Genomic DNA, 69293 nt, shown 5'->3' with positions numbered 1-69293 from the left:
GAAGGAAGGAAGGAAGGAAGGAAGGAAGGAAGGAAGGAAAAAGAGAGAGAGAGAGAAAGAAGGAAGGAAAGAAGGAGAAAGAGAGAGAGAGGGAGGGAGGAAAGAAGGAGAGAAAGAGAGAGGAAGAAATTACGGGTATTTAGGCAATATATTTCTTTTTTCCTATAAAGGAATGTCTGAGACTGAGTAGTTTCTAGGGAAAAGAGGTTCCTTTGGCTCATGGTTCTGCAGGCTGTACAAGCATGGCACTTCTAGTGCCCTAAAATCTTCTAGTGAGACTCAGCTTCTACTCAGCTTCTCAGCTTCTAGTGAGACCTCAGGAAGCTTTTACACATGGCAGAGAATGAAGAGGGAGCAGGCGTGTCACATGGCAAAAGAGAGCAAGAGAGAGAGAAGCGGAGGTTCCAGGCTCCTTTAACAACCAGATCTCATGTGAACTAATAAAGCAAGAACGCTCTCATTACCACAAGGGTGGCAGCAAGCCCTCATGAGGGATCTGCTCCCAAGACCCAAACACCTCCCACTAGGCCACTTCCAACACTGAGGATCACATTTTAAAATGAGATTTGGAGGGGACAAATATCCAAACCATATCAGGCAGAATAAGCAGAATGAAGAGAATCAGTATAAAATAGAGCGTGTTAGCCCAGTTTGGATGAAGTATACAAGTGAACATTTTGAGCCAGCTCTCTTTCTCTCAGTAGCTATGTAACTCTTTCACTTTCCTGAGCCAAACTTTTCACCAAATATCTATATTTATAAAAATAACACCTAGCTCAGGCAGTCGTTATGTGGATTAAATAAGGAAATAACAGAGTGGTGCAGACTCAATAAATACATATTGTTTGTTGTTAATGGTGTAGTCATATGAGTTCTCAACCAGGGACAGTCTTCTGCTCCCTTTTCCAAAATTTGTGGACATGTTTATTATTTTATAATGCCCAGAGAGTTCTCCTGGCATTTAGTGGATGGGCTCAGCGTGGCTAAATGCTCTATAATTCCTGGGAAGTTATGGCTCAACAAATAATATTCCCTCCCAAAGGCCAATATTGTTTGCATTAAGAATCATGGGTAAGAATGGTAGAAGAAAAAGCTAGAGATGTAAAATGAGACTAGGTTACAGTAAACTTTGAATACAAGGCTACAGAGTTCACTTTGATAGATAAGGAGAAGCCACTGAACTTAAGCAGGAAGTAATAACACCAATGCTTTCAGAAGGCTAATGTAACAGGGGCTGGCAGCATAGACTGAAAGTGAGGGAGGCTGCTGGGAATGTTATAAGTTAGCAGGTGATCACCATTGCCCCTGCATGAAGCACTAGAGGATTGCAGTGAGCCAAGATCATGCAACTGCACTCCAGTTTGGGAAACAGAGCAAGACTCTGTCTCAAAAAATATACATATAAAATGAAAATTTAAAATAAAAAGGCTGTGAGGACAGAGAATATATTCGTCTCCTGCACTTTAACTTCATCACCTTCTGTGGTATCTGGCACCTAACTAGTATGCAACATTTGCCAAATAAAGATATAACTGAAGCTATAATTGTGAAAAAAAATGGGATCTCAATAATAACTATTTTAAAAACATGTGAAAGAAAAGCATATTCAACAATAAAAAATTATTACTTATTATTATTATTGCTGTTGCTACCATTTGCAGAGTACCTGTTACCTAATCTTCACAACCACACTGCAAGGTTGTAGATCTTATTACCCATAGTTTTAATAGGAGGGAAGTTGTGTCTCTAAAATTTACACTACTAAAAAACTTCAGGGCTAGCGTTTAGCCCCCAACCTTTTGACTCCCTATTCCAAAATCTTTCTAGAACATCAACTTCTCTTCAGTGAGGGAGGGATGAGGAACCCTGACTATTGCGTTGCAACCTGGAAGGAGAGAGAACACATCAAACAGTTGCAGAGATAAGTCAGGTGGCTTGGCAGGTTTAGCTTTCTAGGGTTACTTTGGTGAACAAGCAGATCTGCCTGAGAATCACAAGCCACCCCATATAGAGCCTGCGTTGAATGTCAACTTAGTTGCTTCATTCAAGGAGCCTTCCTAAGAGAGATCCCAGCTGTTGCTGCTGGCCTTAGCTTGGCCACTATCTTGCCTTAACTTTGACTCTTCTGTTTCTGATTGAAACTTCTGGCAAACAATAGCCTATTACTTGTCTACCTTCTTCAGCAGCCACCTCTGCTGATGTCACATAAATGCCATGTACCTTTCAACGATAAGGAAGATGGGTGCCTCATCAAATTAGGCTTTTGCCCATACTTCTAAGGTTCACTGTGTGAGAACTCTAGAAATTTTCCTATTGATTTTATCTTCTAAAAATCTCTTGAACCTCTCTACTTATCACTTTCTCTCCACTGCTACTATTGACAACTCTCCCCTGCACCATTTTAATAGCCCCTGATACGGTTTGGCTGTACCGGACCCAAATCTCATCTTGAATTATAATCCCCATAATCCCCAGGTGTCATGGGAGGGACTTGGTGGGAGGTAATTGAATCATGGGGGCGACTTCCCCCATCCTGTTATTGTGATAGTGAGTGAGTTATTAAAAGATCTGATGGTTTCATAAGCATCTGGCATTTCCTCTGCTTGCTCGCATTCATTCTCTCTCCTGCCATCCTCTGAAGAGGTGCCTTCTGCCATGATTGTAAGTTTCCTGAGCCCTCCCCAGCCATGTGGAATTGTGAGTCAATTAAACCTCCTTTCTTTATAAATTACCCAGTCTCAGGTATGTCTTCATAACAGCATGAGAACGGACTAACACTGCTCCTTATCTGGCTTTCTCTCATCCACACCTATTTCCCTCTCTAATTTATCCTCCACGATACAGCCAGAGCAATTTTTTAAATGCTCATATGGTCTTTCTCCATTTTTTCTTAAAATACCTTAAAAACTTACTTTGGGCTTAACATAAAATCAAAATGTTTAGCACAGTTTCAGATCCAACAAGATCCAGACCTGGCTGAACTCAGGGGACACATCCTCCCTCACCTTCTGTGCCCTGGGCACATTCACCTTCCTTCAGGTCCTCACAGATGCTGTGCTCCTTCTCATGCCAGGACCATGGTGCATGCTGTCCTGGTTTGCTGTGTGCCTGGTTGACTCCTACTCATCCTTCACATCACAGCTCAAGGGTTACTTCTTCACAAGGTTCTTCCCAATTTTTCAGCCTCAATCAGGTCTCTCAAGACTCCCAACTTATTTCCCTCATCATACAGATCGCAATCTGTGATTGTAGAGTTGTGTGTGATTATTTCATTAATGTCTAATTCCTCCACTATTGTATTATCAGTACCAGTATAGTGCCAGCTGGACCTCGATGAGTATTTGTTGAATAACTAAATGAATGAGTTTACAATTTCAGAAAACAGAATGTGTTTCCTTAGGAGAAAATCCACACCATGTGGAATGCTTCGAAAGGACGTTCAATTCTGAATGATTTCATAATATTACTTCGTCTGTTACTCCATGAGTAATTTTATGTTAAGTAAAAAAATTTCTGTGGTTGAAAAATCAATAAATTAGTATGATTCGCAAGAAGAACAACAAAAATTTAACTTTCCAGTATCGATGAGGTTCTTTTCCGAGTATGTAACTTTAAGCTACTTTCTATTTATTAGTAAAAAGATGATATTTTAAAGTGCTTTTCTGCTTATCTAGATTTACAATATTTAAAAATCTTTGCTCTTCAAGTTTCATTTTTTCCTTTAAGGATTTTCAATCCAAAAGTTTAGTAATGAAGCATATATACAGTTCATGAACATGAACATATTTTAAGACTTTCGGGAAACACTCAAAACAAAAGCTATTTTGAGAATTAGGAAATAGCTTGTCTGAATATTGCCAAGTGAATTTGGAATAACCTTTTTGTGGGATGCAATAAAAAAGAAAGACAAAAACTTCAACATTCTCAGTTAGTTCAAGGTTACAAGAGAATGTGAACAAAAAGTATTTCTCATTCTGTTAACACTTGGACACACAGAACATAAAAACAGTGTCTTCTTTCACTTAAAAAAATTTGAAACACACACAAGGAAACTTTGACCTTCTTGCCTTTTAGCTTCTCTGGGAGAGTTCTGCATAGATTTTGACCCCTTTTTCTCCTGTCCAACTTTTTACTGTGTATTTAATGAGCCTTGGATACCTATGCATCCCAATATATCCATAATGAGTTGGCAGTGGGAGAGGAAGAACAGGCCTGCAGATGCTGCTTGTATAATGGACAATGCTGTGGTAATGTCAGGACTTCCCTCTCAGTTGCAAATGGAAGGAGAAGGAAAATGTTTCATTCATGACACATTAAGCACAAATACCATTTTTATTTGTTTGTTTGATCGTTTTTATTTTTGTAGAGACAGGGTTTCCCTATGTTGCCCAAGCTAATCTTGAACTTCTGTTCTCAAGCGATCTTCCAGCTTCAGCTTCCTAAAGTGCTGGGATCACAACTGTAAGCCGCCATGCCCGGCCAAAATACCCTTTTTAAAAATAGATGGGTGCTGGCAGAGTCAGACTAAACAGTTGCTCAGGACAACAGCAAGTTTTTAGGCAAAGATGATTCCAGCTCTTAAGAATTAGGAGCCTTATTCTGAACATCTATATCTTAATCAAATGTTTTACTCTATAATTAAAAGTCGGAGCCTCAAGTACTATTTTGTTCCTACGCAATCTGCTAACTAATGTAAAAGTGTTATAAGGACTTTAAATAAGTAGGTAAAATAAATTACAGATTTAAAATAAAATAAAAATGTGTTTCAGGAGTGATTGCAGAGAGAAAGAACGTTACACAATATGCACCCCAGACCCAAAGGGAATTTCGAGTTTAAACCAAACATAGTGTGGCTGGCGCCCCTACTGGACAAGTGAGGCTCTGTACACGCAGCCTGTTGGGCCTGGGCAATACCTAACTACCTGGAGAAGTACACTTGGACACAAGAAAGGGAACATCACACACCGGGGCCTGTTGTGGGGTAGGGGGAAGAGGGGAGAGATAGCATCAGGAGATATACTTAATGTAAATGACGAGTTGATGGGTGCAGCACACCAACATGGCACATGTATACATATGTAACAAACCTGCACGCTGTGCACATGTACCCTAGAACATAAAGTATTAAAAAAAAAAAAAAATTCTCGCATGCCAGTGGTGTGCGTCTGAAGTCGCACTACCCCAGAGGCTGAGGCGGAAGGGTAGCTTGAGCCTGGGAGACGTAGGTTGAAGTGAGCCGAGATTCCCCCACTGTGCTCTGGCCAGGCGACAGAGTGACACTGTCTCAAAAAAAAAAAAAAAAAAATGCCAGGACCTGGGCCCTAGAGTCAAGGTATTTCCTAGAACCACAGTGCCAGCATGGTGCAGTAGAACAGCACAGTTGCAGAGGGGAGAACTGAGAGTGAAGAAGAAATCCAAAAATTGTTGCTATGTACTGGATTAAAAGGAATTATCCCGTGAAAGCAAAGACTCCCAGCTTGTGTCTGTCTTGGAGCCGAGTGGACAGTCTGCCTCTTCTTTGCCTAATGCTTCCCTTTTATAGCATTTCGGTAAACTTCCTCCTGTAAAAATACATCTCAGTTTTTAGAAAAGAACCTTACAGCAAATAATCCAGCTCATTCATTATGACCTAAACACAGACATGAGGAAAATGCGTTTATTCAATATGGTGCCAAATATTATTAAATGTATTTGTATTAGTCCATTTTCACACTGCTGTAAAGAACGTCCCTGACACTGAGTAATTTATAAAGGAAAGAGTTTCATTGACTCACAGTTCCACATGGCTGGAGAGGCCTCAGGAAACGTACAATCATGGCAAAAGGGGCAGCCAGCAACTTCTTCGCAAGTCCGCAGGAGAGAGAGAGAGAAAAGCCCAGGGGAAACTGCCATTTATGAAACCACCAGATCTCTTGAGAACTCACTCACTCTCATGAAGACAGCGTGGGGGAAACAGCTCCCATGATCTAATCACCTCCTACCACATGGGGATTATGAGGATTACAACTGGAGATGAGATTTGGGTGGGGCACAGCCTAAACCACATCAGTATTAAATATGCTACTGAATAGAAATAAATAGATTTATTTAGCATACTATTAAATGTGTAAATCAATACATTTATTTCATGCACTATTAGTTTTATAAATTGAAAAATATACTAAAGCAAGAAGCTGAAAGTAAACTAAGTAATTTTTTTTAGAAAACCTGATGACATTTTACTTATAATTCACAAAGCATGAACACTGTGTACAGCAACAGAAGCAAGCTGTGATAGGACAGAGTTAATAAAAACCCAATGATAATCTCAAATTGCCCAAAAAACTATGGCAACTCATCAAAAATAGAGTATCTTCCCTAATTTTAGCCTTTTTGGAAGTAGCAGTAGGTTAACCTCTTTCAACTGATGAGAAAACCATAGCCCAGCCTCCTGGGATCACAACTACTTAAGCAGCAAAACAAGGAATAGAACTCCAGTCATGTTAAGGCACCAAAAATCAAGATCTTTACTCAACATACAGTCTCCATCCTATGAGTTTGCTCCCAGAAATCTCATTTTTCTAAAATCTTTCCCATCTTTGAAAGTGGTCACTATATCAGCTACTTTTTCAGACTTTTGTAGTACATAGCATATATCTGTTTCTACTTTAATTATGTATTAGTATTTTAATGATTGAATAATTAATTTTCATGTAAAATAAATAAGTTAAAATCTGTACTGGTTAAAATAAACTAAACTTATGTAATCAATAGACCTGGACATTTTAGTGAGTTAAAGCAATAGCAGTTTATTTCTCACATATGTAGTAGCAGAGGGCTGGTATTCATACTAGTGGGCCTCTCTCCACAACCTACCATGTGGCTCTCCTATCTTCTAGTGATGCATCATCATCCGTATCTAGTGGGCAGAAACTGAAGAAGAGCATGGAAAACCACACAGGTACACTTATAAAAAGCCTCAGCCAGCCCAGATCTGACACAAGTCACTTTCACTCAAAAGCCAAGGAAGAAGTCTTAGCATTTGCCTGGCAATATTCCCTTCACTAAAGCAGAGAAGAGACTGGACTCAGGTAGACAGCTGACGACCACAGTCATTCTCTCAAATCCAGTACGTAAGGCTTATGTCTTAGTCAATAAGGTAAAAAGAAAATTAATAAGGTAAAAAGTCAAATCTCAGAAAAATGCTGAGGTTTTACCCTTGTACTTACTGAATCCACCCATTATTTATTAAAAGCTTGTGCTGAATGCCATAATAAATCCCTGACTTCACACAACTTATATAAATTAGCAAAGAATATAAGACTGTACAATTAAAGTTGCACAAATAAAATTTTTAAATCGAAAGCATACTCAAATTGAAATGAACTTTCAGTATCACCCAAAGCATAAAATTACTACTTAAAAAAAAGTAGTCAATAATACACATTCCCTGAACATATGATTTGCACAAGACACTGTGTTCTGCAGTGCTCTGAGTACACACAAGTACAGTATTTGCATCCTAATAGTTTCTCTCTAATTGTGGAACTTATCATTGAAGGCAGTCTACGATTTCTTTTTCAATTTTAAAATCGGCAATGCTGCTGCCACATCTGAGCTAAGGTTATTTCCTTGTTATATGTAATCCTGCTCTCTTTTCACTTTTTGCTTCTGTTTTTGATTATTTTTGTTTATAGAGTTCCCCTGTCCCGAACACACTACTTCTTCATCAAATATATCAGGTATATATATATAATTCAGTCTTTGTCCCTTCTATCACCACATCTTGTAGACAAAGCAAGAAATGCCACAGTCTTGGTCTAATTACTGCTTAGCCAAATGAGTACATACTGAGCCATGTAAGCCCAAATCAACAGGCCACCCACCAAGAGAGTAAAAAGAAGACCCTGAGTCCTCCCACAGAGACCTGGAAGAGCTTTTGATGGAAACAGGAGATAATTGTGTTTTGCCATTGGCAAATGCATATAGTACCTAGCACAGCAACACATATGTTTAGTGTTTAATATATATTACTGAAAGTGTGATAATGAAAAGAAAAATAGTGGTTTGACAGACATATAGCCCAGTGTCTTCCTCCAAACTTTCTCCCCACATTTCTGAAGGAGCAATTCTAGGAAGAAACTAGTGGAGAAAAAATATATGGTCATTTACATTAGGCCACTTATATTTGACTGAGGCTTTTCAAACTAAGATTCAAGACACATTTAAATTAAAAGGTTGTGAGCCTGTAACTGGATTTCAAAATATTTAAAAATGTATACCTTTTTTCTACTAGCTTGTAATACTCTAGGCAGTTTTTCACTTCACAGAATTCCTAGTTTGTTTTTAATGTTACATTTTGCCAATTGGAAGCAAGTAAAAACTTGCGGATGTGCTACAGATAAGTAAGTCTCAAATGTGAGCTGATAAAGAATATCAGAATCTCTGCAGAGATAATGGAGCTAGGAATGTGTAGTTTGGAAAAACTCCCCAAAATGATTCTACAACTCCCCCACCCTCATCCTCATGTAGAACTACTGTTTGAGCTGTTACTTCATAATGAGATCAAACTGCTGTCATAGATGTGGAACACCAAGACAAATGGCTAGAAATCTTGTACATGAAAACAGTGGGCCACCCAAAGTTTGTCTTTCCCTAGGAAGTTATAGAGAAATGAGGAGGTATCAGAAGATCAGCCAATAAAAGAAAAATTTCTTTAAAAGACATATGGGTGGGATGAGAATGAATGATTCTTACTTTATCTGTAGAAACTGAATTTTGCTGCAACTAAAAGAGACCTGGATAATAGTGATTTACACAAACAAGATTTTGTTCTGTCAAGAAAACTGATATTCAGCAGTCCAGCCTGATGCAGTGGCTTCATGAGCTCTTCAGCAACCCAGACACCTTCCAGGTCTTCTTTGCCAATTTTAGTGCTGGTAACTCCTTCATCTCATCATCCAACATGGCTGCCAGAGCTCCAGACATCACGTGTATATCTGAGTTCCAGGAAACTAGACAGAGGGAGAAAAGAAGGGCATGCATGCTCACTTTAAAGAAGACTTCTAAGAAGAACCACCTAAAATTCCCCAACCTAGTCCCAAAGCTCACTGGGCTGCTTTCAAGCCTGGAAAATGCAGTCTTTAAGCTGTAAAATGCTATGACAAAATCAGGTATTTATATTAAAGAAAGGAGAAGGATAATTGGGAGATAACAATTTCTGCCTTAGAGACCTTTAACAACCTCAGAATCAGTCATAAAATAAAATTTATATAACATATATGTAAATTAGAAATACATATGAATTTGCATTCATTGGAAATCATTTGGAAAAAAACTAATCCAAAATTTGGGGTTGTATGAGATTTATATCAATCAAATGTCAATGTAAAAGACTGATATAAAATCAGTCAGGTTAGGATCAATAACCTTATCTTCTTCTTAGCAATAAGTCTCATTCTTAATCTCAGACTTTAAATTGTTTGTAATTATTTTTTCATATAAATTCAATGATTACCATCAAGTTTTTCTAAGCATCCAAAATTGACCTGCAGCACTGATGCTTCAAAGTTAACTTATATTTCTGTGATTTCACAAGTATAAAACAGGACTTTCTCCATTGTTTAAGATAAACAATACATTCACCTTTTTGAATAATTAGGTATCTCCTATCTGATTTTCACAACATAACAATTAGTGATTGCCCAACACTAAACAATATCTTAAGAATATAAATAGTTCAACAGATGATGGTAAGAAGAGTGATATTAAAGATAATAATTTATAAAGGTAGCATGAAGCCATTTATTAAACAAATAAATAACCAATTTTTAACTGTCTAATATATTTAGAGACTTTAATGAGTGATTAGGTCATCTTTGATATAAACACATCTTAATTATTGAAATAATACTCAACAAACTCCTTCCTTATTCAATTTGGCTTTGTCCATTTTCATTAGATTTGAAATCCGTATGGATGGAACTCACAAGAAATATGAGTTTAATTGAGGAATTTCAATGAAACAAAATGCTTAAGAAAAAAAAAATGAATTAAATAGAACAACTTCAGAGTAAAAGACTTCCAGGATCTTGTCCTACACCCTACTCATTTCCATTGACATACCCTAGCCTTTGCCATTACCAATTGCAGCCTTTCTAGAATCTCAACTTTAAGCAGCCCATTCTCTAACAGCTTCTGTTTTTGCAATGTATTCCTTCTACTTCTCCAACTTCACCAATCCATTTACAGTACCGTCTTCTCACTGTCTCTCAATGCCCCCATTTCCTCACATCTCTCCTTATCCACCTAAAATTCCATGGTTGTTAACTGTAATTGCTCCCCCGAATATACCCCCAAACACTTCATCCTCCTTTGCCTTGCTGAATTTTCTAGGAAAACCTCCAACCATGGTTATATGCATCTTTCCATCACTCCACACCTACATTACATCCAACTGAACATAGATGGAGAAAAACACACAACTATGTCAAATCTTTAGCAGCTCTTTCCCCATCCTCGCACTCAGTGGATGACCTGGCTTCCATTTTTAATGAGAATAACAGAAGCAACCAGAAGTTCTACAAGCTCTCACCCCACACCCATCTATATCCACATACTTTCCTTCCCATCCTCTTCCTGTAAATGGACTGTATGTGGTCCTTCATCTCCATTTGTGTACCACATCCCATCTCTTCTGGCCTATTAAATGACATGTCTCCAGCAATTTTCCCTCCCTCATCTGCCTCATCAATTGTCTTTCCTCTCTTGGATCATTTCATTAGCAAATCAGTAAGTTTTCACTTTACCCATCTCACCAAAAAAAAAAAAAAAAAAAAGCAAAACACAAACACCTTTTTGCCCCATTTCCTTCCTTAGTACATTAGTCTGTTTTCATGCTGTTGATAAAGACATACCAGAGACTAAGACGAAAAAGATATTTTAATGGAGTTCCATCTCCACATGGCTAGGGAGGCCTCACTATCATGTCAGAAGGCAAAGAGGTGCAAGTCACATCTTACATGGATGGCAGCAGACAAAGAGAGAGCTTGTGCAGAGAAACTCCCATTTTTAAAACCATCAGATCTCATGAGACCCATTCACTATCACAAGAACAGCACGGGAGAGACCTGTCCCCATGATTCAATCACCTCCCACTGGGTCCTTCCCACTGGGTGCCTCCCACAACACATGGGAATTATGGGAGCTACAAGATGAGATTTGAGTGGGGACACAGAGTCAGACCATATCACCCAGCTATCACTTTCTGCTCCATATTACAGGAAAGCTCATTGGAAGTGTTATCTATATTTGATGACTCACTCTTTTCCTACCATTCCCTCTTGAACCCATTTCATTCAGGCTTTCCTACAGACCACTTTGTCTAAGCTGTTCCTGTTATGGTCATTGATGACCTCCACATTGCTGCATCACAAAGTCAATTCTCAGTCTTAACCTCACTTGATGTATCAGTACCATATGACAAGCTGATCATTCTTGAGATACTTTCTTCACTTTGCTTAAAGGATAATATGCTCTCCTAGTCTTCCTCCTCTTTTACTGCTGCTCCTTCTCAGTCTCATTTATTCATTGTTGGAATACTCCCAAGCCCAGTTCCTGGGCTTCTTATACATCTACACGCTCCCTTGCTAATTTTGTTCAGTCTCAGGCTGATGACTCTCAAATGTAGATCCTTACCCACGACCTCTTCCTTGAACTCCAGCTCTTTATAGACAACCAGCTACTTGACAGCTCCACTTGGATGTCTAATAGGCATCTCAAATCTCACTTACCTAAACTGAGACTCCTGGTCTCTCCACACACATCCAACACCTGCTCTTCCAGCAGACATCTCATCTCAGTTAATGCCCACCCTATCTGTATTGGTCAGGCTCAGCTGGATTCTGCTGCAGCAATAAATGAACTGAACACTGTACCAGTTTCCAAAAGCAAAGGTTTATTTCTTGCTGCCTGTCTCCTGTAGTTGCCATCCACATCAGCTTTACTCCAGGAGCCGGACTGACAGAGCAACTTTTATCTGGAAAATTGCTGGGTTTGTGGCAAAAGGAAAAATGACACATGAACCAAGTGCTGGCTCTTAAAGCTTCTGACCACTTCCATTGATCAAGCAAGTCAAATGGTTTCCCATTTTCCACAGGGAAGAGGTGTATTGTCCCCTTACAGGAAGGGAGCCTACATGGAGTAAAACTAAAATATTTGGTAAACAGTAAAACAATCTAGCACACTGGTCCCCCAGTTGCCCTGGCTAAAACTCTTGGCTCCTCTCTTGTTCTCAAATCAAATCCATCAATAGATCTGCCACTCTAGGTTCAAGCGCCCTGGTCCAGACACCATGTACAGGTTTCTACCCTGTCTTCCTGTTTCTACCCTTTCTCCACTAGCCTATTCTCCAGATAGTGGGCAAAAGTGAACATTTTATTTATTTTAATTATTAAAATTTTAGTTTAATAAATTATCTTCTTTTGGAATTCTACAACACTATTTGATAATTATTTTCAACTTTTATTTTAGAATCAGGGATATATGTGCAGGTCTAATCATACCTTTGTTATAAAGGTATGATCCGAGATTTGGAGTACAAATGAATCCGTCACCCATGTACTGAGCATAGTAGACAATACGTGGTTTTTCACTCCTTGCCCCTCTTCTTCCCTCCTCCCACTTGTATTCCCCAGTATCTATTGTTCCCATCTTTAAGTCCACGAGTACCCAATATTTAGTTCCCACTTATAAGTGAGAACATGTAATATTTGGTTTTCTGTTTCTGTGTTAGTTTGCTTAGAATAATGGTTTCCAACTGCATCCATGTGGCCACAAAGGATATGATTTAATTCTTTATGGCTGCATAGTATTCCATGTTGTACATGTACCACATTTTCTTTATTCAATCCACCATTGATGGGCACCTGGGTTGATTCCATGTCTTTTCTATTGTGAATAGTGCTGCAATGAACATATGGGTGCATGTTTTTGGTAGAACCTGTGGGTATATGTACAGTAATCAGATTGCTGGGTCCAATAGTAGTTCTTAGCTCTTTGAGAAATCTCCAAACTTCTCTCCACAGTGACTGAACTCATTTACATTCCCACCAACAGTGTATAAGCAAGTGTCAAAAGTGATCATTTTAAAACACAAGTCAGATTCTGTTATGCTTCTGCTCAAAAGTCTCAAATGGCTCCCTCTCTCACTCGGTAAAAGCCAACATGTCTCCAACAACCTTGTAAATTCTGACATGATCCTTTCATCCATCACCTCCCTGACTCCATTGCTGCTTTTTCATCTCCAGTTCGCTCTCTTCCAGCTATGCGGACTGCTCTGTTGTCCTCAAACAGACCAAGCACATTCCAGCCTCAGGACATTCACACTTGTAGTTTCCCCTTCCTGGAATGTACTTCTCCCAGAATTCCACACAGCTCACTCTCCAATCCTCTTCAGGTATTTGCTCAGATGCCACTTTTGAAGTTAGTCTTTACCTGTCAATCAATTTAAAATTTTACCTCCATGCCTCACCCTGAAACTCCCTCTTCTCTTCCTTTCTTGTTTCCATAGCACTCATCCCTATGCAATTTTCTGGTGTATTTTCACTTAGTGTCTCTCTGTTCCACTAGAACATAAACTCCTTGACTGTATGGATTTTTGTCCATTTTATTCATTATTGTAGCCCTAACATACTTTATCTGGATCAATTGACAATAAACATTTATTTAATGAATAAATTCGTGAATGATTCAAACTATAGAAAGCTTTGAGGAACTCAAACATAGAAAGATGTAACTTAAAGAAACAGAAGAAAATACAGTAAATATTAGTAAATATTGTGCATTCACACAAACCCAAGAAGCTTGCTGGGTTATCTGCCCCAAACTGGAGAAAATGAAAAGAATCTGAGTGGGGAAATAACACTAAGAAAAAGCATTAAAAGTGTTATTTCTAAAATTATAATATTAATGACCAAGGCAAAACTCTAAAGTTCCCTATTTCATTTATTACAGAATGCTTAATTTAAATTCCAATTTGAAAGTATATATATTTTAACTATTTATCTCTTGCCAAAAGTCTACTACTTTTCTTGCCAAAGCAAGAAAGTAGTAGACTATCTCATAAATAGCTGTGCCACTCTAGGTGGTAAATCAAAATTTACTTTACTTCTGATTCCAGACTAAAAGGAAAGCCTTTTGGCTAGATTAATTATCTGCATCCTAGGCTGGTATTGTCTTAGTGCAGGATTTCTCAACCTCAGCACTATTCACATTTGTGAGCTAAGTAATCCTTGTAGGAGGATACTGTTCGCATTATAGAATGTTGAACAACATACCTGGCCTCTACCCACTAGTTGCCAGTAGCACTTCCCTAGTTGTGACAATAAAAAATGTTTACGAACATTACCAAATATCTTTGGGGTGGAGGAGGGAAAGGGACATCATCTTCTTTTCAGAACCCTGCCCTAGAGTATGACAATGCCCATCAAGTCAGCACTCTCATATGGTTTCAAGTTGTGACCTATAAAATGCTCTGTGGGATTATTAGAAATTACTGCACCAAACTAGGCAAGCAGATTCTAGAAGTATGATGTGGGGAAACAATGAAAAGGCTCCCTTTCAAATAAAGCACTCCTGATTTTTTTTCGTTAAAATTACTTTGCCTTAGAAGTATAGAAAGATGTTGCCTGGAAGGCATACCTTATTATTAAGGCCTATTGGCCATTAATGCTTTAATGATGGTCTAGGAACAGAGCTCAAAACCAAGAGGAAAGACAAAAGAAGTTTTAACAGAGAAAATGAAAGAAAATTCTAGAACATGAAATGGAGTCTCTACAGTAGGTAATCTTAATTAAGGAAATACATAAGGTTTCTGGCTTCATGGTAAGAAAGAGAGGATTACTTTCTGAGGGAAAATTCTGCGTGTCAACAATGTATTTAGAAATGGCTCTGCTAGTAACCTCAACTGAGGAAAAAATAAAACTGAAATGATCAATTAAAACTACCACGATAGCTTTTAATCAATATTAAATAACTAATTTTATTATTTTTATAGTCTGTACTAGCATTTCAAGTTTAAATGAATTGAAAATGAAATTATTCAAAACTGATAAGAACTCTGACATAAGTACATTAGTCAAATCTGAAATACTTTTGAAATCTTTTAAATGAACTCATCAAGTATTAAAACTTTTTAAAAATATCTTCTTAAGATTTTTATGTCTAAAAAACTTTTGTTTTCCTTTTCTAGCAACTGTTACATTCTCAAGCTTAATGTTAAAAAAGGAAATGAGTAAAATAACTGTTTATGCCAGAGAGGAGCCCTTACTGTGAGCAGAACAACCAGCGATACTGACTCAATTCTTCTTCTGGAAACCACAAATAAGAGTTATTAGATATTTAAAGCATTTGAAGATTTTAAATAAATCAACTTTTAACTCTTTATAAAGTATATTATCAACGTCAGAGAAATGCAAATTAAAACCACAATGAGATACCACCTCACACCAGCAAGAATGACGCTTATTAAAAAGACAAAAAGTAACAGATGCTGGTGAGGATGCAGAGAAAAAGGAACCGTTACACACTATTGAGGCGAATGTAAGTTAGTACAACCTCTATGGAAAAACAGTATGGAGGTTTCTCAAACAACTCAAATAGAACTACCATTCAATCCAGCAATCCCACTACCGGGTATCTATCCAAATGGACAGAAATAATATATCAAAAAGTTACCTGCACTCGTATGTCTATTGCAGCACCATTCACAATAACAAAGATAGGGAATCAATCTAAGTGTCCATCAGTGGAAGAATGGATAAAGGAAATGTGGAATATATACACAATGGAATACTATCAGCCATTTAAGAAGGAATGAAATCATGTCCTCTGCAGCAACATGGATGGAAATGGAGGTCATTATCTTAAGCTAAACACTCCAGGAGCAGAAAGACAAATATCTCATGTTCTCATTCATAAGTTGGTGCTAAAAACAAACAAAAAATGTCTTAACATGGATGTAGAGAGTAGAATGATAGATAATAGACACTTGAAAGGGTGAAGGGGTGTGAGGGAGAAGGATGATTTGGAATTAGTTAATAGGTACAATGTACGTTATTTGGGTGATGAATACCCTAAAAGCCCTAACTTGACCACTACACAATCTATGCATGTAACAAAATTGCATGTGTAGCCCATACATTTGTACAAATTACAGGAAAAAAATAAAATATGCTATCAAATTATTGACTCTGTATTTCTTTCTCTCCAATGAAGACATTCTAGCATTGAAATATGTATGGTTCCTATCATTTAAATCCATTTTTCAATTCTACATTGTAACTGGAAGAACTGGTGTAAATAAATCTAAATGTACACGTCATTAGAAACTTTATTCCAGTTTCCAGAGTAATTTAAATCTTCTCAACTCCACCTGACTTTGTACTAGAGCTATATTCAAGGAGCAGAATTGATTTGCTTCATTTTTCTATCCTCATCCTGAAAAAATACACAAATTAATTACAACAAGACCAAAAGTAAAAAGTTAATGACATTTTTTAAAACTTCATATAGCTTTGAGTCCACAAATTGGATAACTGTTCTCTAAAATTAAATACTAGTCACAATTATATGTACTTTAAAGTACTCTTAGACTAACATCTAAATATAAATTAATAAACCAAAAGAATATTTGCCTTCATCTGTTTTAAAAACTCTTAAAATATGCTTTTGTTTAATATACGTCACTTTTATACGTGTACTTTTTTTTTTTTCTTTGAGATGGAGTCTCGCTCTGCTACCCAGGCTGGAGTGCAGTGGCCCTATCTCGCCTCACTGCAACCTCCACCTCCCAGGTTCAAACAATTCAAGTGCCTCTGTCTCCCAAGTAGCTGGGTTTACAGGTGCACACCAAAATGCCCAGCTAATTTTTTTGTATTTTTGGTAGAGATGGGGTTTCACATGTTGGCCACGTTGGTCTCGAACTCCTGGCCTCAAGAGATCTGCCCACCTTCGCCTTCCAAAGTGCTGGGATTACAGGCGTGAGCCACCGCACCCCAGCCTATGTTTACATTTTACACTACAATTAGAAATCAGTTTTAAAGGGAGAAAATATATGGCTCATCCATCAGTAGTGTGAATTAAGGCTTTCAGTTTAAGAAGAAAATTATGAACACAGCCCAAGTTCTCAAGTACTCATTTACAGAGGATCTTCCATTCTTCTGCCAAAGCTGATTTTTTTTGTTTTTTGTTTTGTTTTGTTTTGTTTTGTTTTTTTGAGACGGAATCTTGCCCTGTAGCCCAGGCTGGAGTGCAGTGGCGCCATCTCGGCTAACTGCAAGCTCCGCCTCCCGGGTTCACGCCATTTTCCTGCCTCAGCCTCCCAAGTAGCTGGGTTTCACCGTGTTAGCCAGGATGGTCTCAATCTCCTGACCTCGTGATCTGCCTGCCTCAGCATCCCAAGTAGCTGGCACTACAAGAGACTGCCACCACACCCAGCTTTTTGTATTTTGAGTAGAGACGGGTTTCACTGTGTTAACCAGGATGGTCTCGATCTCCTGACCTCATGATCCGCCCTCCTCGGCCTCCCAAAGTGCTGGGATTACAGGTGTGAGCCACCGCACCTGGGCCCAAAGCTGATTTTTTAAGAAACTGTGTTAAGAAATAGAGCAAAAACAAACACGCAGCGGTTTCCTATGAAATGGCTTACAATGTGCATATTCTTGAGTGATTTTTAAAAGTCTCAGCTTTTATTTAGTTGTATTTGCAACTGTTTAGTTAATATTTATTGACTTGTGCATAACTCTCAGGAATAGGAATGTATCTGTGAGTGGAGAGAAGTTTCCTGGTGCACTCAAATGAACTGTTTACTTCCTTTGCTAACTCTCATGTCTGGTTGGGGATCTAGAAGTTTCTAAGGCCCAAAACAGTCACCTGGAATACTGTGCCCAGGGGCATGGGTTACATTGTTGGGTATGTGTCCTATTTGAATCATAGAGCTTTCTTTGTTTTATTTTAGTTGGTACTAGCCAATTCTATTCTTGTCACTAGCATTAAAAACTAAGAGCCCTGAAAAAGGTACACAACATTCCATAAGAGATGAAAAATGAATGAGACCAGCCATGAGATGCGTGACACAATGCAAATACAAGTTAAGAGGATGCTGTGACTAGCTGAATACCAGAGACAGTAAGGCAAAGGTAGTTTTGGTTGCATGGTGACAAAATATTTAAACTCAAAATACTTTAATCTGAATTAGCAATACGCACATCCTTGCCAAGCAAAAGCAAAGCATAAAACAAAAATAAACTTGTGCTGTGTTTCCTATCTCAGATAATATTACAAACTCAAGCCACTTTATCCCCAATTTCTAGCTCCCTAGACCTTCACAGTCATTAGTCACCATGTCTTGTCTATCATACCTCAAAATGTTTATCAAGTAAATACTTTCCTCTCCATTTTCATCATCATTGCCTTGTTTTCAGCTTTATCCTTTTTCCAGTCACATATCATGACAGTCTCCACCACGCAACCTACACTCCTGCTTCAACAGACTATTTGCATGTACCAGAAACACCAAGTATTCTCTGGCTGCTCTTTGAGTTGACACTGTGTTACCTCTGTTCATCCTTCAAGATCACCCACACCCCTTACTTCTAGAAGAATTAGCCCTTGTCTTTTTAGCATCCTTCTGATCCTATATTCTCATAGCATTACCATGTGCATTACAATTAAAAGATGATAACTTCTATCTCTTCTAATACAAAATGACTTCTATTAAGGGCAGGACTTGTCTTATGCGACTTTTTATATCTAGTCGCTTTAACAAGGTTCAGCACCTGATTTTTAAAAATCAGTAATTCGTTTAGTTTAAATAATCAGCTGACCACAGAACAACTGATTAACCAATAAAGCACTTAAAATTAGCAATTTAAGGTAAATCTATTCATTGATAACTTACATAGGATTTACTTTGGTTTCAATGCTTTTCACAAGCTTTATCCATACTTTACAATGCTCTCATAGGTATCAATTCATGTTAGAAGAAATCAAGGAAGAAATTGCAGTAAAATCTTCATTCTTATCAGATGTGCTTGATAAACTACCACTTTCCTCATCTTAAACAGCAGGTAGTTCCTGGGGTTATGGACCTTACACCATCTCAGCATTCAAATGAGTGTTATTACCAAAACAAATAAATAAATAATTTTAAAAACCTTCACACAACATTTGGACAATGTCAGAAAGAAAAATTGATACTAAGAAAACTTAATAAATTCACTTCCTAAATGTTGAACCTGCTCTTAATTTTATATTAACTTTTATTTCACCAAATAGAAGGGTTTTTCATATGCCATGTACATTTATATTTTCATCAAGAATAAGAAGCATCATTTGACTAGAACTGTAATTATGTTTTCTTTTCCTCAACATGATAAAAGTGTTGAAGTAGTTTTCCTAAGTGCTGTATAAAACCAGTTAAGAAACCAGTTTTCCACCCCCTTTAGACTTTAAACGATGAGTAGCCAATATGAAGTTCCAAATATGTACAAAAATTATTTAAGAATTTACAGAGTAAACAGACAACCTACAGAATGAGAGAAAATTTTTGCAGACTATGCATCTGACAAAGGTCTAATATCCAGCATCTATAAGGAACTTAAACAAATTTATAAGAGGTAATAAACAGCCTCATTAAAAAGTGGGCAAAGGACATGAACAGACGCTTCTCAAAAAAAGACACATGTGGCCAACAATCATATGAAACAGAAGCTCATCATCGCCGATCATTAGAGAAATTCAAATCAAAACTACAATGAGATACCATCTAACACCAGTCAGAATGGCTACTATCAAAATGTCAAAAAATAACAGATGCTGGCAAGGTTGTAGAGAAAAAGCAATGCTTATATACTTTTAGTGGGAGTGTAAATTAATTCAATCATTGTGGAAGACGGCATGGTGATTTCTCAAAGACCTAAAGATAGAAAGATCGTTCAACCCAGCAATCTCTCTCTATATATATACACAAAGGAATATAAAAATACACAAAGGATGTATATATACACAAAGGAATATAAACCTTTCTATTATGAAGACACATGCACGCCTATGTTCATTGCAGCACTAGTCACAGTAGCAGAGACATGGAGTGAACCTAAATGTCCATCAATGATAGACTGGATAAAGAAAATGTGGTGCTTCTACACCATGGAATACTATGCAGCCATAAAAAAAAATGAGATCATGTCCTTTGAAGGAACATGGATGGAGCTGGAAGCCACTATCCTTAACAAACTATCACAGGAACAGAAAAGCAAACACCATATATTCTCACTTTTAAGTGGAAGCTAAATGATGAGAACACATGGACACATAGAGGGGAACAACACACACTGGGGCCTATCGAGGGTGAAGGGTGGGAGGAGGGAGAGGATCAGGAGAAATAACTAATGGGTACTAGGCTTAGTACCCGGGTGATGAAATAACCTGTACAACAAACCCCCATGACACGTGTTTACCTATGTAACAAGCCTGCACATGTACCCCTGAACTTAAAAAAAAATTGTAATGTCTGCAAATAATAGTAATATTTAACATTTAATACTATTTTATTATGAATGTCCTTTAGTTAATTATTTTTGGCCTCATTTTACAAATGAGGAAAATTAAGGAAAATAAAAGCTAAATAATGTGGGCACTATTACACAACCAGAAGGTGGCAGAGCCTGGATTGAAACGAAGCTATGAGTTCCAGAGTCCATGCACCTAATTGCAAAGTTTTGTATGGTAAGGGTGGGAAAGGGTAAGAAAGACAGGGGAAGAGATGCCACCAAGCAGCTTAACCAAATTGTATTATTCAGTAACAACATGTGTTCTCTTTCAGTGTTTTTGTGTGTGTGTGTGTGTGTGTGTATAAAAATACACACACACACATTTATTTTACTCTGAACTATCTAGGATCTTTTTTCTAGAAAGGAGAAATATACAAATATGCAAAATGTACGAATACATTTTGAAGAGGAAAACAGTTTTCAAAGACTTTTAAGTATTCTAGAAATCTTAGAAATGACAAGTTTAGATATCATGAGATTAAAGAGAAATAACCATGATTTTTTTTTTAATGATCCTGGGAATGAAAGAGGTGGGTCTTCAATACACTAACATTTAAATTCTCAGCTTCAGGATAAATTGAGTTTTCATTCATGCTCTGAACCCTCTTCCCTTAGCAATGAAGCCTCGGCATCCTTTTGCTTCTTCTGTGCCCTCGAGTGAGAACTGAGTTATGGCTGGCTGTCTCAGGAAGAAAATAACTATTACAAGACATAAGATGGGCTGGGGTGGGGGAGGGCTAAGGAAAGGCCTGCCATTTAGCTTGTAAAGTGCAGCAGCTGTGGCCTGTTTTCACTAATATCTGACATGTTTCTTTGGCCACTTGCCAAATTGAGCTGTACCCAACACTTCTCCCATCCTTCCTGTGCCTCCAGGATCCTTTGTAAATGCTACTTGAGACTCCAGTCTACACCAAATCAATCCCCTTGGTTCCTTCCTCCCCTTAATGCACAGGCATCCCACCCTAATTAATTAACCCAACACCAGCTTCATCCAGGACCTTCCCACACTTCGCCCCTTCACGCAGCCCAGAAACATCAGCACATTCCTGACTTCATCACTTGTCAACTCCCTTTCTGTTAAAGACCAGTGTCCCCTTTCCCTGACCTGGCCTCTGATTTGATCTCACTTTAAAGTATCCCACTTTAAGAGACAGTAACAAATGCTGCCTTTTTCCTGTTTGGTTTGTTTATTCATGCTTACCCAGTCTATTATAATTAAAGACCAAGGGAATTCTAAGAAGAGTCCAGGAAGATGGTTTATGTGTTTGATAGGTGGATAAATCCAATACTGGATTTGTAAGAAAGTTCACTTCACCTATTGCTAACTGTGTGAACTTGGGTGAGTTTCCTAAGCTCTTGTCATTCATTCGAATACTTATTGAGTGCCTGTTACTATGCTACATTCTATTGTAAATGCTGATGCTGCAATTTAAACAGGGAAGCAAAATTACCCACCCTCTGTGATGTTTATATCTTAAAGAGGAAGAATAACTGTTAATAAATAGATGGATTTTAAAACACAGACATTTAAGAAAAAATATAAGGAATGACAGAAGGATAGGGAATGTCAAGATTAGGAGTAGAAAGGAAGGTAGCAACTTGGAATAGAGTAGTCCCTAACTTCCTGATGTGATGCTTCACCAGACCTGAGGTCATGCAGATAGCTGAGAAAAAAGCATTCCCAAAAGAGGAAACAGCAAGTGCAAAGGCCCTGAGACAGAAGAGTGTTGCCTGGCATGTTGAGCAAAGAGACAGCTATGGCTGGCAGAGAACAAGAAAGCAGTAGCAGGTGATGTCAGAGTAACAGGGAACTAGAACTCAGAGGGCCTTGTACGTGATAATAGAGAATGTGGATTTTACTTTGATAGAAATGGGAAATCAGTGAAGGATACTGAATAAGAGTAACATGATTTGATTTACCTCTAAAGAATCTCAACTAACTCCTCTGTAAAATAGTGTAAAATGTATAATAAATAGAGCGGCGAAGACCAGTCTGCCTGCTCAAATCTCAGTGCCGCCACTTACTACCAGTGTGACTTTAAGCTAATTATTTAACCTTCCTAAGCCTTGATTTTCTCATTTTTCCTTTTTTTTCTTTTTTACAGAGGTAATCAAAAGTGTTCTCATTTCTAAGGTGGAATTGATAGCAGTTCCCATTTTGTAAGGTTAAGAAAAAATAAATGCACTGAAGTGTTTAGTGCAGTGGATACTGAAGTGTTTAGTGCAGTGGATACCACACAGAAAGCCTGAGACACGCTGGTATTATCAGGCTGGAGAGAATCAAGTCCTATAATGTACGTGCGGTATTTGCTTGTGTTGCCCAGCATAGTGGCATAGTGAGCACTTACATGTCATCTACTATTAGCTACTAGCATTACCAACTACTAACCCACTGGCTGTTTTAAAGTAACTTTGTACATTTAAAAATTTTATAATATACCACCTTAAAAGAATCAGAATAGCAAAATTTCACAGATAATGTTCAGATGTCTCTGAACCTTCTTATTCAAAGTACTCTGCAAAGCACTAGAAAGCCATAGGTACTTGGGTAAAAAAGAGAGTGCACACGCATATGTCTCTCTCTTTCCCTTTTGTTTTATCAAATATATAAAATAAAAGTTATATATACATAATTATCTATATAGTAAACATATATATCTTTATGTATATATCTTCCCCTTTAAAAATTATCAATGTATGTAGAGAGAGAATTTTATAGATAATTTTTAAAGCAGGAGAAATTATCTATATATAGATAATATTTTAAAGAAGGGGAAAGAGTTAGTTAAGACAAGTTTCTGTGTGTTGCTGACCCCTGTTGGGTGGAAAAATTAAAATTGGTCTTCTGAATGAAAGAAAAGTGAATTCTCAACTCCCTGGTCATGATCCTGACCTGGAACCTACTCTCATCCATTTCATAGATTCCATGCCTATGGCCATCAATGGAGATATTGGAGGCCTATTGGTTCTTCACAGCCCTGCTTCATTACCCAAATGTTATGCAGCTCATACCTCATTTCTTTCCTGAGACCTAGGCTACCTTAAACTGAGAGGGTGGATCTCATCTTTCTTTCCCTTGCCCACCATACTCACACACACATACATACTGACATACTCCCAAAACAAACACACGTCCCCCAAGCATAGGTCTCTTAGGAAACAACCACATATCCTAATCTGGTCTTGATAGTCGGCTCACAAGAACAAAGGAGAGAAAGATTAATGTAGAAACCTGCACTAAAGGCTGAGTACGGTGGCTCAGGCCTGTAATCCCGGCACTTTAGGAGGCCAAGGCAGGTGGATCACTTGCAGTCAGGAGTTCTAGACCAGCCTGGCTAACATGGTGAAACCCTGTCTCTACTAAAAATACAAAAAGTAGGTGGCCGTGGTGGCGGATGCCCATAATCCCAGCTCCTCGGGAGGCTGAGACAGGAGAATCGCTTGAAACCGGGAGGCAGAGGTTGCAGTGGGATGAGATCGCACCACTGCACTCCAGCCTGGGTGACAGAGCAAGACTCCATCAAAAACAAAAAACAACAAAACAAACAAACAAAAAACAAACCTGCACTAGAATAAGTGCTAGTTCTTTATTTGCTTTAAAGACAGACAAAATGCGATGTTTTAATTCTCATTTTACCTAATAATAAAGGATGTACCATTAAAAATCAAGTAGGAAATTATCCTTGTCTTATTGTCACTTTTTAAAAATTGTGCTATTCTGCACAGGACCAGTTTCTCTAGAATGTTCCCTTGCTGACTTTTCCTCTAGTAGTATCAGTTATACTGAAAATCAGTCGTACTCTTACTTTATTTTGCTGGGCACCATCAAACTAACAGAAGAGGTATACAAAGGCAGGGAGAACTACCACTGATACAAGGCCTCTTCCGGACCGAAACGCGCAGCCGCACCTCTCTGTTCCGGCAGGTGGAATAGGCCCCCGACCTGGGATCTCTACCCAAAAGGAGGAGGTTAGAACACAGGTGTCCTATTCCGTTGAGTCCTCCATCATTTACTAGACAAAGCTGCGCAATTAGAATAACAAAATGCAGTCGGGAGAAATTGCTAACCCCTGTAATCCCAGCATTTTGAGAGGCTGAGGCTGGAGGATCGCTTGAGTCCAGGAGTTCAAGCCTGCAGTGTGCTATGATCGGACCATTGCACTTCAGCCTGGGCGACAGAGTGAGACCCTGTCTTTAATAATAATAATAATAATAATAATAATAAATCCAAAACATCAAGAAATTGGGTGTGACTTTTTAAAATACACTTAGAAAGGGAACAGTTAGAATCTTAATTTCAGGGATACTTTGCTCCTAAACCTATTCTTTTTGTTTATGCAGAGATTGACCATGCCTACAGGGACAACTGGAAAACAGAAATGAAACCATATAAGCCAAGCACTCAGGCAATCTTTGTCCTCCCAGTTGACTTAAGAACGCTTGCGAAGAAAATGTGGCCTCTTTAGATCTCAGGTAAGGGATCCGGCTGCTCTCTTTTTCCTGATACACCTCCATCCTGCAGGATAGTTGGGAGTGAGGTGTGCTGAGAAGGAACTTGACAAGGCACGGCTTCCCCTTGCCTCCTCCTTGAAGTATTCTAGTCGCTGGAATAAATGTTCAGGTGTTTTGGCTTTTGTCTCTTCCAGTTCCACCCCTCTGTGCCTCTCCGGCAGAGGGCGCCTTTTCCACTGGGTCTCACTGTGGGCTGCTGGGAGTTTTATTCGGTTTGGGCCGGGAAGGAGCTGTGTTGGATCCGCGCCCCCTGCCTGGGCGCCGCCTTTGGCCGTGTGAGTCCTGGCCCATCCCGTGCAGAATCAATCGGGGCTCCTCCCGCGCCTGCTCCCCAGGGGCTGAATCCGCCCGCCCGGGGGCCAGGTGCCCGTGAGATCCCAGGCGCTCCACCAGGAGGCCCTGCCTGGATCGAAATTCGCACGCGCCCCGCCCTCTTGTTACCAGTTCTCTCTGGGCTTGTGGAAAGAGTTCCCCAACCTGGGATCTATACCCAGGAGGAGGTTAGGACACAAGTGTCCTATTCCCTTGAATCCTCCATCTTCTTCTACTCTCTGTTATTCTCCTCTTTTGTTAGTTTGATGGTGCCCAGTAAAATAAAGCAAAAGAATACAAGTGATTTTCAGTATAATTGATACTACTAGAGGAAAAGTCAGCAAGGAAACATTCTAGAGAAACTGGTCCTGTGCAGAATAGCACAATTTTTTAAAAATGACAATAAGACAAGGATAAATTCCTACTTGATTTTAACGGTACATCCTTTATTATTAGGTAAAATGAGAATTAAAACATTGCATCTTGCCTGTCTTTAAAGAAAAGAGAGAACTAGCACTTATTCTAGTACAGGTTTTTTTGGTCTGTTTTGTTTTGTTTTGTTTTGTTTTTTGAGACGGGGTTTTGCTCTTGTTGCCCAGGCTGGAGGGCAGTGGCGCGATCTTGGCTCACTGAGTCCTCCGCCTCCTGATTCAAGTTGTTCTCCTGCCTCAGTCTCCCTAGTAGCTGGGATTACAGGCATGTGCCACCACGTCTGACTAATTTTTGGATCTTTAGTAGGGACGGGTTTCACCATGTTGGTCAGGCTGGTCTCGAACTCCTGACCTCAGGTGATCCACCTGCCTCGGCCTCCCAAAGTGCTGGGATTACAGGCGTGAGCCACCACTCCCAGCCTTTTTGTTTGCTTTGTTTTTGATTTTGTTTTTGTTTTTGAGACGGAGTCTCGCTCTGTCGCCCAGGCTGGAGTGCAGTGGCGCTATCTCGGCTCGCTGTAACTTCCACTTCCCGGGTTCAAGAGATTCTCCTGCATCAGCCTCCAGAGTAGCTGGGATTACAGGCACTCGCCACCACGCCCACCAACCTTCCCCTTCTTGCTGCAATCTCACCAAGACCGCTCTTCTCTCCTGAGTAGCTGTGGTCTGCCCTTTTCTGGGATTCCTTAAGATCGGCAAGGAGCGGGGAGAGAAAGCGTAGCTAGCCAATAAGGAAACACGAACTGAGAAGTATTTCTGAAACATCACTCCTGTCAGCGTTATTAGAGTACTGATGGCCCATATTACGGTGTCGCTGGTTGTATGTCTTCCCCCGCACAGTGTCCAGTGCACCCTGAGGACAGGACTGCTTTTACTCTACCTTTGAATCCTCAAAAGGTACAGCGCCCAGCCCAGTGCTTGGCACAGAGTCTATTGATGATTGATAAATAATAATCTACGTCAAAATTTGGATGAGGGTTCTCATCTTTGTGTCCTTACTTTTATTTGAATTTGACCTTATAATTGGTAGTTCAGAGGACAAATATTTGCTACCATGTTGAAAATCTTTTTTTTTTTTTTTTTTTTTTTTGAGAGGGAGTCTGGCTCTGTTGCCCAGGCTGGAGTGCAGTGGCCGGATCTCAGCTCACTGCAAGCTCCGCCTCCCAGGTTCCCGCCATTCTCCTGCCTCAGCCTCCCGAGTAGCTGGGACTACAGGCGCCCGCCACCTCATGTTGAAAATCTTAATACTACAACCCTACTCATTGACACAAATATTAGTAAGACTATGCTAGCTAAAGCATCTGACTACATGTTGATTGCTATAAGGATAGTGATGGAGTATTTTTGCTTTCTAAAAAATTTAAAGCTTTCCAGAGAAATCTGTCAAAATAATTATTGCATCCTAACACCTTTTATTTTTGTGGGGGAGGGATGCCTAAAACATCAGAAATTTATTGTCTTACAGTTATAAAGACCACAAGTCTGAAATCAAGGTATCAGCAGGGACATGCTCTCTTAAAGGCCCTAGGGAAGGATCCTTCCTTCCTTCTTCAGGCTACTGGTGTTTGCTGTCAGTCCTTGCCATTCCTTGACCATAACTTCAATCTATGCCTCCTTCTTCACATAGCCTTCTCCCCTCTACTTCTGTGTCCAGATCTCTAGGTGTGTAAGGACACCAACCATTGAATTATGGCCCACCCTTATCCAGCCCCACTTCACTTTAACCTGCTTATACCTGCAAAGACTTTATTTTTAAATAAGGTTACATCCACAGGTCTGGGTAGACATAGATTTTGGAGGAATACCACTCAACCGAGTACAACAATTATATTTGGAGATTTTAACACTCCAGTTTCAGTAATCGAGAAAATAGACAAAAATCAGTAAAGATATATCAACCAACTTGATCTAATTGACATATGAAGAACACTATAACCAACAGTGGCAGAACAGCCTTTTTAAGTGCATCCAAAACATTCAACTAAAAGGGCTATATAAAAACCAAATTACAATCAATTCCACAGGATTGAAATCATGCACGGTATGTTTTCTGAGAATAACAGAAAGAAAACAGAAAACACAAACAAAAAGAAATATATAAAAACTCAAAATACTTGAAAATTATGAAAAAACCTAATAAGACATTTCTAAGAACTTTGGAATTATACAAGAAACTTCTCAATTTGTCCTGTATCCAAAGAAGACATCAAAAGTAAAATTAGAAACATGTTGATCTGAATGTGACTGAAGACAATGAATGTAATATCTGTTTTTATAAACATATCTGAAAACTGGCATGTCATGAATGCTAGAAGTCAAAAACTGTTGAAGGGATGAGGGTATGATGGTGTCATACAGCTGCAGTTAGATAACCTACCTTTAGGTCAGTTGCTTGTTTTAGACACATTCTTATTTCATTAATATATTGATTGCTAAAACTCAGTACATCTACCTGCCTTCTATGGAAGTAAACAATCCTTAGACGCAACCAAGATTTCTGAGCTTTCAACTACTTGAGGAGATTTTAAAGGAAGTTTTTAAAAAATTAAATATATGTATATCCTATAGCATATACAGTGCATACATACATATCTATGAACATGTATCTATATCAGTTTGTCACAGGGCTCTCTAACCTGTGATCTATAAACTTAGAGACATGATGAGAGCTTTACTGAATATTCAGATTTTTCCATTGTGTGTGCCTTTTTCTGGAGAAGGCTATGCAGCTTTCATTAGATTCTCAGAGAAACCCGTGAACCCAAAACTTTAAAAACTGGTCTTAAAGACAAAAGTGTATTTCAATACTATTCTTTACTCTTGATAGTATCTCTCGAATAGGGACCCTGTAGGGTCTTGGTTTGTTATTGAGATTTTGGATGCCCAAGTAGTGAACATTGCAAAACATTAGGAATAATCCTAATGCAAAGAACGACCAGATGTGATAACATAACACAGCCCCGTTTGAGATTCTTGATGTGTTTAAAATTTAAGTAGCATTATATCTCTTTACAGAACTAGCTTAAAATTAAAATGGAAACAGTTTTTATGCTGTCTCTGAAGCCAAAAATATAAATTCAACTCTGCACGTTTTTTATTTGAAGGCATTCACAAATGACGTGCAAGGAATAAACGCTGGCCAAAAGCCATAGCTAAGCATTGTGTAAAAAAAAAAAAAAAAAAAGTGTGTAATTTTAAGCCAAAAACTATTTATCAATCAGTTTCTCATGTCCTAATTATTAAATTAGGAATAAAACCAGGAAAAAGATGTTTAAAGTGGCATGCTTTAAATATTAAGTATTCTCTTTAGGTTTAATAAAAACTTTAAAAAATCAAACAAAAATCAAACAAAATTGATTTAAAATTTTAAAACTTTTAAAAATCAAACAAAATTGATCAACAGTCATGCAAAATTGTAAACAGTCATGCAGGACTGAAGACGACTTCTCTATTTAGATTAACAAGAAAATGGTGCTAGAGGCAGCTTGGTGAGACACTGAGAACTAAAGTCAACAAAACGAATGTGTACTGGGAGAAATGATTTACACACATGTTCTGAATGCTTCTGCTTAGATTAATATTTTCCTTCAAATAAAACTGGTCAAGTTCAATAATGCAGCTATAAAGATGTAAGCAAGTCATCTGGTCATTCAGAGCCAACATATGAGAGTTATTCTAGAAAAGTATAAAATAACCAAAAGTACTTTGGAATCTCTAACTATAGCATGTATAAAATTTTTTGCATGTATGACAGTGTATAATGGAACCTCCAAACAAATCCAAACTTACAATGTCTTCAAGATGTAAGTGTCAGCATTATAAAGTATGGGAAAAGCAAGTACCTTATTTGGCATCCCATTTAAACCATATATGGCTTTTCTTTGCCTCTTGAGTAAAATGTCCTGCCATTTACCCTTAATTGTCATGCTAACATCCATCTCAGAATCCGCTTCCATCTTGGAAAAGGGTTAGTAAGATGCACATGAATAGGTATCTCTAACAAATCTTGATAATTTGCCTTCAGAGGGGATACTCTAGAAATAACATCACAGCTAAGACATCCTCTTGACTTTAAACTCAAGTCAAGACTTAGCAATGCATTTTTCACATTGTGGATTAAACATGTGCTTTCTTCATGGTGCTGTCAGAGTTAAAAATCAAGTATTAATAACTATATAAATGAATATAAGTGGAAGGTTTATGAGTCAAGGGAAAAAAGACACTTAGAAGGCAATGTTACCTCCTGCTGTCTAAAACTCATCTCAGGAAAGTCCAATGAGCCAGAGCCATCTCCTCTGCTGCTTTCTCTTTTCTGACTATCCAGGTATCATAGGATTGACAAATCCACATTTGTTTCCTAACTTAGTCTGACACTAAGTGCTCGAAGCTGTTGTTTAGGAATCACCCTCTCACTCTAATAAGAACTTCATTATTACTGAGTAATAGCTCAGTAATGAGTTTTTTTCACTCTTCAGTAATGATTCCCAAATGACATAGTATAGGAGGAAAAGAAGCATTCTGAGAAGACATTCTGAGAAATGGTGTTTGGTGATCCTAATTACTATCAATGAAGAATCACGCTCTCACTGTTTCATTGTTTGGGGCCAGTATACAGAAGTTGCTAATTCCAAGGCCTATGGGGCCAGGTGGTTCTTGTGAGATCAATGGAGAACAAAAGTTTGTGCCCCTCATAAATGGGCAATCCGTGTCCCATTCCACCTGTTACCTTAGGAAAAGAACATGAAGTATGGCTTTTCAAGATTTTTCTCAAGATAACTTAGACATCTGGATTTTTATATGAATACTCCTGATTGTTAAATGCAGACACAAATCCCAAATTCTTAAATATTCATAGGCCTGCAGACCTGACATAGCAGCAAATGTTTCACAAATCTGTGACCTCTAAGAAAAGAACTTCTTGAAACCAGGTTTAGCCATGTAGCCATGTGAACTTGGACTCATGACCTCATAGCTAGGGCTTCAGTGACTTCATCCTCAGGATGGAGGAGAAGACTGTCCTAGCAGCAGCTCTGGAGTTCTTTACAAGCTGAGCACTCAACAATTCTTGAGTTATAATCATCCTCCCCACACCCAATTTCAGCTCTCAGATGAGGATGTGGCTTCTGACCTAACTGCTGACAAAGTATAAAGTGTACCTCAATCTATCAAGATCCAGTGTGGCTAGCTTTCTATACTCAATTCCAAAACATGAATTATTTTTAAAATTTATTGTACTTATAAAATCAATTAAGATTCACTGTAGAAAAATTACTAAATACAGATATACAAAGGGAAATCTCCTTAAAATCCACCAAGTACCTTGACGTAAATCCTTTTAAATCTTTTCCTATGTGTATATTGTTTTTAGAAAAATGACATCATATCTAATGCATTTTTTATAGCCTGCCCTTTTTAATGAATATATTTACTCAATAAACACTGATTCTTTAGAGAAGTAGAAATATAACTCTTATAAGATTAATTTCAATTAGGGCTGGGCACAGTGGCTAACGCCTATAATCCCAACACTATGGGAGGCTGAGGCAGATGGATCACCTTGAGGTCAGGAGCTTGAGACCAGCCTGGCCAACATGGTGAAACCTTGTCTCTACTAAAAATACAAAAAATTAGCCAGGCATGATGGCGCACACCTACAATCCCAGTTACTTCTGCCTCAGGAGACTAAGGCAGAAGAATCACTTGAACCAGGGAGGCAAAGGTTGCAGTGAGCCAAGATCGTGCCACTGCATTCCAGCCTGGGTGACAGGGCAAGATTGTTTAAAAAAGAAAAAGATTAATCTCAAATCATTTTTTTCAACATAAGCACAAATATGTCCAATTTGTCAATAGTATAGGGTTTAGGATTAAAAACACAAAACTAAACACCAAATGCAAAGCAATTCTTCCCAAAAAAAACAGCTTTCCCCAAATCACTCAGTAATTTAATGATAGAATTTCCAAAATATTAAGAAATCTAGGACTATTACCCTGTAATAATAAAGCCCTCAAAATCTAAAGAAAAAAATAGATCAAAATACATTTATTATTGAGATGTAAGGACAAAGTATTGGAGACTATAAGTTGTTAATAGTCTGAATAATGAATCTAGAGAAAATAGGAGGAAAGCTGTGGGGGTCACTGCAACCAATTCTGAAAATTCTAGAATGCATATGTGATCGAAAAGAGAAAAAATAAGTACACTTCATCTATATTTATATATTTAGATAATATATTAATATACATTAAGTAGATTTAGATAATATATTAATATTAAATATATTTATGTTTATTAAATTTATTAAATATATTTATATTAGTATTAATATATACTAAAGTATATATTAATAATACAAGTAAAATGCAAAGTATATTGAACTCTCTACTAAATCTCTTAATTAAAACCTAACTGTTTTATTACTTTAGGATTCAACAGTGGTACAAATTTAAGTTCACATTTTCCTGGAGGACTTAATTAGTGAAATAAATGACTAGAAGACTAATTCATAGTAGAGAAATAAGAACTTGGCATTTTCGAATGTGGTATCTTTGTTGAATCTCCCTCTATTTCTTGACCTTCTCTTGCAAAGTCTGACAATGTTACAAAAGTACATAGCCAAGAGTGAGTGAGGCACAGAGCAAATGTGAAAAATGCTCTTCTATTATACAGCAAGACAGTGAAATGTTTTTCTAGGAAAAAATTCTCTCCCTATCAATAGTTCCAAATACTAATGCAGACTTTATTTCCAGATAAGTTTCTTATGTCAATCTGTTTTAAATAAGTTCTGATCACTTTAAAAGCAAAACTTGGGAGAAAATTACTTGTTAGTGGCTTTGATATGTTCAATAGTCTCACAGCGTACTCTCAAACTTGAATGAACCAGGATTAAATTCCAGTAGTCTTACAGAAAAAAGACACACAAAAATCTACTAAAGATGCCATATCACTAGTCTTACACTCATAATGAGAAATTATTAGGCCCATCCAAAGATGATAGAACTTGCCATATTTTCAGTCGCTTCATGTTTACAAGCCACAGATAAACTTCCCTGCAAGGCATCCTGTTCTCCATTCCTGAGATTAAATAAATCAATAATAAAAATCGTCTTGCAATGCAGATGCTTCCTTCCCCAACCGAAATATTCTTATAAAAATTTAACAAGAAAATTTTCAAACATCTCATAATGTTGTTTTTACAAAGCAACTGTTAGTTATAAACAAGTCTTTTAGGTCTCAAGGAGATTTAAGATACTTCAAAGGCTTGGTCTAAACCCTCTAAATCCAGGTTGCTTTCATATAGTTTCTAAAACACAGTATGTTAAATTTAATGTTTTAAAAAATGTTTTAAGTGTTTTTTTATGCACTGGAAAAATTTAAGCAGATCTTATTCTAAGAAATTAGCATTTTCTGGAACTTCCATTTTTACTAATTCCTTTATAAGAAATAAAGAAACAAGTACTTATGTTAACTGTTTTTCTGTAAATGTTTTCAAACTTATTAAAGAAACAACACATCTCATCTACCCAAGGCAGTGTACATTAACATATTTTTATGTACATTTAAAAAAGAAATTCCTCACAACCTAGTTGTTGCAGATGTTCCTCTTAGTGACTCTTCTTATCAGCAGAGAGACTGATCTGTCTTCTTTTACTATATCCTATAGGTCAGTGGCAAGAAAAAACAAATAAAGGCCATTTTAATAATTATTAGAAGTTTGTGCAAATATTAATTACAAAAACCTGCTATTCTGAATTGTTCAGTTAATATTGAATGCTACATAATTTTTAAATTCTGACTTGAATAATTTATAAAAACATGCATAGTGGTATTTATTTTGAACTAAAAGTTATAGTATACATCTTTTTTCCTGTCAGCTTTAAGTGATGGTGTAGATTGGGCTTACCCTGACAGGTTTGGGTTATCTGAAATAAAAGAAGTCACAGTTTCTTAGGGTGGTATTTTTTATTTCGTAAGAGTGATTCAATTGGACTGAATAAATAATTTCTCAGTTTTCCACTGTTCCTTCCTGGGAAAAAAAGAGTTGTATACAACAATAATTTATTATTTCTTGTTTTAGTACATATTTTGAAAGTTTTACAACCAAAAGGAACACAGATAATTCTTCAAAGGTCCATTTCCTCTGAAATAAAACAATGTGTAGCTCTTACCACCAGCTGGACATATTTCCCTTAATTTCAAAATAAAAGAAGCAAATGTTGGTCTATTTGTTATACTTGTTATTATTTCTGTTTATCCATGCAAAATGACAGAAGCCTTAAGAGACATTCATTTACACCAATTTTGCACAATAAGATCCTGTAATCTTTCTGTTGCATGTGTAATATATAGAAGGTGTTAATTACTTAGCACATTGAATAGGCAACCATTAAAAAAAGAAAGATAGTCGTATTATGAGATTTAATCAGAATTGAGTCATGGTTATAATTATCTGTTACTTTATGCTTCCTGAATTTTCAGATTGTTCCAAAATAGATGAAATATGCATATTTTTAAAAGAAGGAAATTAGGATAATAGTTTTTAATGTTCCAAGGACTTGTCTATTGATCTCCTAACCCATCTTTTAAATACACACAGATATTAAAAACACAGGAGTAATCGAAACCAAAGAGTTCTTTCCCTGAAGGAAAAATTATGTAATTGATTTTCAGTTGTATTTTTAAGGATTGCTGCTAAAAAAAATACTGTACTATAGTGAAAACTGAGTTTATTCTTTCTCCTATTACAAAATTTAAAATTTAATAATTTTCTCTGTTAATTCTTCTAACAATCCTAAATATGAAATTTTATTTTGAGCACTATGTACCTAATTTTGTTAGTTACTACAGAGTGGCAAGTTCAAGGTCTTTTAAATCTCCTTTTTTCACACACATGTGCACACACACAAAAGCACAGAGTTGTATATCTGAACACATAGTAATTATTCAAGCAATCATTGGACATTTACTGGGCACTCATGGTGTTAGACAATAATAGAGCTCGAGTTCCTAAAGTGGGAACATCAGTGTTTACCACAGTTGCTTTGTCCTCTGTATTTTCATCAAGATCCAGCCCCCACCCGTTAACACAGAATCTACAAAAGAATTAAACTAAAACATTTTAAATTCCCAATGAGATACATGCTTATCTTCCAAATATTCATTCCCTCTTCCCTAGAATATAAGCCTTGAAAGCCTGTGTAGTAAAATAGCCCAAACTGTTTAACTGTCCAGGTAGTAATAATAGTAACTTGTATTCTTATAGTGCAAGGAGACAAGAGAGAAGATGATAAAAGGCAAATTTCCAAATTAGATTCAAAAGTCCATGATAAATTTGTTCTACAAAGGAAACAGATACCTGGATTTTATAGTATATTTATTCCATCATTCATTCTCTTATTTATTCATTTATCTTTGTGTCTTTTAAGTTTAACTGGACACCATTAGACAGTCTATATAATGGTTTTAGAAAGAGATTTGCATTCTACTAATGTCAAAATATCTATAGTTTAAAAAGACATATGCACATGTATGTTCATCACAACGTTATTCATAATAGCAAAGACATGGAATCAATCTAGAAGCCCATCAATGGTGGACTAGCTAAAGAAAAGGTGGCACATATACACCATGGAATACTGTGCAGCCATAACAAGGAATGAAATGACCTTTGCAGCAACACGGACACAGCGGGAGGCCATTATCCTAAGTGAATGAATGCAGGAACAAATAACCAAATACCACATGTTCTCACTTATAAATGGGGGGTAAACATTGAGTGCAAAGAGGGAAACAATAAACACTGGGGCCTACTTGAAGGTGGAGTTGGGGAGGAGGGAGAAGTTCAAAAAACTACCTTTTGGGTACTGTGCTCACTATCTGGGTGACAAAATCATTTATGCAACAAATCCCAGCGACATGAAATTTGCCCATGTAATAAATCTGCACATGTATCCCCTGAACCTAAAATAAAAGTTGAAAGAAAAAAAAAAAGAAAACATAACCCAATTAATTTGGCTTAAAAGAGTTACAATACCAAATTAACTTTGACCTTCCTAGAAAATTCAGATGGAATAGTTTCTATCATATTAAATATCCACCAACTAATTTGTAGTATTTGTAAGATGCTATGCCTTTGTAAAAATCACAGAAACCTCATTTGAACACTGATGGTTCATTTATAACTTTTCATCTTTTTTTTCAAAAGTCATTATTAAAGAAGTGTTTGTTCGGCCGGGCACGGTGGCTCACGCCTGTAATCCCAGCACTTTGGGAGGCCAAGGCAGGCGGATCACAAGGTCAGGAGATCGAGACCATCCTGGCTAACACAGTTGGAACCCCCATCTCTACTGAAAATATAAAAAATTAGCCAGGCATGGTGGCAGGCACCTGTAGTCCCAGCTACTCGAGAGGCTGAGGCAGGAAGATGGGGTGCACCCGGGAGGCGGAGCTTGCAGTGATTGGGCCACTGCACTCCTGCCTGGGCGACAGAGCGAGACTCCGTCTCAAAAAAAACAAAGTGTTTGTTTTCACACACACACACACACACACACACACACACACACACACAAACATTAATTACTGTATTCTATTCTGAGGACAGTTCGTCAAGATGCTACTTGTCCTGTGATATGTAAATAACATATTTATGTTATAAATTGCTACTTGTCCTGTGATATGTAAGTAACATATTTATGTTATAAATTTCTGTGTCATTAAGAAGATAAATATACACAGCTATAAGAAATATTACGTTTATTTATATCCATGAAAGGAAGTCAGGTCTCTTTTCTTGCAAAGAAAATTACTAGAGAATAGTTGTGCAATGAAGAAGCTTATGTCTGGTGTGCCCAAGTACCTTGTCAAACAGTTCTGACATTCTTCATTGCACCAAAGCACCTTCCTACAGTATTCAACACCCAAATATCCTTGGTTCCATGTAGAAGCACACTTGGAACCAAGCTTTCCAACACTCAAGAGAATGTTTGCTGTGTAGAGTATCTTTTGAAGTGCTAGTCAGGACAAAACAGTAAAAAGCTTTAGCCAATAAGATGTCAACTGAGTGAAGTATCCTCACCTGAACTCCATACCACAAGAACCATGCTTCCATATTTAAAATTCTCTTCTTAGACAACTAGCTGTACCCAATTCCAAAACACGCTTCTTGCCTATACAGGTTTTTAAAAAGTGACTTCAAGGTAAGGGATTAGCTTGCATCAAGGTTTAGAATACAGATGCATTTAATCAAGATCACACATGAGAGAAAGGGAATTGGAAAGCTCTAAAATCCTGTTGAATCTCATTGCATTAACTGTACAGTTTACACAGTCCAGGAAAGCCCATATTCTCTTTCAAACAAGATATAATACTGGGTGTGGACTGCTGAGATTATAAAAGAGTCAAAGACATCTTTTTCAGGGGTTATTATTTTAACCCTGATGCCATAGTTGCCTGAATAACTAGAATCTAAGATTCTTTCTTGCTAATTGAAAGAGATCTACTGTATTTCGTTTGAAATATTATATATGTTGAGATTTTTGGCCAAGCATAGTGGCTCACACCTGTAATCCCAGCACTTTGGGAGGTCGAGGCAGGGGGATCACCTGAGGTTAGGGGTTCAAGACCAGCCTGGCCAACATGGCAAAACCCCATCTCTACTAAAAATACAAAAAATAGTTGGTGGCACACGCCTGTAGTCCCAGCTCTCTGGAGGCTGAAGCAGGAGAATCACTTGAACCAAAGAGGCAGAAGTTGCAGTGAGCTGAGATCACGTCACTGCACTCCAGACTAGCTGACAGAGTGAGATTCATCTCAAAAATAATCAAAAAACAAAACTAAACAAACAAAAAAAATCATATACATTGAGACTTTTGCAAAAGCGTTGCTGATACTACCAAAGTAAGTTTTCTGAATTATCTGCAATTATTAATGTGTATTAACTATATAGTAATAACCACTAGCTCTATAATTCACTCTGTGCAATGTAAACCTTAATTCAGTTGGAGTTACATTCGTTATTTCAAAGACAGTAAACTGCTGTGTGCTGCAGATCATGTTCCATGTAACTTTTGAGTTCCCAAAAGGTCTCAGATAGTCTAAGAGGTGCCAGGTGAATCTGTATCATAAATAACACTTTTATAATATCCTAAAGCAGAGAGATTTTAATAGCTATAGTTGGAAATCAATAAATATCTGTTGAATGAATGTATAACCCCTTTATACAGAGAACATGTATAAGTGCTAACAGCCATTCAGACAATCCAATATTGTACCATGTTATGACCCTGGAGTTCTACTTTGGAAACATTGTTTTAAAATACGTGGTGGAGCCAGATTCATCACCATTGCAAGGCAGAATACCAGAAGTATTCTGTTAAACCTCCTAAACACACACACACACACACACACACACACAAATAAGCCTGCTGCCATAGAAATCAAATATTCCTAGATAGGATCAAACCAAAAAAAGGTTAAAGAAGCTATGCTTACCAAATGGAATAGAATATTACATAAAGTGTAAGATGCATATTCTATGGGAATATAGATACTCCTTGACTTACGATGGGAGTTACCTCCTGATGAACCCATTGTAAGCTGAAACCATCATAAGTTGAAAATGCACTTAATACACCTAATATACCAAACAGTATAGTTTAGCCTAGTCTACCTTAAGTGTGCTCAGAACACTGACATTAGCCTACAGTTGGGCAAAATTATCTAATGCAAAGCCTATTTTATAATACAGTGTTGAATATCTCATGTAATTTATTGACTACAGTGCACTGTGTAGTATCTGTTGTTTATTGTTGGGATGGTGTGGCTACCTGGGAGCTGCACTGCCCAGCATCAGAAGAGGGTATCGTACATATCCCTAGGCCAGGAGAAGATCAAAATTCGAAATTCAAAGTGTGGTTTCTACCGAATGTATATTGCTTTCACACCATTGTAAAATTGAAAAATTGTTAAGTTAAACCATTGTAAATCGGGGGCCTTCTGCATAGGAAGTACAATAGCAAGCATTCAAGAAATGGGTATTAGTAGGCCGAGCACAGTCTATCACGCCTGTAATACCAGCACTTTGGGAGGCCGAGGCGGGCGGATCACGAGATCAGGAGATCGAGACCATCCTGGCTAACACCGTGAAACCCTGTCTCTACTAAAAATACAAAAAATTTGCCGGGCTTGGTGGCGGGCGCCTGTAGTCCCAGCTACTCAGGAGGCTGAGGCAGGAGATGAACCCGGGAGGCGGAGCTTGCAGTGAGCCAAGATCACGCCACTGCACTCCAGTCTGGGCGCAACTGAGCGAGACTCCGTCTCAAAAAAAAAAAAAAAAAAAAAGAGAAAAGAATTGGGGATTAGCAGAATAAAAAAATAATCATCCAAATTGTACCAGATGGAAAGTCCATAAGCAAATATAGTTAGTTCCTAACACTTGAAAGTAACTTAATTTGGTTAATTATATTAATTTGCCTAGATGCAAACAAAACAAATATTTTTCTGTTTTCTAGATCCCTTGTTTCCAACTGGTTCAAATAAGTAGACAACTCTTCATTCCTATGGTACTTCTTAGAGATAAACCGCATGCATGTATCAGAGAAAACAACTCTCAACCTGGTAAATGAACAGGAAAAACTTGGGTTAGAATTCTACTTCTTCAAGGTAGGGAGCAAATTTCCATAATATCACATGGACATACAGACCAAGTCATGCTTGGTGCTATCTACACAATCAAGGCAGAGAACATAAAAACTTGGACATGAATGTTTACAGCACCATTATTGATAATAGTCAAAAAATGGAAACAACTGAAATGCCCACCAACTGAGGCATGAATAAACAAAACGTGGTGCATCCATTCAATGGAATATTATTCAGCCATTAAAAAGGGTAAATTACTGATACATGCTACAACATGGATGAACTTCAAAAACATATGCTAAGTGAAAGAAGCCAGCCATCAAGGACCACAAATTGTATTATTCAATTTATATGAAATTCTAAAGTAGGCAAATCTATAAAGACAAAATAGATTAGTCGTTGCATAGGGCTGGAGTTGGGAGAGGAGAATAAGAGTGACTGCCAATGAGCAAGAGGTTTCTGGTGAAAATGTGGAGAAGAGGTTTGAATAATTATCTGAGATTAGATTTGTTATTTGGAGACACCGTTACCTACTTAATTTCCTTCACAATTCAAATTCACTAGAAAACTACTGTTGGCTGTACTTTTTTGATAATGTAATTCCTGTATTTCTAAACTGTTTTTAAGGCTTTTCTTAATCTCGCCCTTTAAAAAAAAATACTCAGACAGTTAAAAGTACAATAGACTTTTGTAAATTTTACTTTCGAAAGAAGATAATCAAAAGTGATATAATTATCACAATTGGCATTAAATTATTGTTTTGATCTTAATATTTTATTCCCCATTCATTTGTTGTTGTTTTTTGTCTGTTCTAATGCTATAATAACTTACCTCAACTTTAACAAAATGAAACTTTATTTTCATGCTTTATTAACCTGAAGCTAATAATTTTACCTTAGGTGTTATCAAAAATGACTTATTTTTAGGATAAGTTAATATCTCAAGCAACAGTGTTATGCTCTATCACCTACCAAACTCTGGAGTGAGAAAATCCAATCAGTTTAACTGACCTTGCACAATTTAACCATCAAATAAATTCCATATGCGGGCTTGGTGGCTCATGCTTGTAATCCCAGCACTTTGAGAGGTCGAGGCAGGTGGATTGCTTGAGCCCAGGACTTCAAGACTAGCCTAGGCAACATGGTGAAACCCTATCTTTTCTAAAAAAAACAAAAATTAGCCAAGCATGGTAGCGTGCACCTGGGAAGGCTAAAGTGGGAGAATCCTTGAGGCCAGGAGGTTGAGGCTGCAGTGAGCTGTGATTGTACCACTGCACTTTAGTCTGGGTGACAGAGCGAGACCCTGTCTCAAACAAACAAACAAACAAAAAATCTATGATGGACAACTTAGAAATCTAATTTGATAATCCTAATCCCTCATGTTCTCTAAAAGGTTCAAGAAACAACAATTGTAACTCTGACATCTAAATGTAATTTGTAAAATATTTCTTATGCTCTCTCTGGTATTCTCCTTAAAATCATTCTAGCTTTCCCAGAACCTAGACGATATTGTCTTCTAGTTAAAATTTTCATATGCTGATGTTTTCTGCCATTTCTGTTTGGCAGAAAAGCAAACTGGAAAACTGGATAAATGAGAAAGACCTCAAGTAACAAAAATTATATGTCATTCTTGGCTCCACTAACAGTTCCAAACCTCTGAAATGTGGTAGATCTTTTTCCAAAGGAAGATCTTACTAATTCTCAGTGTAGATCTGTACCTTATCTTTATCACTGTTTAAAATCCATCTCTAAATAACAAATAGGCCAAGATCTCCAAAATCGATAATGAGGCAACTGCTCAACAGTGTTCCATAAGTAAGAGTGATGCTACAGTAGAAAGTAAACCATGAGGCATTATGCATCTTGACTAAAAATTCCACCCCACACTCACCAAGCTAATCTGAAGCTGCCATAGCAGACAGGGAAGTTGGAAGTAGAGACCTTTGCATAGGCCATCACCCCTCGCCATCAATCAAAAGGAATTCTGTGAGCTTCTACTGAGAGCCTAGAACTCTGCTCAGCAGCACAAAGACAGAGCCAGGCAGAAACAACTCCAGAGCCACACCTCCTCTGAAAGACAATTGTCAGGTGAGATGTTCAAATAAAATCACTGGGGATTATCCACTATCTCCCCAAGAAATTCAAATGTTAGGAATCTAAACACACCACATACTTTTTTTCAGTATTTTATAAAGTTCAACAGTTTTGATGATAATCACATGTATGCCAAATGATTTGTAAAGTGTAAAATTTGAAAAAGATCAGATATTAAATAATAAATTGAATGAGAAAAATACAACAATAAAAAAAGTTATTAATGGACCACCAGTTTTTGCTTTTTTGAAAAAAATATTATAATAAGGTTATTGGTTCAAATAAAACCTACTTGACGCTCTTGCAAATGTTTAGGGAGGGAAAGTGTGTCTCCCTTTTATTTACTGTTTCTCTCTGAAGCCAATTTCATTTGTTTCAACATCCTGGCCATCTGCATTAATATAATGTGGTTATTTTCATGGATAATTCACTTTATATATGAAATATAAAAGACATCTGGAACAAATTCATTGTAAAATTGATGTTACCTAGTAACATCTAGTAGTAGCTCATCTACTAGAAGTAATGTCTTCCTAGTAGTTTATTTTCACCAAAATAAAATGAGTGAGATTTGCTGCTTTCTTCTGATTTTTTTTCTACTTCGGTAACAGTTTTAGAAGCAAAACTGCTTCTAATTAAAAGATAATTATCTTTTACTTTAGATATCTTGAAGTTTGCTTGAAGTCATTCTGGACCCCTTTACGAAAGCTACCTGCGGACCAATCCTGGGGTTCATATTAATTTTACAGACGTCGGGCACCCAGGGTTGCCCCGAGTAGGGGAGGGAGGAGTGCTCGATGCCACGTGTAAGTTAGCAATCATCGGCTCTATTAAAGCGGTTCCATATCTTCCAGCCCCGCACTCATGATTCACAATAATGCCTAGTGTTAGCACTCACTAATCGACAATTTGATGGGGAAGGTGAGGAGGAAAACGACCCTGGAAGCAGAGTGCTGGTTTCACACCCGCTGGGTATCTGTTACATGTGAATTTCCTCTGGCGCCAGCAGGTATTTTGAGCAGGCAGCTAGAGGGATCCCAGAGGGGAAAGATGGGAGTGCGTAAGATGGAGTTGTAAACCTGCGGATCAAAGCTTTAAAGATCCCAGAGGAAATCGGTAACATCCGGATTGATTGGCCGAAGGGGTTTAAGTGGAATGTGAAAGATAATTCGAATTTCGGAGGTTTAGAGGAGCAGGGGGAAGAGGGTGGAAAGGTAGGAAGTAAACAAGATCTCAGAGGAGAGAGCCCATATTAGACAGGCGCACATGGAAGGTGGGAGGCTTTACCCTCGCTTTTAACCTCGGGGACCCCAGAGGGCAACTCCAGTCAGCAGATAGTGCCAGCGTGCAGGTGATGGGCTGCGACCGCTCCCAGTGACCCTACGAAACCCGGAGGGGAGGCTGAGGCTCTGAGGCCAGACAGGGGAGCTGAGGATCGCGGAGAGGCCGCGGCGAGTCTTCCCCGGAGGTCTAGGAGGCAGAGCCATTAAAGCCAGGCTACCCGCTGAAACGCACAGTAAAAGTGACTGCGATTTATTTGGATTAGTCACTATAAAGGTCTGGGGAGACAGCTATTTATTCGATACGGGACCTTGACAAATTGGGCAGTGCAAGAGAGGACAGTCCCTCTGACCTCAGGCGGTGCTGGGGCGGAAGGTAGGATCCTCCCACCTGCTGCTGACCCCAGGGGGCGTGCATGCCCTGCGGGAGCGCATCTTCACCTGCGGACGCGCGGCTGCAGCGCTGCCGGCCCCAGCCAGCCAGGGTGCCCCCCTCCGGCTTGAGGGGCTTGAAGGGTTCGGACTGCTGCCTCCAGGCCTCCAAGGGAGATTTCCGCTAACTCTCCGCGGACACCTTCTCCCCAGCTTCTGGGACGGTCACCAAATCTGAGCTCCTGCCCAGTTACCCTGCAGGTGACCCAGTACCCGCGAAGGGTTCACCTGGATAAAAGGCATTTGATCTGGCAGCATCCGGGTCATAGATCTGAGAGGTCGTTTAGAAATCTTTTCTTTTTTCTTTTTTCTTTTTTTTTTTTTTTTTTTTTGCGCTGACAAGTGATTTCAACGTGAAATTTAATTCCACTTAATATTAAAGGTAACTAAAATATACTGGTTCCTAACAGCAGATAACTCTTGGTGTCAGCGACTCTGCAGTAGATCCGCTCCAAAACCCTGCAAGCCTTGCTCCTAATGTGAAAAGAACAAACCACCGCCAAATTCATTCGTTCTGTATTTCTGAACTTTATTTCTGTTGTTAGTATATTAGGTGATACATTAAAATCCTTTGAAAACAAAGATATTTGTATTAAATATCTACGCACAAACATAAATAGGTAAATTTCTAACTGCAATGCAATCAAAATGAATTATTTTTCCGGAAGTCTATTACTTTTAATGTAATTTATTGCTGCCTCAGCTTTAAGGCCAACGCTGTTTTAGCAGAATATGCAGCCTTAGATACCTAAAATACGTAGTTCTGAACAAGAACTCCCCTGTTGATAACAAGTAAACCTAATCACTTTGCTTTCAGGATCTTAAACAGCACTTTTTAGATAGGACAATATCTAAAAAGCTGCGCATGAAGCAGTGAGGTTAATTTGTTTAATTGTTTGCCTTTATTTTGGTTAAAGACCTAAGACCGGGAGAATAAATTGAATAAAATAACTTTCTTATTCAGTAAAAGGAATCAGATCCCTTGAGTTAAAAAGATGAAAGTTCAATGTGGCCAGAAGATGAGGGGTTTAGCCCTTTTGATGGAGACTATTTGAACCTGAAAATTTTGCGTGGCTATCTATCTTGCTAAAAGTCAGGGTGAGATAAAGTGTAATCTGGCTCTGATTTCGGCTGGAAAGAAAACATTGAAATGACTGCTCATTTATCACTGTGCCCACCCTCCCCCTCCTCCACCTTGGTTTAATTGACAATGTAACACCGAGCTGTTTGTGTCTTTCCTTGACTGTTGGAAATGAAACCAATCCGGTTGAAGGGAGAGTTCTAATTATCGGGTTTATTATGTAAAGAAATTATAAGAAAAAAAGTAGAGGAAGCAATTGTAAAAACTCTACTGTCTGCATGAACACTGGAGAACCATCTAAATTTTGTGAAAATTCATCAGGCTTTCCTTCTTGTATGACTGCTTGGGGAATCTGCACATATAGGTTCCCGACAAAAGCAGCTATTTAAGAGATTAGTCAAGATACTATTTGTGGCACTGTTGTTAAACTGATTGCAAGACTACCTCCTTAATGATTATGGAAAGCAAAATGATCAGTCCAGATACTTATTTTAGCCAAGTAGGCACAGCATTAATTTCTTCTAAATAGATGCCTAAACGCACAAAAGAAAAAAAACCCAATATGCATATATATTAAAATTCAATCTCAATTGTAATCATTTATGTAATATTAAAATAATAATAGTATTATCTTTCGAGTGGTCTAATTAGTCAAAATTTCCTAATATGTAACACCCAATATTGACAAGAATTCAACGAAAGAGCCACTCCCAAATACTGTTTGAGAATGTGTAAATTAGAACAACATAGGAATGTCCAAAGGCATTAGTGAAAGACTTTAAAATGCATATACCCTTTAAATTTAACAATTCTGTTTCAGGGAGTTTATTTGATAAAAAAATAAGGATAGACACAAAGATTTTACTTAGAGAATATTCACAGTAATAAAAAACTAGGAATAAATATATACAACATGAAAAATTGTTTTGTCATCAATTATGTCATAGAAGAAAATTTTATGACATTCAAAGATGTTTATGATGTTAGATGACAAAATGGATTATCATAAAACATAATTCATTTTTTGTGAAAAATAAAATCATAAAAAAGATCTGAGAAGATTTATATAGAGGTGGTTTATCACAGGATAATGATGTTCTACTTTTTTGTTCAAAAGTTTTACGTGTATATAATTTTAAAATACAAAATGATTATACGATAGAAGCATTTTTCCTTTATCCATGTTGCAATTTAAGTTGTTGGCTTTTTTCTTATTGGTTTGAAAATTTCTTGATAGATTAAGGAAATGAGCTGTCTTTCTATCATATATTTCCAAATGTTTTTCTACTTGAAATGTGTCTTTTTATTTTTACACATATATGTAAACACATTTATCAATCTTCTTTCGTGGTTTTTAGGTTTTATATTTGCTAAGAAAGCTCCCTCCCCTGCATACACACACAAACGATAAAATTACATTTTTAAAAACTTTTCTCACTTTCTTCTAGTACTTTTATAGTCTTAATTTTTTACTTTTAAATCTTCCCCTCCCCTGTATACATACACACACGATAAAATTACATTTTTAAAAGCTTTTCTCATTTTTCTTCTAGTACTTTTATAGCCTTCATTTTTTACTTTTAAATCTTCAGTTCACTTAGAAATTATTTGGGTTCAAACAGTGAGGTAAGGATACAGTTTATTTGTCCTAACACAATTTATGGAATATATTTTTCCATTGATCTAAAATATCAGCTATCCCATAAATTAAATTTTTATTTATATTTGAGTTTCTAGGCTCTTCACATTGGTTGAATAATGTGTCTGTTTACTCAGGTGTCAACACATAATTATTTAAATTAGTATATATATTAGTATATATATTAATTATACTAATATATATTAGTGTATCTATATACATAAAAAAACATTCCTCCCTCATTACTTTATTACTTATTCTTTTCTTTAATGTTTCTGGCAATATAAGAACAAGTGTACCTAGCTTTAAAAAATGTACATATATTATGATTGAGATTGCACTGAATTGATTAATTAGATAAGGATAATTGGTGTCTTCAAAATACTGAATCTTCTTACCCAAGATCAACTATGGTTTTATGGCAGAAGGTTTTCTCCCAAGTTATGAAAATGCTCCTTGGTGAGATTTAGATTGTACAGGAAGAAGTATATTATACTGATTAAGAGCATAGACTCACGTTTATGGGACCTTGAGTAAGTTGCATAAACACTTTGTACCTCCATTTTCTCACAAACAAAATAGAAATAACAATAGCACCTGCCTCAGAGAGTGGTAATAAGAATGAAATGAATTAAAAGAATTTAAAGTTCCATTCACTCTGTCACCAGGCTGGAGTGCAGTGGCACAATCCCGGTTCACTGCAACCTCCACCTCCCAGGTTCAAGTGATTCTCCTGTCTCAGCCTCCTGAGTAATTGGGACTACAGGCACAAGCCACTATACCTGGCTAATTTTTGTATTTTTAGTAGAGATGGGGTGTTACCATGTTGATCAGGATGGTCTTGATCTGGTGACCTCGTGATCTGCCTGCCTCGGCCTCCCAAAGTGCTGGGATTACAGACATGAGCAACCATGCCCAGCCCGTATGTCATCTTTTGAGAAGTGTCTGTTCATGTCTTTTGCCTGCTTTTTGATGGGGCTGTTTTTCTCTTGCAAATTTGTTTAAGTTCCTTATAGGAGCTAGATATTAGATCTTCGTCAGATGCATAGTTTACAAATATTTTCTCCCATTCTTTAGGCTGCCTGTTTATTCTGTTGATAGTTTCTTTTGCTGTACAGAAAATTTTAAGTTTAATTAGATCCCATTTGTCAATTTTTGCTTTTGTTGCAATTGCTTTTGGCGTCTTTGTCATAAAATCCTTGCCCATTCCTATGTCCAGAATGATATTGCCTAGTTTGTCTTCCAGGGTCGTTATAGTTTTGGATTTTAAATTTAAGTCTTTAATCCATTTTGAGTTAATTTTTGTATATGGTATAAGGATGGTGTCCAGCTTCAATCTTCTGCATATGGCTAGCCAGTTATCCCAGCACCATTTATTGAATAGGAACTCTTTTCCTCATTGCTTCTTTTTGTGAGCTTTCTCAAAGATCAGATGGTCGTAGACGTACGGCTTTATTTCTAGGCTCTATATTCTATTCCACTGGTCTATGTGACTGTTTTTGTGCCAGTACCATGCTGTTTTGGTCACTGTAGCCTTGTAGTATAGTTTGAAGTTGGATAACACAATTCCTCCAGCTTTGTTCTTTTTGCTTAGAATTGCCTTGGCTATTTGGACTCTTTTTGGTTTCATATACTTTTTAAAATAATTGTTTCTAGTTCTATGAAGAATGTCATTGGTAGTTTGATTGGAATAGCATTAAATCTGTAACTTGCTTTGGGCAGTACAGCCATTTTAATGATATTGATTATTCTATGCATGAGCATGAGATATTTTTCCATTTGTTTGTGTCTTCTCTGATTGCTTTGAGCACTGTTTTGTAATTCTCATTGTAGAGACCTTTCACCTCCCTGATGAACTGTATTCCTAGCTATTTGTGTGTGTGTGTGTGTGGCAATTGTGAATGGGAATGCCTTTCTGATTTGGCTCTCAGTTTGGTTGTGCTTGGTGTATAGGAATGCTAGTGATTTTTGTACATTGACTTTGTATCCTAAAACTTTACTGAAGTTGTTTATTAGTTGAAGGAGCTCTTGGACCAAGACTATAGGGTTTTCTAGATATAGAATCATGTCATCTGTAAACAAAGAGAGTCTGACTTCCTCTCTTCCTATTTGGATGCCCTTTCTTTCTCTTGCCTGATTGCTCTGGCTAGGACTTCCAATACTATCTTGAATAGAAGTGATGAGAGAAGGGATCTTTGTCTTGTGCTAGTTTTTAAAGGGAATGCTTCCAGCTTTTGCCCATTCAGTATAATGTTGGCTGTGAGTTTGTCATAGATGGCTCTTATTATTTTGAGATATGATCCTTCAATATATAGTTTATTGAGAGCTTTTAACATGAAGAGATGTTGAATTTTATCAGACGCCTTTGCTGCGTCTATTGAGATAACCATGTGGTTTTTGTCTTTAGTTCTGTTTATGTGATGAATTACATTTATTGATTTTTATATGTTGAGCCAATCTTGCATCATGGGATGAAGCCTACTTGATCATGGTGGATTAGCTTCTTGATGTCCTCTTGGATTTGGTTTGCAATTATTTTGTTGAGGATTTTTGCATCAATGTTCATCAAGGATATTTGCCCAAAGTTTTCCTTTATTGTCATGTCTCTACCTGGTTTTGGTATCAAGATGATGCTAGCCTCATAGAATGAGTTGGGGAGAAGTCCCTTCTTCTCAGTTTTTTGGAATAGTTTCTATAGGAATGGTACCAGTACTTCATTGTACATCTAGTACAATTCAGCTGTGAATCCATCAGGTCCTGAGCTTTTTTCTGTTGGTAGGTTATTTATTACTGATTCAATTTCGGAGCTCATTATTGGTCTGTTCAAGGAATCAATTTCTTCCTGGCTCAGTCTTAGGAGGGTGTATGCGACCAGGAATTTATCCATCTCTTCTAGGCTTTCTTGATGGTGTGGTTAGAGCTGTTCTTAGTAGTTTCTGATGGTTGCTTTTATTTCTGTGGGGTCAGTAGTAGCATTGCCTTCATCATTTCTAATTGTATTTATTTAAATCTTCTCTCTGTTCTCCTTTTTTAGCCTAGCTAGTGGCCTATTTATTTATTATTCTTTTCAAAAACCCAACTCCTGGATTCATTTATCTTTTGAATGGTTTTTCCTGTCTCAATTTCCTTCAGTTCAGCTCTGATTTTTGTTGTTTCTCATCCTCTGCTAGCTTTGGGGTTGATTTTTTCTTGCTTCTCTAATTCTTTCAGTTGTGAAATTGGATTATTAATTTAAGATCTTTCTAACTTTTTCATGTGGGCATTTAGTGTTATGAATTTCCCTCTTAACGCTGCCATAACTGTGTCCCAGAGATTCTGGTATGTCGTATCTTTGTTCTCATTATTTTCAAAGAACTTCTTGATTTCTGTCTTAATTTTATTATTTACCTAAAAGTTATTGAGGAGCATGTTGTTTAATTTTCATGTAATGGTATGGTTTTGAGCAATATTCATTGTGTTGACTTCTATTTTCATTTCACTGTGGTCCAAGGGTGTGTCTGGTATAATTTTGCCTCTTTTACATTTGTTGAGGACTTTTTAATTTCCAATTATGTGGTCGATTTTAGAGTATGTGCCATGTAGTGATGAAAAACATGTATATTCTGTTGTTTTGGGGTGGAGACGTCTGTAAACATCTATCACATTCATTTGGCTCAACCCTAAGGTTAGGTCCTGAACATCTTTGTTAATTTTCTACCTTATCTGTCTAATACTGTCAGTGGAGTGTGGAAGTCACCCACTATTACTGTGTGGTAGTCTATGTCTCTTTGTATGTCTCTTAAGACTTGCTTTATACATCTGGGTGCTCAATTCATCAAGAAGAACTCATTATCCTGAGTTGGGTGCATATATATTTAGGATAGTTAGGTCTTCATGATAAATTGAACCCTTTACCATATGTAATACCCTTCCTTGTTCTTTTTTATCTTTGTTGATTTGAAATTAGTTTTTTCTGATATTGCAATTGAAGCCCCTGCATTTTCCATTTGCTTGGTAGATTTTTCTCCATCCCTTCATTTTAATCCTGTAAGTGTCATTATGTGTGAGATGTGTCTCTTGCAGACAGCATACCATTGGGTCTTGCTTTTTTGTCCAGCTTGCCATTCTGTTCCTTTTAAGTGGCTCATTTATGCCTGTTTACATTCAAGGTTAGTATTGATATGTGTGGATTTGATCTTGTCATTGTGCTGTTAGCTGGCTATCATGTTGACTTGTTTGTATGGTTGCTTTACAGTGACACTGGTCTGTGTGTCTAAGTGTGTTTTTGTATTAGCTGGTAGCAGTCTTTCCTTTTTATATTTAGCGCCTCTTTCAGGCTCTCTTGTAAGGCAGGTCTGGTGGTAATGAACTCCTTCAACATTTGCTTATCTCCAAAGGATCTTAGTTCTCCTTCACTTAGGCAGCTTAGTTTGGCTGAATATGAAATTCTTGGTTGAAGATTTTTTTCTTTAAGAATGTCGAATATTGGCTCCTAATTTCTTCTGGCTTTTAGGGTTTCAGCTGAGAGGTCTACTGTTAGTCTTATGGGGATCCCTTTGTAGGTGACAGGGAGCCTTATGGGGATCCCTTTGTAGGTGACATGCTGTGTCTCTCTAGCTGCATTTAACATTTCTTTCATTTCAACCTCAGAAAATCTGACAATTATGTGTCTTGGGGATAATCTTCTTGTGTAGGATATTGACGGAGTTCTCCATATTTCCTGAATTTGACTGTTGGCCTCTCTAACAAGGTTGGGGAAGTTTTCATGGATTATATCCTGAAATATATTTTCCAAGTTGTTTGCTTTCTCCCCCTCCCTTTCAGTGATTCATAGATTCACTGATTCATAGATTTGCCCTCTTTACCTAATCCCATACTTTTCAGAGGTTTTGTTCATTCCTTTTTATTTTTTTTCTTTATTTTTGTCTGACTGTCTTATTTCAGAGAACCAGTCTTCAAGTTCTGAGATTCTTTCCTTGAATTGGTTTTTCCTGCTGTTAATACTTGTGATTACATTGTGAAATTCTTATATTGTGTTATTCAGCTCTGTCAGAACCACTGGTTTCTTTTTTATACTGGCTATATTGTCCTTCAGCTCCTATGTTACTTTATCATGATTCTTATTTTCCTTGGATCGGGTTTTGCCATCCTCCTGAATCTTGATGATCTTTGTTCATATCCATATTCTGAATTCTATTTCTATCATTCCAGCCAGTTCAGCCTGGTTAAGAACTCTTTTTGGAGAACTGATGTAGTTGTTTGGAGGACATATGACACTCCGGCCATTTGAGTTACTGGAGTTCTTTGTGTGTGGGTGTTCCTTTAACTCCAGTGTACACTGAGTACAGTCAATAGACTTCTTTTTTGGATGTTTTCACTGGAACAAGGCTTTGTGTAGGGTCTCTATTTGAAGCTGACTTCTTGCCTCTGGCTTCAGAGGTATGTCAGTGAAGCATTTTTGGTGTTGAAGCCTTTGGGTGTGATCCAGTGGGTGACACCGAGGCATATTGTTCAGTTAGTAGACTCTTGCTTAGTTGTGTGGCTCCCCTATGTTTCCTCACAGTTGCAGCCATGTTCCCTCTCAGTTCTCTGAAAGTGTGGATTCCTCTCCCTCTTGAGTGCTGCCTGTAGCTCACAACTTGGCACTCCTGGGCTGCCCACTGTAGCTCTGGGACAATCTCAGTGTTTATGTTCCTTCCCCAGCTTAGAGGCAGCAGAGGAAGAGATCTTAGTAGTGGCTGTGGCCATGGGCCATTTGGTCGTCTCCTGAGAGCTCCATCCCAGACAGATGCAGGTCAGCAATCACACAGTTCATTCAGCAAGATGGAGAGTTTGTGCTGTGAGTTCAAGCCAGGGGTTCCCTGTCTAGTGATGAGCCATGGGGAATGTGTGGGACTTATGGGAAAGGGACTGGCCTCCTCTCCTTAGGTTGACTACAACTTGTTGGAGGTATGGATAAGGCACTTAGGGTCTTTGCTCTTTCATTAGTCTGAGGTGGCAAGGACAGTTCCACCACAGGGGGAGTGGCCAAGAGGCTTTCAATTGCCCCTGGAGGCTCCGTCCAGATAGTTGCTGAGTTGGTATTGGCTCAATAGCTCTGGCAGGAGGTGGCTGGGGGCCCAGGCCTGAAGGACCTGCCTGGTAAAGAGATATGGGAATAGCCACTCATGTAACAGTCTGGCCACTTTTCTGTAGAGCTGCTGTGGTATGGTTGGAGCCCACTCCAGTCTCTAGCCACCTTGGATTTTCCAGAACCTAAAGGTGTCACCAGTGAAGACTGCAAAAACATAAAGATGGCAATCTGCCCCTCCCTCTGGAAGCTTTGTCCCAGGGAGTTACAGAACTGTTGCTGGCCCAAAGACACCTGTAGGAAGTGGCTGGAGATCCTGGATGGGAGGTCCCACCCAATGAGGAGAACTGGGATCAGGACCTGCTTTAAAAAGCAGTCTGGCCATGTTTTGCCACAGCATCTATGCTATGCTGGGGGTCCACTTCAGCCTCTGGTCACCTCAGACACTCTGAAACCCAAAGGCTGATATGACGCCCAAACAGCAAATATGGTGGCCCACCTCTCCCTCTGGGAGAGCTGCTCCAGGAGGAATTCAGATCTCTCTCAGCAGGAGAACTCAGGCAGGAGTGTCTGGAGGCCCTGTTTGGAAGGTCCCAACCAGTAAGTAGCAACAGGATCAGGCACCCACTTAATGCAGCAGTCTGGTCCCATTTTGGTAGAGCAGCTGTGCTGTGCTGGGGATTCCTTCCACCCCAGGTCGGCTCAGACTCTCCAAAGCCCAAAGGCTAGAACAACTAAGTTGCCTAAACAGCAAAGATGGTGGCCTGCCCCTCCCTCTGGACGCACTGCCCCAGGGGAATTCAGATCTGTGTTGGCTGGAGAGCTTGGCCAGGGGTGGCTGGAGGTCCTGGTTGGGAGGTCCAGTCCAGTGAGGAGGAATGGGATTGGGCACCTACTTAAAGCAGCAGTCTGGCCATGTTTTGGTAGAGCAGCTGTGCTGTGCTGGGGGATCCCTTCTGCCCTGAGTCAGTTCAGACACTCCAAAGCCCAAAGGCTGGAACAGCAAAGGCATCAGGGCCAGATACCCTAAACCATCTCTCTAAGGTTCAAAGTTCCACAGATGTCTAGGGCAGGGGCAAAATGCTGCCAGTCTCTTTGCTAAAGTATAATAAGAGTCACCTTTGCTCCCATTCCCAACAAGTTCCTCATCTCCATCTGAGGCCAACTCAGCCTAGACTTCATTGTCCATATCACTATCAGCATTTTGGTCAAAGCCATTCAACAAGTCTCCAGGAAGTTCCAAATTTTCCCACATATTCCTGTCTACTTCTGAGTTCTCCAAACTGTTCCAACCTCTGCCTATTACCCAGTTCCAAAGTCACTTCTACATTTCCAGGTATCCTTATAGCAGCACTCCACTCTATCAAAACCAATTTACTGTATTAGTCCATTATCATGCTGCTATGAAGAAATACCTGGCCGGGCGTGGTGGCTCACGCCTGTAATCCCAGCACTTTGGGAGGCCGAGGCGGGCAGATCACGAGGTCAGGAGATCGAGACCATCCTGGCTAACATAGTGAAACCTGTCTCTACTAAAAATATAAAAAATTAGCCGGGTGTGGTGGTGGGCGCGTGTAGTCCCAGCTACTCAGGAGGTTGAGGCAGGAGAACGGCGTGAACCTGGAATCAGAGCTTGCAGTGAGCCGAGATGCGCCACTGCACTCCAACTCTGTCTCGCTTTGAGACAGAGCGAGAATCTGTCTCAAAAAAAAAAAAAAAAAAAAAAAAATAATAATAATAATAACATATTCTTTAAAAAAAAAAAAAAAAAGAAAGAAAGAAAAAAGAAATACCTGAGACTGGGTAATTTATAAAGGGAAGAGGTTTAATTGACTCACAGTTCTGTAGAGCTGGTGAGGTCTCAGAAAACTTATAATAATGGCGGAAGAGAAAGCAAATACGTCCTTCTTCACATGGCATCTCGAAGGAGAAGAATGAAAGAAGTGCACAGCAAAGGGGGAGAGTCCCTCACAAAACCATCAGATCTTGTGAGAACTCACTCACTATCATGACAACAGCATGAGGGAACTGCTCCAATGATTCAGTCACCTCCCATAAGGTCCCTCTCCCCACACATGGGGATTACAATTTGGATTACAATTCAAGATGAGATTTGGGTGGCGACGTAGAGCCAGACTGTGAGGGTGAATACTGAGTGTCAACTTGATTGGATTGAAGGATATAAAGTATTGATCCTGGGTGTGTCTGTGAGGGTATTGCCAAAGGAGATTAACATTTGAGTCAGTGGGCTGGGAAAAGCAGACCCTCCGTTAATCCGAGTGGGCACAATCTAATCAGCTGCCAGCGTGGCTAGAATATAAGCAGGTAGAAAAATGTGAAAAGAGAGACTGGCCTAGCCTCCCAGCCTACATCTTTCTCCCATGCTGGATGCTTCCTGCCCTTGAACATCGGACTCCAAGTTCTTTAGTTTTGGAACCTGGACTGTCTCTCCTTGCTCCTCAGCCTGCAGACAACCTATTGTGGGACCTTGTGATCATGTGAGTTAATACTTAATAAATTCCCATATATATATGTATATACACATATACATATACAGCGAAGGCATCGGGGCCAGATACACATATACATATATATATATGTAAATACATATAGACTTTTATATATATATATATATTCCATTCTCTGTCCTTCTAGAGAACCCTGACTAATACACAGACCATAGCAATGACTATGTGACTTTCCTGACATATGAATGTAATGAGTATGTTAATAGATAGTAGAGTGCCTGATACTAAAACATCATTTTCATACACATAAAATTGTATAAATGTACTTATATGTATCATATTAGTCTGTTCATATGTTGCTTCATTCTTTTTATAAATATTTTGGTTAGGATTTTTGCAAAGATTTAGATGAAAATGCACCACAGTTCTTGGATATGGTGGATGGTTTGGTATACGTATGCACAGGTTCAAGTGCACTAGCATTCTTAACATTTGGTATCAATGTTATACACACTTCATAAAAATAATTTGGAAACTTTATTTTCCCTCTATCCTCTGAAACTGTATAAGTAATAATGGAGTTATCAGTTCCTTAGAGATAGAATCCCATGAAAGAAACATCTAGGCTTGTTGCTTTTTTGATGAGGGGACAGTGGAAAGTCTTGACAGCTTTTCAATTCTTCTAAGAACTGTTAGGGTTTTTTCTTTTTTTTCTTTTTTTTTTTGTCTCTTCTAGTTTAAGTTTTGCTATGTCATATTTTTCCCCAAAATGATCGGTGTTTACTCTTTAAGGAGAAATTTCTTTAAAGTAATTTAGTAATTAATCTCTTCAAATGTTTCTGATTCCCTAATTATCTGTGATAATTTTCCCTTTCTCTTTTCTAACTTAAATCTTATTTTAACATTTAAGAACAGTAATCTTGCTCAGTTCCCATTTATTGATCTAAGTAATGGCAGTTCGGTAAAATATTTTGTGTAAGTCTTTACAAGATTTTGGCTAACTACTAAAGAACCTAATGAAAACAGCTCTGAGTTACTGAATACCTTTTATGTGCCAAGCTCTCCAAAGCAGCGTTTATATGTATTTTAATCCTCACAATAGGAACTGTTGGTGTCCTTGCTTTCCAGATGGAGACATCGAAGCCCAGAGAGCTCAAGTAAGTTTTCCAGTGAGGAAGTAGCAAAACAAGCAGGTTTCAAACATTGGCAGTCCGACTCCAGGAAAGTCTACACTCTTTATACTGTACCTCCTATCTATCACGTTGGTCTTATAAGTGAGTTTTAGTACTAATATGATCGCTCAGAAAATTATCTACAAAAATAAGTTTCACCTTCATAGCAGGTAATAGTAACTTTTCATAATATTAAACCATGAGAAAACACATTGAAGGCACTACTCATTTCTATATATTTAAAACACTAAATAAATAAGTATATGTGCCACACTCAGTCTATCTCCCACCAAAAACCAGTATTGGTTTTTGCTATAGTTTTAATGTTTGTGTCTCCCCAGAATTCATATGTTGAAACCTAATCTCCAATGCAATAGTATTAAGAGGGGGCCTTTAGGAGGTGGTTAGGTTATGAGGGCTCTGCCTTAATGGATGGGATTTGTTCCCTAATAAAAGTAGCCAGAGGGAGCCTCCTTGCCTCTTCTGCCTCATGAGGACACAGAAGGTGCCACCTATGAGGAAAAGACACCAAATCTGCTGATGCTTTGATCTGGGACTTTCCAACCTCCAGAACTGTCAGCAATAAATTTCTATTGGTTCTAAATTACTCAGTCTGGGGCATTTTGTTATAGTAGCCTGGACGGACTAAGACAGTTTTCAACTTAAATGCAATGGAAAGGAAAGAGTTTTAAACAGAAGACTGAGCTAATTAGAATTGTGTTTCCAACGATTATTTTGACTGCATCACAGAGAATAAATAGAGGTGGGCAAGAAAGGATATGGAGAGACTTCTTTGTACTAATTCAGTTGCAGTTATCAGGGTGAAGGATAATGGTAGCTTCAGCTTTAGTGTTAGCTAGAAAGATGAAAGAAATGGATGTATTCCAATGATTTTTAGAAGGTAGAGTTAAGAGAAATTGGTGATGGATTATCTAATGTGGAAAATGAGACAGGAAGAAGTATCAAGAATCCGTCCTGGGTTTCTGTCTCCTATAGTAGGTGTTGCTCGAGAAGAATGAAGCTTGCTTACTCTGTGTCCATGGTCTGTACCCCTGGGAACAGGAGTATCTCAATTTTTAAACTCAAGTAAATAGAGACATAATTAATAAGTTAATATATATATTTATTTATGCAATTAGTAGCTATCTACACCTATTACAAAGATACTAAGCCAAGTCCCTAAAACAGTTTGGGCATCCCAGCACTTTGGGAGGCTGAGGCAGGAGAGTCACTTGAGGACTGAAATTCAAGACCAACCTGGGCAACACAGCAAGACACCGTCTCTACAAAAAATTTAAAAATTAGCTAGATGTCGTGGTATGTGCCTATAGTCCTAGCTACTCACGAGGCTGAGGCGGGAGGATCACTTTAGCCCAGGAGTTAAAGGCTGCAGTATGCACTCCAGCCTAGGTGACAGAGTGAAACCCTGTCTCTAAAAAATAAATACATAAATATTTAAAATTTTGTTGATAAATAAGTAAAATAAAATAAAAATGAAATAGTTTGAACAATTCTATAAAGATCCAAGAGTCCATCTCTGAGAGAACATCAGTCCACCTAACAAATAAAGGAATTTGGAAGTTTCTCTACTAAGAAATATTTCTACAACAAGCAGATAATTAGGAAGTGGTGTGAGGCAATGGAGAAATATCACTCAGAAAGACTTGGATTTCATCAGCTTCTTCCTGATTTGAAAGAATGAACTTGAGTAAATAATCTTACTAAGTACTAGTTTTATGTGTGTAAAGGGAGATATTATCTACTTAGAAACATTATTATGAGACCGAATATGATGATGCATGTAAAGCCCTCAACCCACCTGGTACACAGTAAATCTTTTCCTTCAAATTAGAGGGTTTTTTGAATTGCTAAATTTGCTTTTAATAAGCAAGTAATTAGTGAATGTAAAACAGCTAATCCTGTGCAACATGGTACAAATTATTTTACCACCTTTTATATGAAAATAATACTTTTGAAGGCTAATATTGAGAAATGAGCTTGTACTCTTGTAAATACTTAACACCAGATGCAGAAAGAATTGTTACAAAGGATCATATAAAATTTGTATTTGTATGAAATTACCAAATGTGTTGAAGAACTGTAAAGTATAATATTATCACAGTGAAATATGGCCATTAAAGAGGCATGGGATCCAGATTTTTCAAATATATTTCTTTGCTTTTAACTTCTTTAAATGTAGAACGGTGTTTTTATATCTGTCACATGTATAACACAGCTCCGTAGTTTTATCAAAATTATGACAACACTGTGGATCTAATTCTTTTATAGCAAAAATTCAAGTATTTTAAAATCTCAAATATTTTGATTGCCTTGAAATTCACATTTTAGTCATTGTTTATTAAAATACATAAATTATATGGGTTTTATAATCATTTTGTTATATAGAGATTTCCATGGTAACTTTGTTTGCTCAAGCACATAGAATTGGGATTGATAGCTGACAATTCATTAAAAGTTCACATTATACAGAGAATGATGATTTCTCTAGAAAGTTTAGATTAAGGTATATATCTAAATAAGTGAAATAATATATTTTACTTAAAAAAATGGCAGAAAAAGACCTCTAACCTGGAACATACAGGAAACACAAATAGAGCATGTAATAATGAGTTAATACTTATTGAGTACTTAAAATGTGCTAATTTTTGTGTGTGTGTGTATTTGTACAACCTCACATCATTCTCAAAACAAGCATCTGAAGCTACATAGGTTAATTATGCCCAAGCTCATGCAGCCAGAAAGGAGCAGAATGATCCATTCATCTGGCACCAAACCTAGCTGTACTATTCTGCCTCTCATAGACACTCATTTCCCTCCAGCAGCTAGTTCACTGAAAGAAGAGAAAGGTCACTATAAACTAAAGATCCCCTTTTGCTTCAGACCTGGCTATTTTGCAGCCAAAAAAACTCAATTGTTTTATTTAAGGCACAAATCTAAATTGATAAAACAGACTAAAACAGGAAAATATGACAGTTCAAAATGTGTGTTAAATGAAAGAAGAAAATAAACGCCCATTCAGCATTTCATCTGTTGATTTGCAGCTTGCAAGTACAGCCTGCTGGCTGAAACAAGATGCTGTGCCTTGTATTTCAACCCAAAGAATAAGATGGAGATGGAGATGAACAAGAGACATGCAAACCATAAAAGTCCACAGATTCTTGTACATTACTTGATACATGGAAGGTACTAATAAATATTTGCTAAATGAAAAAGGAGCTTGAGGGGCAGGCAAGAAACTTGAGTTGTTATAGGTATTGATAACATTATTTTATATATTTAAGGAGAGTCCTGCTTGGACAGGAATAATTCCTATTGTTTGTACTTTTTATATTGATCAACTTATTGATATTATGGTTTTATTAATGCAAACCCTACTTATACAACTAATAAATCAAAATTTATAATTTAACAAAATATCTAACATTCAGTAATGATTTCAAATTAATTCAATCAAAATTCTCTCAAATATTTCATTGAAATCCCAGTTATTTCTTCTTATCAAATAGCCAAGTCTTCCTTCTCATCAATGATCAATGCTGACATGTAGCAGTTAGTTTGAAAGAGAAAGTAAAGAGCTTAGCTTGGAACATGCTGCCTGTGAGACAAGTGCATAAGGAAATGACCAGAAAGCATTTGAAGATTCATTTCTGAACTGCAGGATTTAAATCCAGAAGAAAAACCTAATTGGACAACCATACATGTACAACTACTAACTAAAGACTTGGAAAGTGATATAGCATTATTTGAAATAACATTTTTAAAAGTTAACCTAAATGCCTATCAATCAGGAAATGATTAAATCATGATGTAATACCACAGGATATTACACAACCATTGGGAAAGGTTGTGTAATATCCTATGCTTGCTACCATTGAAAGATTTCCAAGCCCTATTATTAAATCACAGAATAACATATGTGTGGTTAAGTTTCCAAATATGTAACAAGAAAATTTAAAACATTATAAAATATATGTAAAATATATACTCACAAACATGTCTATATATCTATATTGATAGACGATAGATATTCATAGACTACAAGTATTTGGTGGACTTCAAGCTTGACCACCATATGGAGAAAAAAGGAGCGTAGGACAGCAGTGTGAAGTGAAACTTTCTCATTTTGATTCTGCTTTATTTGAAGCTTTACCATAAAAAAATATACTTATGCACTCTTTGTGTAAACTGGTGGTAAACACTATAAAATGTTTATAATAAACCAATAATAAGCCAGCTACCAATGCTGTACGAAAAAAACAAAGAGGATAAAAACCAAGAAAAAGGCCATTGGTATTTTTCATTAGAAATGTGACAGTGGCCTTACAAAAGCAAGCTCAGAATACTGGGAAAGAAAGAATTCTGATCACAAGAGTTAGTATAGGTGAAAGTGGGGGTCAAAGATATGACATGAAAACATTCATCTGTGCCTGGGGGAAAGACTAGAGAGAACAAGTAACCTACAGATTTGTTCAGGTTTAAGTCTGTGCTGTCCAGTGGGCCTTTCACAGCTGCAAACCTTTTACTGGAGCTGAAAGAGAAGAACATTCCCTCTTCTTTCCACCAAGGCTATGCCTGGGAGGAGGTCTGGACCATCAGGCAGTGACTCTAATGCCATTTGGAGCCTGACACAGAAGTCAACCAGCAGAAGGCAGAGAAGACCAGGCACAGTGGGTCACACCTGTAATTCCAGCACTTTGGGAGGCCAAGGCGGGAAGATCGCTTGAACCCAGGAGTTTGAGACCAGTCTGGCTGATATGGCGAAACTCCATCTCTACAAAAAATATAAAAATTAGCCAGGCATAGTGGCGTGCATCTGTAGTCCCATCTATTTGGGAGGCTGAGGTGGGAGGATCGCTTAAGCGTGGGAGGTTGAGGCTACAGTCAGCCGATATCGCACCACTGCTCTTCAGCCTGGGCAGCTGCAGTGAGCTGTGGTGGTGCCACTGCACTCCAGCCTGGGCAACAGGTGACAGTCTCTCTCGAAAAATAAAGATTAAAAAGAAGGCAGAGAGAAATGTGGACTGATTTCTAATAATTTAAGCTCTATAGTTGGCAACTATATCCTTGGACTTTTGACCTATACAGGCCAATACATTCCCCATTTCTTTCTTAAGTCAAAATGGGTTTTCTGTCACTTGATGCAGAACCCATCCAAAAGGCCTATTTTTATTTGTAACTCTATTTAAAGAACACCTTTCAATAGATAGTGAGTTTCACAGATAATCCAAAGTATTTGGTATGGCTATTAATTTCAGTGTCTGTCCCATAACTCTCACCAGTACAGCTTGCTAACCAACACTGAAATAACATTGAGCGTTTTGAATTTCACCTCCTCTCCTTCCCTTTCCCTCCTCTCTAATGGAGGTGCTTAATGAGTAGTGAAACATCTCAAAAGGTGAATGGAAAAAATAACTTAACAATCAGTCCCAAAGGCTAAAGTGGTAAACCCCAAATATATTCAGTCAAGTGGGTAAAAAAAGCGTTTGGTCTCACTGAAGTTATCACTTTCAACAGCTTATTCTTCCTGGCATATGGCTGGAGAGTGGACTGTAGATTTTCTTTTGAATGTTAACGATGGAAATAATTCAGTACTATGAAAGAATGGCTATCATCATCATAAATATAAATCAGTTTCTACATTATTCCAGAAGGTATAATTAATGATTTTATAAAACTTCTGAGGTTATATTGAGTTTCATGGTTTCGTATCATACAAGTACAAAATTACACAATATTTGATCCACACAAACACCTTAGCCACCATTCATTTAAAACACCCAGAACTACCATTCAACACCTAAAAACTACATTGCCAACACCTATAAATCTATTTTTGTGCTCCTCCAATCACATACCCCTGAAATCTCTAGATAAAATCACATTCTGAATTTTGTTTTCAACAATCCCTTATGTTTTTATATAGTTTTATCACATACAATATACAATATACAATCATATTGTATGTAGTCTATGGCTTGATTTTTCGTTCAATATTCCTATGATTAAGCACATTTCTATGATTCATCCATTATGTTGAATATAGCTGTAGTTTGTCTCAATATCCCTGGTGCATAGCATTAAGCTTTTGCTTTCTATCTTGTATTGTTGTTCAGTTTTTCCTCCTTCTTCATACCTAATGTAATCCCAGAATAGAAGCGGAAGTAATATATCCAAGCCAGTGTCTGCATGAAAAGATCATGGTAGTAACATAGTTTTTCTCAGGAATTACTGATAGAAAAAGTTGGTCTATGTATTATAACCTTCCCACAACAAATTACAGTGTTGTAAGAACTGGAAGAAGTAGTCATCACACTCCACTGTGGTTTTCAGAAGTGAAAGGAAAGTACTTATTTTGTTTCTCTTTAAAACACTTAATATATGGTTCTTAATACTAAAGTCAAAAATGCTGTCCCTTAGCTGGATCTGTGTTTCCATAATAAGCCAAATATCTGGTTAAAAATTGAAATGCAAGAATACCATGCAACAATTAAAAGGAACAAAATATACATACATATATGCCATAATATAGATGAACCCCAAAAACATGTTAAGTGAAAGAAGGAAGACACAAACGATTACATACTCTGATTCATGTATTTTATAATTTCTATAGTATGTCTAGAAAAGGCAAATGTTTAGACACAGAAAACAGATCAATGACTGCCTGGGGCTAGGTAAGTGAGGATTAACTGCAAATGGGCAGGAGAGAACTTTTGGGGTAATGGAAACGGTCTAAAATTGGACTGTAGTGATGGTTTCACAACTCTAAAAACTTACTAAGATCATTGAATTGTAAGAGGTAATTTTATGGTATGCAAGTTATACTTCCATAAAGCTGCTAAAAAGTGAAATTCTGTCATAATATCCCTAAAATACTAAGTCTGGTTAATTTTTTCTTTTCAGTGAATTAATGCAATCTATACGTTGTTTGCCATTTTGAAGAAAGAGCTCCAGTGTGCTAAATTGTAATATTTACACACTCTGTTTATGTGTCCATATTGAAGTGAAAGTAGAATTTTAAAAACACAGCAATTTGAGAAGACCTGCTGATGAAGATGGTATCTGAGTAAGAATGAATTGGACCACTCGCTAAGGGGCCTAGAATATGACGTTGGAAAGATAACCAGTATTCCACATAGAAGCAGAGAAATCCAACAACAGCAGCAGATTTCCCAAGGGATCTTATGTCACAATGAGGAAGGATTACAGGAAACTTCTACTAACACTTTATTTTCCTTCCTGGAGCTTGGGGAGAGGTTTCAGTAACTTGGTAGACAGGTCAATAGCTACTTACACTATAGAGTTACCCACAGCCCTCATGATAACTTTTGCCTTGCCCACCTTTTTAAAACTCCTTTTCCCTTTTGTCAGAGGCACTTAAGTTTTTTTGTTTCCACAAGTTTACAACTCTCAGTCGAGTTTGGTTGTGGAGTGGTAGCTGTTAACTGAAGTTAACATTGTGCATGTCATCAAAGGAAATCAACTATAGAAACTAGAAATAAAAAGATGATTTGAACAAAGTGATCCCACTATTTTGGATGTAATTGTAAGTGAAACAGAGCATGTTTACCTCAATCTGGCCCAGACCAAAAATTAAAATATGAGAAAAGAAAGCTAACATATTTTAGAATATTTAAGAACTTACAATGATTGTGAAGCAGAGGGAGGAAGGAAGGCAATTGTTTAGATAATTTAAGCTCTTTCCCAAAATACCAGTTTGTCTGTTATCTTTATACTTTTGGAGAAAAAAAATTGGCATGGATTATCCTAACGACGAAAATTCCTCTGATGGTTTTGCATATTTAGAAACAGTGTAAGTGAAGCATGTTAATGTAGCTTATTTAACATTTCAGAAACAAGCAGTCAAAAAAGATATCGTCCCTCTCAACATTTTTCCTGTCGAAAAAATTTGTGGGATGACAAAGTATGCTGCCATCTTACAAACAGCCATCAGCCTGGTGTATACTACATTTTTCTTTCATGTCACGAAAACAATATTTTTTGAAAAATAGACATCAGTCACTTGATATAAAAATTCATGAGTATTCTAGGATGTGATAAAGAATGTTTTATTCCTATTTGTCATTTTGTATAGGTGAAGGACAAAAAAAATCTGCAGACGCTTTGAGATAAAATTACTCTTTAACTCGTTTCACATGGTATGTGTCAGTAACACTTTCAGTATGAAAGATGGAAGCCCCTTACAACGTGAGTTGTTTTTATATGTCAATGTTTAATTTTTGTAGAAAAAAAAAGAACACATCTTACCAAGCATATTATATTCATGTTGTCTTTTAAGGATTTTTTAAAAATTTACAACACAAATTGAAAGAGCCCAAGGGAAAAAGAAAAGACATCTGTCGGATCAAGAGTCTCTTCCACAGTGAGAAAAGTTATTTAAAAATAAGGGGGAAAAATGGAAATGCTGCCTAACCTAAGCGGTTTATGTAAAATTTCTAAGGCTAATTCTTTATTGCTTGGGAAGTCCATGAAGCTTTTGATCTAGTGGATAAAAGTCCACAAGGCATGAGGAGATAAACTACAGTTATTCTAAGATTATTCATCATTAAGATACTGACTTTGAACACTTTGTAAAAGATAATTAAAGGGGGAGAAAAGGATGCAAAATAATCGGAATCAAGTAGAGTCACTTGGTAGAAATAGAAAAATTGAAGGTGAAACATTTAAGCCTTTCAATGTTTTTTATGACATAACAATATACTATAATTTTTAAAATTTCTTCTTAAAGATAAAATGATAAACAATACATGCAATAACTGGTTCGGTTCTCAGGTGATTTTTAATACTTGAAAATATATATGAATATGAATGCATATATGAAAATTAAAATAAAATGTATGTATTTAAGTGAGACTGAAATGGAGGCTTAATGATTCTATTATCTGCCCCCATTTAATGGGAAATCATATGTAAATATTATTATTAGGGAGGCATGGATTATTTATTCCTTCTTTCTAAAAGTTTAAAGTTTTTATTCAATAGCATCATTTTGCTTTTTTGGAGAGCGTTTTGCTCTGCCACCCAGACTGGAGTTCAGTGGTGTAATCAGAGCTCACGGCAGCCTCAAACTCCTGGACTCAAGTGATCCTCCTGCCTCACCCTCCTGAGTACCTGAGATTACAAGCACATGCCACCACACCCAGATAATTTTTTTATTTTTCACAGACATAGGATCTCACTTTGTTGCCCAGACTGGTCTCAAACTTCTGGCCTCAAGTGACCCTCCCACCTCAGCCTCCCAAAGTGTCAACAGCATCATTTTAAAAAGCATTTTTGTTTATTTGGTTGGTTTGTTGATTGAGGGCTTCCCTCATCAGCAATAGCAAATTTGGCTCCATTTTCCATAAAAGATCCAATGCAAGTCTATGTTTTTTCAGGATGCAAACATATGACTATCATCTTCTACTCATTTTGAGTTATTATTATTATCTTGTTATTGCTGAAAGTCTTATGTTCTATAAAATCTTACCCCTGCTATAGTCTATAAAATCTTACCCCTAGCCAAAAATGGAAATGGAAAAAAATGGAATGTTACTGTTAAAAAGGGCCTAAGAGATGGCAACAACTACCATTACGGCAACCACCAGTATTTATAAATGTTTACTACATGTTAAGCACTAAACAAAATCCCTTTGTATGCATCATCTCAATTAACCCTATGGAACCCATCCCTGCTGTCAGCACATTAAAGAGGACACTGAGACCCAATGAAGTTAGAGGGCTCAGTCCAAGTTCATGCAACTAGTTACATGTATAAGGAGAACTTGGACCTGGTCCTTTGGTTCACAGTCCAGGAGTATTTTCCCACTGCAATAATTTAAGAGAAAAATATAAAATGAACAGAAAATCATAATTCTATTAAGGACTTTCATGTTTTAAAATTTGATAGGATGTAAGCTTTATACTTTCCATCCAACATTTAGTTCACTCTTCCACTCAAATTCATTTGAGAAGTGTGAATCCTATCCTTCCTGGGCAAGTTATTTCACTGTAGATGGCTTTGCAATTAGATTGAGAGGAAAAAGAATTCACTTATTCATGTGAGAGGAGGAAGTGTAGTATCTGCTTAACGTTCTAGCTTAAAATAATATTGGCTTTATCCAAAATATGTCAGAGTGACCAGTTGAAAAGACCCCAGTGCAGTCCATCAACTGTTTGTTTTGTCTATGGAGTAACCCACCAAAATCATTTGGCAAATGTTATTAGTAAATTGATCTAACCCATGTCTATTGCTGTGTGGGAGCAGTGTGGTGTACTCAAATGCACTAGATAAAGAATTCCTAAAATCTTCTACTAATGGTTCTTTAAAATTGATTTGAGCTTCTAACTAAAGAATAGTCCTCCTCTCTCTGCAAATTTTAGGAATGAGAATCAGATGACCTCCCCGCCCCCATCATAGATCATGAATCTAGATGTACAGTTCATCCTAATGATTCCTCAAAAAGGAAAATCAAGACAGCCAATTCTTGAGGATTATTGTTGTTGCCATTATTGCCAATGGTATAAAATCTACAGTAAATATTCAAACAAGAGAAGAGTCCTAAGCACATCTTCTCTTAATCCTGAATAGGCGGAAAGTTGGGAATAATAATAAAACAAAAATATTGTTTGGTTATAATTTCTAATAGTGAATTTTATGGGTTGAATTGTGAATCTCCAAAATTCATGTTGAAGTCCCCTCCCCCGGTGTAACTGTATTTGGTGACAGGACTTTCAGGAGATGATTACACTTAAATGAGGTCTTAAAGGGCGTTCCTAATTCAACAGGGCCAATGATGTTATAAGAGGAAGAGATTTCTCTCTTTCTCTCTCTCTCTGTCTCTCTCTGCCTGTCTTTCTCTATGCACTCAGAGGAAAGGCCACATAAGGACACAGTGAGAAAGAGGCTGTTAAATGAAGTTAAAGTTAAAGCTAGGAAGAGAGCCCCCACCACAACCTAATCGTGCTGGCACCCTGATCTTGGACTTTCAACATCCGGAACTGTGAGAAAACAGATTTCTGTTGTTTAAGCCACACGGTATTTTGTTATGGCAGCCTAAACTGACTAGAACAGCACTCTACTATCAAACCTTGAAAATATGTCAGGCCGGGTGTGGTGGCTCCTGCCTGTAATCCCAGCACTTTGGAAGGTCAAGGCAGGAGGATTGCTTGAGTCCAGGAGTTTGAGCCCAGCCTGGGAAACATAATGAGACCTCATCGCTACAAGAAATTTAAAAGTTAGCCACGCATAGTGGCACACACCTGTAGTCCCAGCTACTTGGGAAGAGGAGGTGTGAGGATCGCTTGAGCCTGGGAGGCTAAGGTTGTAATGAGCCAAGATTGTGCCACTGCACTCCAGCCTAAGTGACAGAGCAATTTTTTTTAAAGAGCTGCTCTCAACTCTTGTAAAACAACTTGGAGGGCTTTAGTGAGTACCAATGATTGTTAGTAAATATAACCTATACATTTCTACTGGTCTAGCCTCAAAAGTAGTACTTTTATAAAGCTTTTATTTTGAAGGTAAGTTAATGACAACATTCGTTGGAATGCCTCACATTGGTGTGTGACCTCAAACATGTAGCCAGAGGTGAGTTGTTAAATGTTTTTCAACTGATTCTGAGCTCCAAATGAGACCTGAAGCCCATTAGCACTAGATTTTGACTAATTATAATTTCACAGAGAACTGTCATCTGCATAAAAACAATAAAGCTAGCTTATACAGAAAGTAAACTTTACATCAGGGTCAAACAAAAGATTCAGGTCTTTACATTATAGTTAACTTTATCATTTATGCTATAAATACACTGGCAGATTCTGTGAACAGGCTCCTCTTCTTTTTTCTAATAGATTCCCCCTAACCCTAAGTTTTAGCATAGCGTATTTAGAAACCATATTTCCAAATTCCCCTGCAGCTAAAGAAGCCAATGGATGGGGGTGGAACTTATATGTATAACTTTCAGATCCCATTATTACAAGGAATCTGTTTGCCTCCCATCCTCTTTCCCACCACCTCAGGGCTGGTGAAAGTAAGCTGGCTTCACTCAGATATGTCATCCCCAAAGGATGAGAGACTAACAAGGTAGAAAAAACTTGGATCCCTGGGTGTCCTTGCAGAACAGAGTCACCCACTTGCCTAGGTCTGCACTGATATGAAAGAGAAAAGTAAATCTGTGGCTTGTCTGAGCCACTGTGTTTTGAAGGTTTGTTAGTACCCTAAATAATTATTATACTTTACAGTTTACAGTGTACCTTCCAAATGTGAAAATCTAAAATACCTGACATTAGGGGCTGAGTAATTTTTTAAAAAGATAAGATATTCATTCATTCATTCAACAACTATAAAGTACATATTATATATTAGCCCTGCTTTAGGTTCTGAGTACCCAACTGAGCAAGACCCATCACGTCCCTATACTCATGAAGCTTTGAATATAGTTAGAGAGGGGTTGGCAGAGAGATAATAACAAAGTCAACAAAATTTTAAAAAATAATGATTTTAGAGCATGGTGGTTTAAAGTGAAGGCTCAAGAGTCAGATTGTCTGTGTATTAGTCCAGACTCTGGCATTTATGCACTGTGGTAACCAACTTCCAAGGATGACCCCCACCCAACCCCCCACTTCCCCCACTGAACCATATCTGGTATTCATGCTCTTATACAAGCCCTGCTTTTGAATCTGGGATGGCCCCAGAACTCGCTTTTGACCAGCAGAGTGAAGCAGAAGTGACGTTGTATAACTTCCAAGGCTAGGTCATAAGAAGACTTCCATCTTCCATCTGGGTCTTGTGAGATGCCCACTCTGAAGGAAGCTGGCTACTGTGTTAGAACTTCAACCACCTAAGATTGTCAGGTTGAGGAAGCCACATGGAGAGGCTGTCTGGAGAGAGATGCCAGCCCAGAAATAGCTGCCCCTGCCATCCCAGCTGAGGCCTGGATGTGTGAATGAAGAAGTCCCCTTTGATTTCAGTTTAGTCCAGCCTTTACATGACTGTAGCTGTGTAAGACGCCTTCTGGCTGCAACACTGTGACAGTCCCCACATGGGAACCACCCAGCTATCCAGTCAACCCATAGAACCAAGAGAAATAATAATAACTTCAGTCACTAATTTGGGTATTACACAGCAATAGACAACTAAGACACTAATTTTATGAATTAAAGAAGTTTCTTAATTTCTCTGTGTTTCAGTTTTCTCATCTATAAGTTTCCTACCTTATAAAATTGTTACTAGGGCTAAATTTTTTAAACTGGAAAGGGCTTTATAACAGTGCCTGGTATGTAGTAAATAGTAAATGTTAGCTACTGTTTTTTATTATTAATAAATAAAGTAGAATCATGGAACAAAAATATTCTTCATTGGATGCTCAGGAAAGTTCTCACATGAAAATGACAGTTGAGCTTAGATCTGAAATCTAAGGGCTCAGCCATGCAGAGAGCCAGACAAAAACATCCAAACAGGAAAACCAGCAAGGCAAGGGTGCTGAGGGAGGCACGGGTGTGGTGTCTTGGAGGAGCACAGACATGGCCGGCGTGGTTAAAGGGTAGCAAGCAAACCAGAGTCACCCAAGCCACAATCGGA

At 37.7% G+C, this 69293-nt stretch overlaps 1 long non-coding RNA gene across 1 annotated transcript; it reads left to right on the top strand.

Annotated features, from left to right (window-relative positions):
• Nucleotides 1-8563: 8563 nt before the first annotated feature.
• LOC105547769 lies at nt 8564-42148 on the top strand. The gene is made up of 4 exons (XR_001007266.1): nt 8564-9152; nt 24933-25064; nt 39353-42066; nt 42099-42148. It is a non-coding gene; the product is annotated as an uncharacterized LOC105547769 (long non-coding RNA).
• The last annotated feature ends 27145 nt before the right edge of the window (nt 42149-69293 follow it).

Source organism: Mandrillus leucophaeus, unplaced genomic scaffold (assembly GCF_000951045.1).
Source record: "Mandrillus leucophaeus isolate KB7577 unplaced genomic scaffold, Mleu.le_1.0 Scaffold396, whole genome shotgun sequence".
Lineage (NCBI taxonomy): Eukaryota > Metazoa > Chordata > Mammalia > Primates > Cercopithecidae > Mandrillus > Mandrillus leucophaeus.
This window is presented reverse-complemented; position numbering and strand designations above follow the sequence as displayed.